This window comes from Mesitornis unicolor, unplaced genomic scaffold (genome assembly GCF_000695765.1).
Source record: "Mesitornis unicolor isolate BGI_N332 unplaced genomic scaffold, ASM69576v1 scaffold44808, whole genome shotgun sequence".
Taxonomy (NCBI): Eukaryota; Metazoa; Chordata; class Aves; order Mesitornithiformes; family Mesitornithidae; genus Mesitornis; species Mesitornis unicolor.
The window spans coordinates 1-57,736 of NW_010202006.1; the positions used below are offsets into that span (position 1 = coordinate 1).

General features: G+C 33.9%; 1 protein-coding gene across 1 annotated transcript; it reads right to left on the reverse strand.

The window, feature by feature from the left end:
- Positions 1–11,584: 11,584 nt before the first annotated feature.
- LOC104545194 (CUB and sushi domain-containing protein 3-like) lies at positions 11,585–55,400 on the reverse strand (the record flags this gene model as incomplete). Its single annotated transcript, XM_010190262.1, has 4 exons — positions 11,585–11,709; positions 21,204–21,291; positions 26,258–26,335; positions 55,288–55,400. Coding segments are annotated over 4 exons (404 nt in total), but the record flags the coding sequence as incomplete, so codon positions are not given.
- Positions 55,401–57,736: the final 2,336 nt, after the last annotated feature.

Sequence of the window (57,736 nt, forward strand, 5' to 3'; positions counted from 1 at the left end):
GTGATTCTGTGGTTCTGTGATTCTGTGAAATCCCCTGCCAGAATCAATTCAGTAGTTGGGTTCAGAGGACATTGAACACACTAAAACCGCTTTTGTTTAAAGGCTGGTCACAGTGGGAAAAAAAAGAGATTATTTTGGTATCTTAAAAGTTTATCATGTAAGAAGAAAAATACAAGGCTTTATCCCTAAAAACTCTGCTGTTAAGTAGTACTTCATAGAAAAAGAGCACTGAAAAAATATCAAGTTTGTATTAGTAAAATATGATAGAAAAGTAAGATGATTTTCATAGAATACTCTAGTATTTTTGTAGGATATCTTCTTTTAAGAGCAAATCTGAAATAGTTCTGTCACTAATTCTCATAACTCTTTTGAGATTTCTGGGCATTTGTTTTGGTCTATAGGACAACAAATGATCACTGCAGCAAGATCTATTCATTAGTGCGTCCAAATTGCAACTCTTCCTGCAGTGTGCTGTGCATACAACAGGTAAATCTCTGTTGATCTGGAAGGATCATTTCTGAAAGGAAAGTGATGATTAGCTATGAAAGCACAATTGCCTGTTACTCAAAATCTTGAGATGAAGGCTACAATAGATTAAATGGCATTCAAATGGTAGAATTTATTCAACACTGCAGAAGTTATGTGCAGACTAAACAAACTGAACAGAAATACTAATTATGTGCAAGTAATATTTTTGCTTTATTAATATGCTGAACCCAAGAGCTTAATGCCAACATAAGGCTTTTTCTATTAAGTAATGAATATTAGCTAATAGTCATTGAAGAGTGAACAGGATGTAGTTCACTTTTATAAGACTGGAAAAACGATGGAGTGCCAATATATAATTCTAATCTAAAAATAAATTATTAAAATATGTATTTCAGAAAATTATTTCTCTGGAAATTTTTATAATCTCTGCTACTTTCTTAAGTGCTGGACAGAATTAGGCTTTGGGTAAGTTTTTTGGAGAGTTTTTTGTTTGATTTAAAGTTGTGTCATTTATATTTCTGATGAATTTCTTAGATGGAAATTTGGAGAAAGAGAAATGCAGAAAAGCAGATATAAACCTTCTTGACTACAAGGGACGAGCCATTTCTCTAACCACCTATCCATCTATTTGGATAGCTCTTCACTGCTGGTATCAGTACTTTACATTAGAAAGATGGAATTTTTATTAAAATTAAATCAGACACTGAATGGAGCAGGCTACATTCACTTAACAATATCACATTATACAAAGATAAGGGGAAATAGAAAAAGAAGGAAAAAAACAGGACCTCAAATGATTTAATACGTTTAAAAAATAGAGCAGATTTTGAACAAGCTTCCCACATTTTCCTTTTAGGAATAAAAAGCCATTACTGTTAACATAAATTGGGTTAGAAATCTGAAATATCACCACACAATTAGTATTTAACATGAACCCTTTGGAAAAATTATTATGGCAGTCAAATATTAGTGTTTTGCAAAGCAGGAGGACAAGATTGTTTTGGAGAAGAAAAGATCTAGTTAACAGTTTTCTATTCTGCTCAAGAAATTCCAAGTAAATTTAGACAAAGTTTCCAGTTCTGTGGAAATATAAGTATAGCAGAATCTTTCAGTTTTATTGAGCATGAACAGCTGTTACTGCTAATGCTGGTACAGACAGAGGATGACTTGTAACTTTCTCATGGAATTCCACCTGTAAGTATTGAAATTCCTTAAACTATAGTACTCTGTTTAAAGTACTACATTTCAGAAATTCTTTCAGTACTCATAAGTGCTCAGGTATTTTGGACATGAGATTATGTATTTACCTACAGAATAGTTTGCTACATCTATCTAAAATATAAAAAAAAATACAATACTTATATATTTTAACGAATACAGAAGCGGTCACAGTATGCTGATTTTAATCATATTTGCAGAGATTGGAATACGTTTAATTATAAGCTGGTAATTTTAATTTTTTTTACTTTGGAACAATCTTCCTGTATGTCCATTTATTCTCTTTCTGCCACAATTGCTTATACCTTAAATGGTGATGAAAATAATTTCTTGTTTTTTGATAAGACCATAAAAATTTCTTGACTTTTATAGTCATGCTTGAGTCCTAACAAGAAATAACTCTTCAAATTAAAAACCAAACCAAAACAAAACAAAAACTTACCAAACCAAAACAAAACAGAAACAATTTAAATAATAGATTATAGCTGACTTAAACGATGCTATTTTTTCCACTCACTATTGACTACTGAATAGTAAAACATTTATGCAGACATCATGTAATAATATAATATACCGTCATAGCTTCTGATTCATAAAGATATTTTGAGGTTTCCTGTAACGGGATGTCATCAACTACCTATCTCTGTGTTAATACTTATTTCTTATATGGGAATTTTTCAGATCTTATAGGCATTTATAAAGAATTTTAACAACTGAGTCCTCACTTTCCTCATTGCCCAGTTACGCAAAGGGGAATTGGGCATATAAACTAGTCCTCCTAGATAGTAAGTACTGTAACAGTCCATATTGTTTTCTATTGTATTGTTCCAGTCTGGCTGCAGAAGTAAATAAACTTAAATGGACAGAGTTTTAAAGTTTTACATCAATATAGATATACATGATACATTCTCACCGATTTACGTGTTTTTTCTTTGATACCTATATATTAACAGAAATATTACAAAACTATTTACCTTATATTTTATTCATTCTTATTTAAAACATATTCTTTAAGTAATGGTACAATACCAGAATGATTCAGTCTTTGAATTTAGGATATAATTTATGTTTTATCTCTCTGAGGTGTTACTTAAATCTATGTTTACATAACATTACACTGAGATACAGCATTTACGTCAATATGCAGGAGACAGCAATTACAGATTTTTTAGACAGTTTTCTCCAGTCTTGTTTAAGTTAGTCACTCACAATGTAGAAACCATAAACCAACAGTAATGATGTTTTGGTGACCATTCCTTTAAGGTAAATTCAAAATACAGAGGTTTTGAGGAGTCTTACCAAATTTTCCCTGTAGGTAGCTACTATATCTACCAAGAATTACTTATCATTCCAATGAAAACAAAAAATAGCACTATTTTCATGTTTCACCACATTAGTTAAGACACTAAATGATATTTAAGCCTCTTGAATGTAATTCTTTCTTGAAAGTTTTTTTGCAGTGTAACATAATAGTGCTTTAACTTCAGAAATATGCAATGTGTAACAGTACAAATATTCAAGGGCAATAGTCATATTCATGTTTAAAAGCTTGAAAACCAAAATTTTTGGTGAGTTAATTTTAAATAAAACTACCTTCTTATGCTTGAAGAGTTCAATTTCTCTGCCAATATAAACAGTAGCATGTTAAGCTTGCTAATGGTGTTTCAGTTATGTTAGTTCTGCATTAAGACTTTCACCACAGAGTATGCACTGCAGTTTCAGTTATCATCATGACTCTAAACAAACTTAAAATCATAAATAATAAGAAAGTACAGGCTTTTATAATTTAAGATTTAAGTATACACTTTAATTTCTTTGTTTAGGAAAGGCATTACTCTTCTGTATTTCTGTATTGCAATACAGCTTATTTCAATTTGGTTTTGTTTCTGAAAGAGAATGTAGGACTGCATGTCCTACGTTTATTCCATGTGAACTACACCTATGACTTTAATGTGCAAGTAGAAGACACATTAAAGAAAAAAAGAAAAAAAAAAGAAAAATGCTTAAAGGAGGACAACATCTTAATTGTGAAGTTGCCAAACTTGTCTAAACAACTTGTAATGGCCAATAATATGAAAATTGCATTGCAAACTTAGTATAAATTTACTTAATTTTTAGGCATTGCCAACAGACAGAAAATAGCCAGTATAATCAAGACTGTCTTGGTACTTGATCAGGCTTGGAGGGAGATAGCAAAGCCTTTGTGTTCTAACCCTGGTAAAAAAATAATCTCTCTTTTTTTTTTCAGATCTTTACTGAGGATGGAAGATGGTTTTCTCTGTGTTAACCACCTTCTGGAAATGGTAAGCGAATCAGCTAATATCAGATAATTTATCAATCTTTCAGTTCCTTTCCAATTCTTCTGTAAAACAACCAGTCTTACAGTACTGTAAGTAAAACAACATATATTCCCATAATGGAATTTTTTCCCCTTTAGCAAAAGGCACAATGTTTTCTTTCAGCCTCTCTTCATCCTTTGTCATCAGGTTTTCTCATATTATCTTGAAGAATTAATAAATGCAAATTATTAGGGTAAAACAAAAATGCCAGTAAGTGGTGTCTGTGAACTGGGGACTGAATCATGAGATGAAGGGATGGGATGGAGTGTCTGTCAAGTCAAGCGTCTGCCACTGCTTCTAGAATATGAGGCAATACATCTCTTCCCTAGATCTAATGCAACTTTGTTAGTTTAAAGAGATTTTTCTTCTCACTATGTCAGATTTTAACAAGTTTAAAAAAAGGTCTTCACAAATAATCTAACACACACAAAAAGATGTAATTATTCTACATCTATAATTCTTCTTCAGAAGGATTTCTGTAAACATCTTAATGTGATTCACTGTGATTGTCTGTACTTGGGAAGATGTAGTCATTCTACATGTGCAAAAGTGAATTAATACTGAATAAATACTGAACTAATACTAAAAGTATATTGAATTTGTAAAAATGACAATAACAACCACAGATTTTATATCAATAAGCTCAATTGAATGGCCTAAGAATAGAAACATAATTGATGAATGTAAGATGTGATGAATATCTAATACCAAGCTATACAAGGATTATTCCTACTTCTCTCTAAGGAAGTGGCTAGATTTCACAACTTAATCAAAATTTAATAATGATAGGTTTTCTCTCCACTTTAAACAACTAACAGAACACATCACTACATTTTTATTCTAGATTTGAAAGCACTTACAGTAGTCTGTAACATTAATATAATCTCAAATTTGCTGACCACGACTGGGACGTTGCATATGACTTCTTTTCACACTCCTAGAGGCTCAGCTGACTTTGCTTAAAGGCAGGTCTGATGCAGTGCAGCTGTAAACTCTGATCAGCCTGCTGGAAAGTGTGTGTGACAAAGAGCTATGGTAAGTCCTGTTAGGCTTCACTCCACTTAAGAGCTGCGATTCACAGCTCACATACATGGTGCTTGCCTGAGCTACTTTGCAGTAAGTATGCCAGTGCATGCAGTCTGAGAAACAAGCAAGACCAGGACTCCATGCTTAGTCGAAGTATTATGATCTCATTGGAATTATAGAAATGCAGTGTGAAAACTCACGTGACTGGAGTACTGCAATGGATGGTTACAAGTTAATCAGGAAATGCAGAAATGGTAGAAGAGTAGTAGTTGGCCTCTATTTAAAAGAGAGTGTTGAGTGCATAGATTTTATCAGTGACAAGACGACAGTTTTATCAGAGAGCCTTTGTTTCAAAATCAGAGAGATCTCCTTCAGAGCAGGTGTCATGATAGGTGACTGCTACAGACCAACTGACCAGAACCAAGCCTTCCCTAAATAACTCAAAGGAGCCTTGGATATGCCAGCCCTAGTTCTCTTAGTGAACTTCTGTTACCCTGATGTTTGCTAGAAAAGCAACACTGTGGGGCAAAAGCAATCTGGGAGATTTCGGTAGCAAACTTCCTAACACAGCTGCAGAATGTGCCAGACAGGAGTGCTGGCTTTTCAGACCTATTGTTAAAAAATAGGAAAGATTTGTTTGGAGTCAAGATCCTCAATGTTAGTCTTTGCTGCACTGACCATAGCATCATAGCATTTTAGTACCTAAAGCACATGAGAAAGAGAAGTAGCAGAATAAAGACTAGAATTCAGAAGTCCAGTCCCCCTGAACCAACTTGGTTGCCTCCTATGATGAAAAAACATGCTCAGTGGATGACAGGAGAGCTGTAGACATAATATACCTTGAATTTAGGGACATGTCTGACAGTGTCCTTCAGCACCTTCTTCACAGATTCGTAAAGCATATCTGGGACAGACAGACCACAAGATGTTGGGAAACTAGCTATAGTGCAGAGTTCAAAGGATGGTGGTAAAAGGCTCAAACTGGCAGACAGCTATGAGTGGAGTCCCTCATGGGTCAGTAATGGGACTGATACTATTCAGTATCTTTAAAACTGATTTGAATGATGAGATTGAATGCACACTCACCAAGTCTGCAGAGGGAGGAATGGCAGTTGCACCAGAAGAAAGAGTCACTACAGATAGAGAGCTCGGTGGGCAAAAACACTGGACTAACAAGAATTACATAAGTTTTAGCAAAGATAAATATAAAGTCCTACACACAGGATAAAATAAGTCTCAAAAGCAGTATAGATGAGGGCTGACTGTCTGGAGAGCAGTTCTGTTTAAAGGCACCTGGTGGTCTTCATGGACAGGAAGCTGAACAAAACGCAACAAACTGTCCTGGGCTGTGTCAGTAAGAATAGAGCCAGCAGATTATTATTAAATTATTATTATATTATTATTAAAGAGGCGTGATTATTCAGCCCTACTACCAAGTAGTTATGCCACAGAATAATATGTTATGCCACAAAATTGGAATATTGACCATCTGTGATTTCTCCAGGTTAAGAGAAACATTGAGAAATTAGTCTAGTGGAAGATCACCAAAAAGACTGGAGCAGAAGGACTTGACAGATGAAGAAATATTGAAGGACCGGGGGTTCTTCAACCTAGAGATAAGAACCCTCAAGGAGGAAACTAATCACAGTCCTTTGCAATCTAAAAGGTAGTTACAGAAAACACAGAGATACTCTCTTCACAAGGATGCATGGAGACAGAATAAAAGGTAAGAGGAACAAGTTTCATCAGAAGAAATGACATATGGATACAAGAAAAAAGTTCTCGCTCATAAGAAGCTAAGAAATTAAACACTAGAATAGGTTGCTGAGAGAAGTGGTAGAATCTCCCTCACCAGAAATAGTGAAGATTTGGTTTGAGACTTCGACGGATTACCTAACCTAAGGCCCTGCTTGCAGGGAGATCAGATTATCTCCTGATGCCCTTTCCAGCCTAGATGTCTCTGATTCTTGATCAGTGTCTCAGTGTCAAAAGGAAACAATAACTGACTGAGGTTTCACAGAGGTTTGTCCTGGGTCAGGTTCATTCAGCATTTTCATTAACGCTTTGAACAGCAGAATGAAGTGCATGCTTATTAAATCTGCACTTAACAAAGAGCTGGGAAGGACTGTGAATATATTAGCAAGCAAAATTAGAATAAAATATGACAATTTAAGAAACGGCATTAAAATAGGCTGCAAACAATAGAGACAAGTATAGGACAAAGCACAAAAGCTGGAATAATCAATTCATAAATACAGTATAAGGAGCAAGTCATCTGGTAGCAGGTCTTCAGGGGTTATCATAGCTCAGAAGCATAACCTGAGTAAAAAAAATCCTACCATTATGAAAAGACAATGAAAGTGGAAGATAGGCACATAGTTATAGGTTGAAATATGTGTGAAAATGTGAGAAATAATTCCTTCTCTTCACAGAGCACTGGGAAACACCTTTCTAAAATACCAACCCCATTTTTAGAAACTATATTCTATGAGAGACGCAGACCCATTGGGAAAATTATCAAAAAGACCGGAGGTCATAAACATGACCTGTGAGGAAGGTCTGACTGTTCTGCTGTTGGTTAGTTTAAAGAAGAGCAGGTATTCTTGCTCTTGCGACATTGAAAAGACGAATTAAATAACCTGCTCTTTATATAGAAGCACCTATGGAATTAAGTTATTTAAGTACAGCAATAAGGGTTCACATTTGAATTAGAAAAATTCTTCTATTTGCAACGCTAATGAAGGACTGGAGTGCTTAAGTAGGCACTTGCCTTGGAAATAAAGAATGTTAGTCAAACGTCTTCTGGGAATACATACAGCTGGAGTGAGGAAGTAGTGCCGATCTGTTAGGATCATTTTCAGACCTATTTATCTATGATATGTTACCTGTATATATGGGTGTGTGTATACATATACACATACATTGCTAGTCAGCATCACATTTAAGAAGTCCAGACACGTCTGCATTTCAAAGAGCAGTGAGACAAAGGTGGATTTTTCAAACATGCTATAGGTAAGTAAAGGCAAGATCTAAAATTCATAACGTACACTCTGCTTGCACATCCATGTTATTCAAATTTATGTTTACAATATATCAAATGAAAGATACTGAGTCTGTGAACTTGTTTTCAAACTCACTGCAGACTGTGAAATGAACTGACCAAAATAGCAATACAAAGCACTGCATTCTAATTTTTTCAAAACCCAATTCAAATCCATAGTATAATTTGTTCTTTTTTGTACTATTAATACAAATTACTTCATAGCCTGCCTATTAATTGGGTGATCATGATTTAAACCATAAATTTTCTCTCCTTTAGTTTTCTCAGCTACAAAGAATTATTTCAAAAACACCTTTTCTTTCTACAGATTAAATGAGCTTTTCCAAAATACTGTACTTGTTGCAGAACTTCTTTCTGACTTGCCAGCAGACTTATAAAAGGCAGCATTCATAAATGTTTCACAGGGTCTGAGAAACAAGCAAGCAGAGAACAGGAGCGGCAGGCATGCAAATGAAAAGGCTAATCGACCAACTGTGAATAGATCTATCTATCTGTTTCATTTCCTGGAACGTAAATGAGAGGAAGAGATTTATCAACTGGCAAATACTTTCATAAAGTAGATAATTGTCTCTGCTTAAGCAAGCTGGCTTTGTAATAGAGGCATTGCCCTATAGGGGAACACTGGATCCCATGGCAGTTAAATAAGTAGGGTCTCAATTCTGAAGTGTTTAAACTCTCTCTCTTGAATGAAGTCACAGAGAAGTCTATGTAAGCAGTCATGCTGTTACAGACACAGGTATTAAGCATTTCTTGGGATATGAAATTATTAACAACTGCAAAAATTTCCATCTTTTACAAAACAGACTTCAACTGTAACTCAGTGTGCAGGAAATGCCTGGGCAAAGATTCTCATGTCATTTTTTGAACTTTTTTTTTTCTCTCTGGAGGGATGGGAAGTCATTGTTTGTTCTGCTGACCTGTAACAATGGTATGCTACACAACTTGCATGAGGCCAAAGAAATTGGAACAAATTTTAAAATCCCTAGCAGAATTTTAGGCTTGTATGATGCATTGATCTCGACAAAGTCAGCTAAAAAAAACCAAGCATCTGAAAGGATGACTCCACTTTAAAATTTCAATAAAATGCAGAAAGTGACCAATTAATTTTCAGTTGCTTCTGTTAATTTATCTGCTAGCCTACAACATAAAGCCATACTTCCTTCATAGGTCCAAATTCTTAGCCTTTATTTTCTGCCATATTTTTTCCCAGGATTATCTTCCTGAGCAACTACTATTTTGTTCGAGTCATAGGAGACATACATTATAATACGTATTCTAAAAATTATAAAAAAAGATTATAAAGAAAGGATAATTGTTAGTAAACTACAAGATAATCCAACTGCAATTAAATCTAGTCAGGATACCAGTTATAACCATACAATTTTCTCATTGTCTCTTCTAGTAGTCAAAAGGTTCAATCAAACTTCCAGAGTAGCATATTCCTAGAAACTAGTCTTAAGGTCTAAAAGATGATAATTTACAATATTTGCTTATAGTTTGAAAGTGATGTATCAAATTTTCCTTCTCAAAGTCCTATTATATTTCTCCTGTGGAAATCCTTCAGATTCATTCCAGATTAACTTTCATGAATATGACCTTATGCCAGTTCCAGCTGGTATTATATGATAACTACTAAAGAAAGTTAATCTTTCATTTTTGGAGGCAGTTTTACTCAGTCACTTATATGCATTATGAGAACAAGTCCTGAGGATTTATGATGTCAAATCAAATGCACATAACACAATTGAGAAGTTCCTGTTTAGAGCTCTGCCCAACTGCAGTACATTAATGTAACTAATTATTGATATTCACATGTCATTTTTTGAAAAGTACATGATTACTGTGAGATTATAGGTGTGTGCACAATATAATTTATATAAGTGAATGAAAACTGCAAGCTGTACTGTTCAAACAGAAAACACCACATGATAAAAAGCAGCACTTTAAGTGATATCATAAAGAATAACAGGTGAAGTATCTAATATACCAGCTGTGCCCTAGTTATCTGCAAAGCTGCATCAGTTCACAAGAAAATATTTATTTCTTGCATAAAATAATATTTATGCATCATTGCCTAATTTGTTTGCCCAAGTGGTTTGTGGATAAACACGCAAGTTCAACAAGCAGATGCACACATATTTTTGCAGATATTTTCTTAATGTTACTACGTGATATTTATGCTACTTATGCAAAATTCTTTCAAAATGTTTATTATATGTTCTGTGCCTGAAACTTAGAGAAGATATAATTATTAGTCTAAAAGAAATGTTTATATTCCAGCTTTAGTATATCTAAGAGTCTAATTGAAACATCTTGTTAATCAAAAGGATCAAAATTACAGCACACCAAAGGTACTTAAATAAGTAATTTTAATGCAAGTAACGACACTCTAAAGCATTTCATATTTGACAAATTATAATAACTATACCATCTGTCTCACTTTTCACCACATGTCATTGTACCAATTTCTAATAACTTTCTTAATATTGTTCCTCTGCTTTTTAAGGTGGAATTAGCTAGTTCTATAAAGTTGGTGAGTGTGAGTGTTCTTATCCATAATGAGATCCACTTAGATTGCCTTGTTATATTATTAGCCAAAATCAAAATCAAGCATATAATTTTTCAGCTTTTGTGGATTTCTATTACATAGCATCTGGGTAACACCTTCAGATTTTTTTGACCTCTTCAATTGTTCAGAAACATCTCAGTTCTCTCTGGACATTTGTATCAGTACTCATAGCCCTGGATTACAAAATAAATGTCCCTTCTGTTTCCCACACTCAAATCTTCTTTGTGAACAAACTGTACTTTTCAATATTAGGCTTTGCTGTTATGACAATTTACATGTTTATGTATATTTTCATTATATACACTATAAATATGTAATATATATACACACTAATACTTTCATTCCTTGATTAAGGTATTCATCACACTTCTTGCCATTGTACTTGGACATAAGATATATGCAGCAGATTGACTTTGTGCCTTTCTTTTACATTTTCTGTGTTTTTTTGCCCTTTATCCATTTGGTAAGGGCTAATACAAGCTTAGGCTTACTTCTCCAGTCCTTATCAATGCTAAATTCAAGTTTTTCTCATCTGCTTAATAAATATGTCATGAAGATGCTTCATGAACTACTAACTGTATATTGAATCACTGCAACTTTGAAATCCATCTTGGTAAGTCTTAATATTTAGCATATGATAGATTTTTATCAGCTGATTATGAAGTGAACTTCATAATGTAAATTACTGAGCAAAATAAGCATATTGAAATACAGACAAAGTTCATATTAAACAAAACAATATAGGTAGGACCTTTTTTACTAAGAAAGTGGGGACACTAGGTTTAAAACTTCAGGTACTTTAAAAAAATCTTAATTTAATAGGATTGACTATAAAACAATAGATAGATGTGAAAAGAAATCAGGGTAAGAATTCCTTTTTACCTTTACACACAGGTCTATGATCACTCCATGCAGCAAAAACTTCAGCTATCCTCTGACAGGTGATACTTTTTGAACCTTGTAGCACATAATCTTCATCACAGGAGAACTGTACTGTTGCTCCCAAGCTAAAATCAAACAATGACATAAAAAGAAGAAGGATTCTTTTACAAATAGGTATCTGATTTTTTTCATTCTTTTAGGTATAATGGTCCTGGCAAACAATACAAACAACTAATCCAGTACATATGATTTTTCACTCTTAGCAGTAAAAGGCTGCATGCCGTGTACTAGCCTGACAGTAAGCAGCATTCAGCCCTCTCTGGGCTTGCTTTGGCCAGAGCTGGTTTACGTCTTTTGACAGTCGTCTGGAGGTCAAGAGACTATTTTCTCAACTAACTTCTGACTTCGATACAGTAAAGTTTTGACAAAGCTGGGCAGTGTGTAACAAATAGTACCTGTTTATGTTAATTTGAAGCCTGGAAATATTGAGAAAGATATAAGGAAATTACCTAGAAGAATAGTCAAAATGTCAACGCAACACTGAGGAATAAATCTCCATTATAAAGATTGTATTCCTCCCAGTGAAGACATCAGCATACAGATGGCCTGCTGTAAACGTCCCCCACTCTGATTCTTTTTAAGAAAGTCTGGAGCTTTTGACTTTAGAACCAGAAGGGCATTGGAAGGGGGAGCACAATACCAGAGAAAAGGATTAGATACGAATAAGGTTTCTTGTATTTTAAAATATAGTATTTTATTAATAAGGTCTTTCCTGTGTTAATTTGGACTAGGACCGCATTATTGTAAATGCACTAACAATAGCTGTTTTTTTTTATAATTTGATTACTTGGTGAAAGTAATTTCATCTTTTAATTAGCCTAGCAGTAAATTCTTGACTCCACGTAAGTGGTGTGTTTCCTCTGGCCAGTAACAAGATTCTGAATGTGACAACTACTACACAATGAAATTTACAAGGTAAACACTTGCTCTTTTAACTGGTACATGTTTCTCAAATTAATGGAAGAAAATAATTCTAAAAACACTTTTCAAGGTATTTAGCTGTGATTATTTATGAAGTGATAATGTTGGCTTCAAAAGATTTTTTACTTTTCCATATGGAGCTGACATTTGGTGTTGTAAACCTGGCACAGAACAAAACAGGAAATATCTGTTTTGTTTGTTTGTTTTCATTTGTTATGTTATTTTTTTCTGAGGGAAGGATTTTTTTTTTCACTTTGGAAATGTTAAACTACGCAATACATATATATGTATTATTGAGATAATTCTTCTCCTTTAATATTATTGTTTTGAGTCCTGATTACAGTTAAAAATAGTCAATATATCAGGTCTTTCTCTGACATCAGTATCTTATAGTACTCAATATCAGCTTGCTGTTTTTAAAGGCTTGTCTGTCAGAGTTGTAAAGTGTTTCTATAAAAACTGACTGTGAACAACCTATAGTGTCACAGAGGTCTTCAGAGATTATCTTCTACCTTAGCAGTTGCAAAAGAATTATCATTATGCTTTTGAACTAAAAGGTGGTGTTATTATTTATCCTTTTCCTTATATAAGATTGATGAGGAAGAATCATAGATCTGCAATTTAGTGTGCAACCTTATGCTTGTGCCAAAAATTAATTACATCTGGGAAATAGTCTTCTTTTACCCTCCAATTACGAAGGAATAAGAAGACTAAAAGACTAAAGCAGAGATACTATTGAGGAAATTCTGAGAAAAGACAAGTAAACTAAAACCTAGTATTTTGAAAATCTCATGTATGATGATACTGCATTTTGTAGTGAAGGACATTTTGTAAATGAAACCTGAAGGAGTATCATCACTTTTATCACCCTTACGGTCAGTACTGACAAAGCTTTATGTTTTGATGACAAAAACATGTGATGAAACCTTGCAGAAAAAAACCATAAAACATTATTTACCAAACTCCACAATGACTGTGTAAAGATATCTGCATACACATGACCAAATACAACAAAACACAGTATTTTGAAAAGACTTCCAAAAGAAAATGACATAAAAGTGGAAAAGCACAAATTCCTTTTCCATCATTATCCTTATTTTTAGATGGACTAATAATAGTAAATATTTCCTTTATATGTAATAGCTAACACAAATTATATGACCAGAGGTATTCCCTCGTCCAGGCAGAGCTATGGATCTTAGTAAGTGTAAAGCACTAGGACACAAAGACCCGCTCATAACCTAACTAAACATAAGTGTGCTGATACTCTGTGAAAACAGAAGACCAGTCCTAATCTATAGGTGAATAAGGGGAATGCTGTTATAAAAGCAAACAGCATGGTGAAGTAAATTATTTTTTAAATTGAATTTGTCATTGTGCTTTTTTTATCAATTCCCAATGGTTTTGTGCACTTACACATCTGCGTATGAGCCTTCTAAAATTAATTTAGAAATGTGAAAAGTTGAAAACCATGTAAGGTTCAATTTTCTCTACTAACTCTGCAATAACCAAACAGATGAAGAATAGCTTCTTTATTTAACTACCTGTGCAGAAAAGGAATTATGACTGGTTTTTGTTGGATTTTTATTATTATTTTGGTGCAGTTTTTTGAACTCCTAATTTTGTCATTGAGAAATTAGTATACCATTAATACTGAATATTGATGAATAGTAGCAGGACTTTTCATTCTACCTCCAACATATCAAAATATTAGATCACAGACTAATTGATTTCCAATAATTCTGCCTAGATTTACATTTGCATTCAGTCAAAACCTGAACTGTTTTTTCTGGGTTAATGCTCACAGTAAGTGCTTTTCAGCTCTATTCGAGTCAAAATAGAAGGTGGCTTTTGTTTCATAACACACATTTTGTAGAAAATACTAACTACCAGATCATAATGTCAGGTCTTTATTTTAACTTTTCCTTAATGTATAACCCCTCAAATTATCTCAGAGGCATTCCTAACTGCATTTGCCTTGATAAATTATTGCGTATATACAGATGGCTTACAAGAGTTTGGCCAAACTACACACGCAGTTCTCTCGGTATTTTAAGATTAAGCATGGAGTAACTGCCCAAAAGTGTATGTTTTAGCATCTTTCCTGTGTGACCTTATAAGTCATTAAATTATCTTACTCTCCTCAGATAGATGTCACAGATCTCTCTCCCATTTTCCAGCCTTTTCCATTTTCTCTGTTTTTTTTAAAAAGGGGCTTGTAAATCTCTGTAAGCACACCTTCTGTACTGGCATAATTCTTCATTTATTTAAATAAATTATATAAGGCTCCTTTATAATTCTCTAAAACTGGCAGTTCTGCAAAGAATTTGGAAGAGGTCTGAGGATATAACTCAATAATGATGGGCTATCACTATTGATTTGGGTGGGTTCTCACAATTTGGGTTTGATCTCACAAGTTACAGCATTTGTTTTTGCTGAAACACATTCATGTTCTCTCTGAAGGGTTTGGCTTGCAAAGAATGAGTCCTGTTTTTCCTTCCTTATAGATGGTTATTTTAGTGCTGTAATAGTAATTTCTGTTTCAGTTGAATTTACAAAGACAGACAAAAAATTAAATAGACTGAGCACACATTCCAGAGATAAACTTTTGTTAGGCAATCAATTCAAATACATCTGTGATGAAAACAGCTACTAAAGAAGATTGGTACTACACAGAACAAGAAGTAAATTTAAGGGAGTTAGAAATGTTAAATAGTTGGAAAGGAATGGTGTTAGCACAATATAGCTGATGAAATCTGAGGAGTACCTGGGCTTTACAGAGACATAGATAATAAGTGATGAGGACATGAAAGATGAGACAGTCACCTGAACTGGCATCTCAGAAAAGGAGGATGTGATAGTGCATACTAGCTCTATAAACTATTCGAAAACCAGTACCTGTTTGTATAAGAAAGAACAATGTTTGTGAAAGAAGGGATAAAGAAGAACTGCAGAGTCCATGAAAAACAGAGGAAGATATAAAAGTGAGTAACTAAGAAAAATAAAAGAGTAGACTGACTGTAAAGACATTTGCAAGGTAAGGCTGAAAAGCTTCTATATGAGACTGAGGAAAAAAAGCCACAAGGCAGATTGCGGAGTTGGGAAAGTTCAAAATCATTAAATAGAAAGGTGATTATATCATTAACATTAAAAATTATACTCAGCTACTCCAGGGAGTAGTTAGGAAGGTTCAAAAGACAGCAATTGCGAAGACAAGAATAACTTCCTCAAGATTAGATTTTCACAAGAATCTATCTGCTGTAGGAAGTAATGTTGAGAATATCTGAAGCCCTTTCATAATACAAAAAAAAAGAAAAAAAAAGAAAGGAACATGTGAAAAAAATAACATGGAAATATATTTCCTTTAACTAATCATGAACTGAATTAAAAAGAAAACACTGAGCAGGAAGTACACCATTTACTAGTGAAAGTGAAATTACAATATAAAAACCATCATTCCAGAAGGTCAAAATTATTATGAAGGCTTTACAAGCCTGATAATTATTTTTGTCACCTCCAAAACTACAAAAAACACTCACATTACCCAGTCCACTTGTCCAAATCAGTTTTGATTTTAAGCTTATATTTGACACTATATGACTGAAAGCATACTGGACTCATAAACACAGTGAGATTGGAAAATTTACAAAACCTGTAATGTGTGCCATGTGAGTGAGATCTAATAAGGGCAGTTAGAGGAGCAGATGATAAAATATGATTTTAACAAAGAAAATGGAAGAGTCAGAGATCAGCTCCTATGGCAGATCAACTCTAAATATTATAATATCAAAAATCAAACAAGCACTTCCTGCCTGAAAGGACAAAAACAGGAAAAAAAAATCCTGCAGGAAATCTGTATAATCCCTTTGGACTTGCAGTGTAAGAATATTGGGCAGCATATTGACTATCATGTGCTTGTCTGGAAAATGTTAAGAAAATGTGTCTCTCAGGAACTTAAAACCCTAAGCAAGATTAAAATGTTTAAATGCTTTCTTGTCATTATCCACCTATACATGCTTTCACAAATGGAAAACCATTCATTCTTTCACATTTGTCTAGAAGGTGTTCTTGTTTCTGCTGATGGTATTTTTTCTCCAGTGCCTTTTAACTATGCCATACAAAAATTAATTTCAAAATCCACCTTTCTCTAAAAGAAGTTTGGTAACTGAGTACAGGACGGCAAAGTGTCACTTCCCTTCCCAGATATAGTACATGAAGTGAATATGACCAAGATTCAAAAAGGACATGGAGGTTACCAGAAAATAATTATTAGATCTAAGTCAAAAGGAAAAAGGTAGGCTTACATCTACTATCTCTCTCGAGCACTTGGCCATGGGTTTGATGCAGATCTGATGTGGTGTGGTGACACAGCACCAATTTCAGTAGAATTTTATTTTTAGTTTTTTAGTTGACAGAGTCTCAAATAATTTGAGCACTGTGTTATAGGCCAAAGAGGTATTCTTGGTACGATGAAACAGATGATATCTATTTGCATGTCCAGGAGCCTACAATGAAGCTATAGAATCTCCAACAGATGTAGAAGAGCATGTTTAAAATTTTGAACTTCATATGAAGTTTATCTTGAATAGTATTATTTTAACAGTTGGCATATATGTAACAGACGAAATCGTTTTAGGTTCTTTTCCTCCACCATTTTATATCTTCTTTAAATTATTATTGAACAAGAATCAGTTATACAAGGAATCAAAACCTCAAGCTCAGCTGCAAAAAATTATATTATCCTGCATTGTAAATTTTGTGATGTGTAGGTAGGACAGACTAGAAGAAGGAGATAATGCAGTTTGGATTTTTGCACTGATGTGCAGGGAATACACTTGAATTCATACATTGCAGTACTGTACAGTTTCTGTGGAATCAACTGAAAAGTCATATGTACATCAAAGTATAGAAAAAGTATTCTCCAAGATTCACATCTTTCTGCCATATTAACCTACTCTGCCCAAACCTGCAACTGAAGAAGTTTGAGAGAGTACACAATTTTTTTGTCATAGGAAAAAAAAACCCCAAATCGCTACATGAAATACCTAAACGTCAGCTCTTAAAGTCTGTCCCTACCAAAGAGTTCATTTATCATACATTTTAATGTTAGTGTTAATAAATAATCAGTATTGCAGTACATACATTTTTTTTTCCATCTGCAGTAAAAGAAGCTAAGGATATACACATGCAGACTATGCACAGTGAATAAAATTTTCTTAACCCTGCAACTCTCTACACACCACTGATCTATAATTATTTATGTGCAAGCTACAGATAGAATATGCCATAGTTTATCTGAGCTACAGTAGAAGAGTTGAGCTAAGCCACAGCATCTGTCCCACATTAAAAGCATGCATAGGAACATTTTTGAAGACCAGTTGATACAGTACTTGGAAATATTACTGCAAGATGTTAGGATTCCAAGATAAAATGTTAGAATACCTAAATATTCAGAAATTCTGGTCAAGAAAAATCCTATATTCTGAACAAAATTTCAGTTGCAGAGGATCTCCCAACACTCTGTAGATCATTGGTAATTCTGCTTAAGGTGTCAACTTTTCCCAAAAAGCTTGTACTGTAAGAGGTTTCTGCTTGACAAAGGAAACAACTGCTGAGAAATGAAACATGTACTATTCCCCTTTAAACTTCTTCCACTCTCTCCAAAAAAAGTATTTTTGTATTTTAAAGAGAAGTTACCACAAAATAGTGGAAAGACTCGATCTTTTGAAAGGAACCCAGTCATTTCTGGGTTATTTCTGAGAGCTACACTCAGAGTAGATGTGCTTATTAAGGAGATGTTGCACTAGATGGGATTTATTTACAGAAGGCTATCCAGACCAGATTGTTTTTATCTTGAAAAAAACAAACTATGAAAATTCAAATATTTAGTTGAAAGGAATTAATTCAAGGACAGCTTTCCAAGCAAAAACTGAGGTGGCAGTGAAGTCATTGACAAACTTCTGCTTTCATAAACCATTAATGCTCTGCCATGTAACCCACTGCAGAAACCAGGAAGTAAACAGGCTGCCCTTAAAATCAGCAGCATTTTAGATTGTTCCTAGAATCTGCCCTCAATAGAAAGAGGATCAGTTAAGTACTAATTTGCTGGAGGGTTTTTGTGTTTGGTTTTTTTTTTCATTTCTTCTTACTTTGTATAAAGGTTGGCTCCATGATAAGGTCATGAAGTGACCAAAATAAGGATCAATACCAAAAAAAATTGTGTTCAGTTTGATCCGAAAATACATTCTTTGGTGGAATGTGGAAAATACTTCCTCATTAAAATAAATATCCCTGCTCCCCAAAATTACAACCTATAAAACCAAGAGCATAATACTGTATCCATTACATCTTCTGTTTACTTAGAATTAGAACAAAAGCTTATTTACCTTTTTCGTTCACCAAAAATGTAATTAAACTGAACACTCCTTTTCATTTTCACTTTTTCCCATTGTATATTGTATGTGTAAGCCATATTCATAGATACACTTGAAATGTCCTATTTTTTTCCATTATGATGGGATTGGATTTAGCATTATGTTTCACATATTAAATAGCACATTCATGGGAGCTGACAGAAAAATCTAATCTTCCCTCACAGATAACTTGGGGATTTAAAAAAAAAATATCACTGAGTTTAGTGAGAAATTAGGGGAATAAAACCACTTCAAAAGAAAATATTTTGGTTTTGAGATCTTGTGTCTATTGTTCAGTAATTTGAATGCCTTCTCCTTTCATTTTCTAATAAATTCATTTGAAATAGTAAAGCTTGACAGTCACATCATCACAATGTGTAGTGGAAATGTTATGTGAATAATTAATAATGTTAAACAGTACCCTAATAGTTTGGCCTAAAAAGAAAGATGAGGGTACGATCATCATCATATCTCCTTTGAGATACTGTTCCACACATAAGTTTAAATAGAGTGATCTTTCAGATAGATCTTTCAGTGGTCACTTACAGAGACAACACTAGAAAATCACTTACAGATTCTCTATCAAAATCTTCCTCTACCAAGCCAAATTTCTGAGGTTAACATATGAAACACTGGCCTAGGTAATGATTCTAAAAAGCATTAGAGTGACAAAATAAAGTTAATTTATTTTTATTAATTATGAAAACATCGCAAAACAATTTCTTGTTAGGTAATGTCAGAAATTACATTTCATATAAAATTAGTTCTTAAGATGTCTTGGGATGTCGTTGTCAATCCTATGATCTGCTTGATTACCAGGAGTAAAGACAAAACAAAACAAAACAAAGTACAAGAAGTTATGTAAGAGAATGAAGTGACATAATTTTGTAAAATATCTGCTTGTCTTTCGGATTAGTCTAATGATTACTGTCTTTGAATGTTAGGAAGTGTGCTGTGTGATAGGCAAAATACATGTTTTGAACAATGTTTTATGAATGACATAAAACAATTTAAAAATTATATATCTCCTTCCTACATATTTCTTCCTTTTCTCTTTCCTCACTTAGGTGTTTTGAAAGGATTTGTAAACATGATGGTAATGTAAATTTAGCATATGACGTAAAGCAAGAACATAGCTTAGATCTACTATTTCAACACAGTCCAAAATTTGTCTATATATTAAATATATCATAATATCCTTTTTAATATGTGATTAAATGAATGTTCAACAATTGAAAAAGAAACCATTTGGAAAGTCAAATAGATAAGAGATTAAAATAATTCAAAATATTTTCAACGAGTGATTATATATGTGTCTCTATGCATACAACACATCAACTACTGCTGTTACTGACTGTAGGAGTCATATATGATCACTGAGACAAAAATAATGTTTTGAATGTATTGTAAACCGTGTTTTCCTCACAAGATAAGGAATCTGAAAGATAGCTGAGAATGGAGGAGGAAAATGGACTAAAATTTGAGTTCAGGTTAAATTTAGAAAAGAGTATAATATATCTCTAGCAGCATATAATTCGTTCATTCTTTGGAGCCTTCGTAGAAACACTTGATACAGACAGCAAGTAATAAAATGTAAGAATTTACATACAACTCCTTTGTTGTGATTTTTTTAAAATATAGTAATACTATATACTACCAATTTGCTATGTATTGTAATTAATAAAAAAATAGAGTGAATTGAGAGTGTTAAAAGACTCTGAGGACTACTATGGAAATATACATGCATGTATCAAACTTCTGTGTTTCTTGAAAAACATACTGTAGAAAATACAATAATCTCTATTAGATTCCAACAAAAATCTCTGTAGCAATATCTGAAACTTCTTTTGTGGGGTTTAATTGTTCTTTTAACATTGCATTCAATTTTGCTTTGTCCTTCACAAAAACCTCCAGTAGGTATAGGTCTAATATTTGTAAATCTAATACAATATTTACATGAGAAAATTATTTTAACTTACCTTCAATCCAATTTTTTGCAAAATTAGCAGAGATATATTCTTTCTTCCAACTAGGTATTTTATCTTCTTTGCATATTAAATACAGGCTATATTGCATTATGTCAGTTTATACAGAATTCCATTTCCCTTTTTACTGAAAAGTTCAGTTTTAAAAGAATCCCTCAGAAACAGCAATAAATTTTTAACATATACATTTTCCAAGTTCAGTATTAAAGAAATGATACAATGGTAGGTTTCATATTTTACCTAAAATCTGAGCCTATCCGTTTTCCATTTTCTGGTTCTCCAGGATCTGGACACAGATTGGATGCCTGTTTAATACCTCCCTCATTTACTGCAAAAAAAACAACAAAATAAAGCAAAATAAATAAAAGATAATATAGTTTTTAGGAAATACAGAGTTCAGCAATTAAGAAATATTAAAAAGTACATTATCTGCATTTTAGGTACTTCACAACAGATTTTCTACAGAATATGATCACCCATATAATCTCTAAAGTGTTTCAACACATTCGTTTCACCTCCATAAAACTATCAAAGTATGTAATTTTTTTTGTTGTTTCATGTTTTTTTAAAAAAACCCACAATTTTTTAAATAAATTGTACTAAACAGCTATTTTGTTTGCTTGTAATATTATTGAACTTGTATGGAAATATTATTAATATTTATTTATAAATATTAACATTTAAAGGAGTATTCATCAAGTTTAAGGCTGTACAATTTTGCACTGAACTTAATCTAATAAATGTCATCTCCACTAAGAGCTGACCTTTTCTCCTTGAATTATAATAAAATTTGAATGCACAGACTCCTGCTGAGAGAATTATCCTTAATCAGTATTGAAAACGCATATATATGCAAAATATGGTAATCTGAAGGTAAACTCAAAATGCCAGTTTGATTTTCATACATTTATCTTACAATAAACTAAAATGGATCTTCAGAGAGAAACTTCCCTTCAACCTTTCAGTGTGTTTTTCCAGAAATTTGCATGTAGTGATCTAACCCTCACCATGCTCAACTACCTCTTCAGCCATTTTTTTCAATGCATTATATACTTTCTTGTAATTTTTACAGCTTGCGTGACTGTATCATACAAAAATAATTTTAGGTCAAAACAATCCCATTAATTTGGTATTTATTTTTTTTAACTTCATTGAACCAGGAGGTACCAGTTCCCAAAAAAAAAAGCCAAAAACAAAAAACAAAAACCATCAGCAAAAGCCATTTGTCTGCTTGGTAAATTCATAGCTCGAATAAAGAGATTTTTTTGTCAAAAATACAAGTTGACAAGAAACCAAGAGATTTACATAAAGCAGAAAGATATTTTCACCTTCATTATTTTTTTATTATTTCTGAGGAACTACACCAGTAGATTTGGAGTATTAGGTTTTAACTTTCCTTTAAAGAAAGAGCTTGTATTTAATTAGGGTAATCATATTATGCTATAAGTTGAATGTACCTGAATTAAAAAAGCAGTTTGTAACTATACTTCTAAAGAGTGTTCATTAGAGTTCAGCTTTTCATGAAGGACAGTAACAATCAGAATATCTGGGGATTTTCCATTCCTTGAAATATGTCTTCTTACATACTCAGAAAGGGAAGAATTGTTTTCATACCCCTGAGGAAGTCAAAGGCTGAGTGAAAATGTTGCAGAGGGTTAAAAGGGAAATGTCTCAATTTAGCACATTGCTCAAAAAACCTATCAAGCTCAGCCCTTGTCAACTGGAACCACAGTATTTATCCTCCTCTGCCTCAATCGAGCTGTACCATGTCCAAGGTTGTTCTAACAGTGAACAAAGGCAATTTCTGTTCATCTGCATGTCTATGCTTCAGGGGACTTTTGGGCCAGGCGGCCTCTTCCTTAGAACACATCCATATTACCAGATTTCAAGTCTTTTTCTCCCCCAAAACTTGGTGTGATGAAAACATACTAGCTATAGAAACCCAAGTTTCTGCTAGTGTTGGAATATATATTTATCTGACAATTACATTTCACAAGGCTATCTAGCAGGTACTTTTTGGATGAGCATTTAAAATTAACTCTCTCTGAAATATCTGGGTGCTTCTGTATAATTCCAAAGCCTCTACCTAGATGTGAGAAATTCAGACTCATCATAGGTTGCTCATATAGATAGAAAAGACTTTAAAACTTTATGTAGACAATTCACTGACCAATACAGGAAGGCAAAGGGAGTATACTTGAAAACAAGTAGGGAAAAAGACACCTCAGTTTTGTGATAGTCTATAAATTTTGGGACATTAATCGTATGCTAAAACTATAGCTAGGAACTTATTCATGATGCCTGATAATAATATTAAAGAATTTAAAATAAAATGGTGCATTATGGGGCTATATCTTATATCTATACACACAGAAGAAATCCTTTACTTTTTTTTTTTAAATAAAGCTGTTATTTAAACAGAGCTATTTCTATTTATTGCAATTCATATTTTAATATTTCAAATATTTTTGTACACTATATTTTCCCATATGCAGGTAATAAAGTTTATCATTTATTAATATAAAAGAAGAATATTCTACTTGATTTCAAACCATAAGAACTATTATATACTTCAGTTTCTACAAAAAACAGAAGCTTGAAAACCCTATAGTTATTTGACATATTCTGTATAAAGTTTCAGTCTTAAAAACACTCTATGAAATGGATTTTCATATGATAAATTATTAATATTCTTAAATGAAAATATAAATATTTATGTAAAAGAAAATCAGTAATATAATTACAGTGATAAAATTAAAATAAGACATATCACAGTAAACATTCAGAAGAAAATGTTGTAAGTAGAAGTCATTAAACTGATTTCTGATTTGATTTCAAATCAGAAATGCATTTAAGCACAAACTCAAATCCATTCTGATTTCTGTTAAGTACTGAGCAAAAAATAAGTGCACATTTTATTTTGTAATTGACATTACTTATCCAGACATAATGCTTGAGCTTTCAGTCTACTGAAATACTGTGTAGCTCCCCAGATATCTGTCTGTCTGTCTATCTGTCTATCCATCTTTCATTGGTTTACAATCCAGACAGTCATGACAATAAGCAATGAAAGGGTTTCCTGTAGTAAATCAAAGGTTACTCCAGGGAAAGCATACATATATGGTCTGATCATGAAACTGGGAGCAATAAATTGCAGAGTTCTAATCCAGATTGAATTAGGTACCCCAATAATTTTTTTTGTTGCTGAGCTCAACACTTCCAAAATGAAGTTGATGCATACTTGTTCCAAAGTGTATCATCATATCAAGTATTACCATTCTGGCTTTTCTATGTGCAAATCACCTCTGCAGTAGTATTGAATGTTATATACCTGATATATTAAAAAAATTAAAATAGGTAGAAGACATACACATGAGAAATTTTAGATAATAATTTCTAAAGACATTGCTAATACAATGTATAATGTAAAAAAGGTATTCACTTATCCTTGTCTCACTTCCACTAACAGCTGAATGATATTTCTTTTTTTTAAAGGACTCTAACTATCATCGTAATGCAATTACATATCCTGCTGAGGCCGTATTGGGAATTTTATCTAAAGCCAGCCATTAAATATATATGTCTTTCATGAAATTCTACTTCAATTTCCTCAGCTACCAAAGTACCTAGCTAAGCAAATGCTAGATTACAATATAAAATCTTAGTTATCTATTTATGACATTATGATCACTAAAGGTTCAAATCATCAAGGTTTTCACTTTCAATTATAGACTCATATAGGTAATCTACTCTGCCTAATCAATAAAACACTATACAGAAGTTTTCAGCTTTACATGCAACATCAGAACATATGAAATTACATAAAGACTTTCAACAATATATTTGATATGTTTTGTGACTAATTTTAATATCACCAGTGTCCAGTACTTTACTATAAATACACAATCACTATTAATGCTTATATAGTGGGTTATTTTATGTTTTATGTGAAATAAATTTATAAAGAAAAAATCTGTTTCATCAGTCATTGTACTATTCTCATTTGTAACTACAAAAGCACAGATGGACCATCAGAGAAATCAGTGATGTACCTTATAAACACTACTGTAACTGTTACTGTTATTTCTTGTTATACAATAACTCTACTTTTCAGTCAAAAAATACCCGTAAAAAAACCACTTCTTGTTAAATATCTTTATACAAAGTTTTCAAATAAAACAGAAACGCCTTAAGGAACTACTTAGGTGATATAGTTTACAGAAAAGTTGAATATGGCAGTGTGCTACATTATAAAAATGGAACAAAATTGTGTTTTGCTTTACTTTTCTGACTTGGTCTTGCTGCTCGAAGACAACTTTGTATAAAATAATCACATCTAGTATTTTCACAGTCTAAAATCTGAAACTCATAAATGCATTAAAAGCTATGCCAATAGGCCCAGCTGAATTCTGGAAACTGAATCTATCGATGATAGTTTAAACATAAAATTAGTACAAATACGTCCAATTTAAGGAGCTAAGCAAGTACTTTTACTCTTGTGAAGACTAATGAAATGTAGTATAAGCATACATACGTTAAGGATTTAGTTCACCTTAAGTTTAATGAATCTCTTCTAAATATTTAAAATGTGGTTCTAATCCAAAAAGGAACTCTATAAAAATGGCACATTCTTTTGGAAAATATATTATCTTTATGTATTTACAGTCACATCTGTTTAATTTATGTTAGAAAGCTGCCTGACTCCTCCTTATGAGTTAATCAGGACTCAGTCCTGTAAGATGCTGAGCCCTTCTGGTTTCTGCTTTCTGCAATTAAAATTGAAGGCACTAAGCATCTCCAGAATGTTTAAAGCCACAGTCAGTTAATCAGTTCAAAATGTCAAAGTTAATGAAGAAAAAAAAATTTTGAAAGTGACCTCATGTGTGTCACTTGAAAAAAAACCTGTGGTTGCACATTTGTAAATGGGGATAGGCTTTGGTTTGTATAGCCTTTTGGTGCTAGTGCTGATTTTCAATTAAAATAAATCTCCTATTCACAGCTAAAATTTCAGCTGACACCTGGAAGGCAAAATATTTATTTCTTTTTAAATACTGCTAGTTTCATATGAATTTACTGATAAAGTAACATGTCATTCTACAATGCCAGATTTATAGAAAGCCTGTCTTTAGAATAGAACCATATTTAAAAATTCACCATGCAGACTGGAGAAACAGATTTAAGTCAGTAGTATTATCAGAAATACATAAGCAATTTTGAAAACACACGAACAACACAGACAGCACAAACTTCACTCTTGCACTAGAAAAAAGTAACAAAAAAAGGAGTACACTCACAGATAGAAAACTTGTTGCTGTTGTCTTTCCCTGGAAACAATTTAAATCCTCTAGATTTAAAATCTATGGCCTTTTTCACTAGTTAAAAAAAAAAACAACAAACAAAAACATGTATCAGGCAATGCAGTCTAAAATATTTCATTTCATGTGATAAATTTTATCATGGAAGTATATACAAATTAGAGTACCAGCTACCTAACAAGCTCATATTGTGTACCTTTGGTGGAAAACAATTTACAAAAACAAGTATTGAGACCAATTTGTAAACCCGACGAAGGAAAGAAGATTCAAAATTTTTCTCCCGTGTAGCCAAGAAAAAAATTATGGCCAAAAGTGTTTATTTCCATGCCCCATATAGCTGTGCAAAACACTGTCACACATTTATGGAACCTGGAAAATGAAAATAATTATAGATATGTTTGCTCTAAAACAGTTGAACAGTAGAATTTTATTGGAAGTTTCTTCTGTGTTATGAAACAGCAGTGCTTATCCCCTACTCCCTCCATTAAAAAAAAAAAAGAAAAAAATACAAAATATTATCATATCTGCCAACTGACAAGTCAGCAACATTTTTTAAAAAGTTACGATGACATTTTTTAAACAACAGATTTTTAGTGAAATATTAATTTAATTATTTCTTCCAGTGATTGAGAGTTTAAAAGGAAAAAAATTGTCCACGACAAGTTATTGAAAAGACTCTGAAATCCAATATATATGCTCAGAATCTGAACTCCATATGCATCCAAGGATACATATTAATCCACATACATTCTGGAAAAGTTTAATCAGCAGTAGAAATGCCAACAATTTTTTTGTCAACCTATTTTGCTTGTTAGTTCAGATTTTAAAATTTACACTAAAAGTCAGTATTACCTTTGGGAAAAAGACAAAACAGAGACAACAGCTAAAAAAAAAAAAATCACAATATTTTAATAGACAAAAAGTCCTTCTAAATGTAACACACTGGAATACATTTTCAAGATCTACACGCACCCAGATTACCCTCACATTCTAAAAGAATGTTGTTTTCAAAATCTAGCTATGTTCCTAGATTTAGTACGGAAGAATAATTTTTGTTCAGGAAATACTGTGATGTTATTTTCTGTGTTTAGAAAACAGACAAAACAGAAAGATTTTTATCACAGAAAAAAACCCTGCATTCTTAAATGAAGCATACCAGTATGCAACAGTTTCTGTTGTAACTACAGAGATTTGGATAGAAATAATTGAAATACAGTCTACTGTTCTGCTGTTGATTCTGCACCTGATCTTCTTTAATCTTTGAAAATTGTTATTTGCAAAGTGTGATATAGAAGTTAGTTGACTCCCACCTCACCCCTAAGCCCACAGCTGAACTATTTCTGTAAGTACATAAATCCATATTTTGGGCTGGCTTTATGATAAAGGCAGTTAATCCAGGCAAGCCATGTGGCCTCAACGTATTTTTGAAACAAAACAACTAATAAAAACAGAGTAAAGCTAAAACTTCACAGATATCAAAAGGTAAGAGACAATAAAGCAAAAACACCACAAGAAACTTTTTCTTTCAGTCATTAAAGTAAGTGCCTCTTTTCTCCAATACACTCTGCCAGTAAGCAATGAAACATACATAAAAAGAGACTTTCTAAAAAAAAATTAAGTATTGGTTAATTTTAGGTACATTATACTCAAGTGACTTTATAGATTGGTTATATTTAAAAACTATATGGAAGAAGATGTTTTATGATGGCTACGATCAAATATTGCTGATGAAGACAGCAAAGATTAATCGAACTAAGCCTAGGAGAAGCTAACCCGAGAAGATAGACAGTATACCATCAAATAATTTTTCAGCACCCATTTACTTCTTATACAGAATCAAAGAATAGTCAAATAAACTCCTACATGAAGCATAAATGCCAAAGTAGCAAAACACTACTGATGGGGTTTTTTTAGAAATAAAAGCAATCATTACAACTCGCAAGAGCAGAACAAGATTCAGGAGAAAACAGTATACTTCTAAGGAAGACAGTTTATAGGATAGATATAGGATGCGATGATAAACATTTTTACACTTCTGGTGGAGGAGACCACACTTTTTTCTAAACACACAGAGGCTTTTATCTCAAGAGGCAAAACTTAAATTTCCTTGTGTGTCATTAAAATGTAACCTATAAACTTTGCTAATGGTTCTGGGAAATACGTTATTTGCAGGAACACAACAAATCTGTTGCCACAAAATATTATAATTTTAATTTTTTTAACCCTTACTATCAGATCCCCCTCCCTCGCCAAAATTAATTGAAGTTCATATGCAATTCTATTCTCACTGGAAGTCACAGACCTAAGAACTTTGATATAGTAGAGCCATACAGGAATAACAGTAATGATCTCTCACTGCATGAGATTTCTAAGATATTATTTCTACTTAAATATGAATGTGGGAGTATGGCTGTAACGTTCTTTTGGTCTCCTCTGAGCTGATGCTCAGAGTGTAAAATAACTCCTCATGATTCAGAAAATAGGCCTAGCTATTCTTTCAACACCTAAGTAAAATAGGAGTAGGCTTGAATACATGATCTCAGGTGCTGGGATGGGTTTAAATACATTAGGGAGATGTTTGTCCTTTATTTTCAGAAATCATCATAATATATTAAAGAAAGAAGAGTGGTCTGGGATATTTTTGTTTCTACTCATCTTCAAACACTTGAATGGCATATCCATAGTTTATCTACACAACAGATAGAGTTAATATGATGTAAGGTAGAACTGAAAATAGTTACAAGAGTATCTTGGTGAATACATTTAAAACAAACAGAGAGGTTTATAACTATTTGCATTAAATTGCCAAGGCTACTAAATACTACTAGGAAAAAAAGCAACTCAAGATCTCTGAAGCATCTTTACACTACAAGAGAAGAATTTTACTTTTAACTGGGTTTTGTATGTTGATTTATTGAACAGTGATTTCTGAATACAGTACTCATAGAAATCTATTTGGTCCATACATCTCATCACTAAACTGTGTGTCAGGCTGCATATGCATGTCCATACATAAAAACTCTAGCATCATCAAAAAAACCCCGTACCTTAAACACCACAATTTTATTCTTTAATACTTGGTAAACTAGGCATTATTTTGCAGATACCAATGTGTAAACCAGTGAGGAAAACAATCACTGCTCAAAAACAAGATACATGTCAGCAAACAATGCAGTTGTACACATCTAAGCTAGTTCACAAAGAAAAATAGACACTTTAAGTGCTCAATTCATCTGGCCTTAGGTACCTACTTTCTCATAATATGAGGTTACATTCTGATACGCACATTCCTCTCAAGACAAACAGTTCAGATGTGATAATGCTACAAAAAGCTAAATATGGTCAGAACAGTATGTTCTCGTATTTCTGGACAGCCAAGAGCCAAGGAAATACATTAGTCCAAAAACGCAGGATACCCCTGAGAAGGCATATTGGTCTAGATGGAAGCAGACAATAAGATTTTCCAATGCTTTAGCTAATAATATTGCATAAATTAAAAGAGATGTGAACCCAAAGCTTCCATTATGCCCTGTTCTTCAATCCATTTCAGAATAAATGCAAAAACAAGACTGAAAAGTTAGATCAAGGAAATCAAACTCTTCAGAGACCAAACTTAATTTATTATATCTACAATGCAGTAAATCTTTAGTATCACTTTTATCTCATTAATTATATAATTTGAAAAACTTTACAAATCTATTTTAAAGATAATATTTATAAAAACCTATCTGACATAACCACCTGTCCAGTGCTATAATGAAAGAGACATTTAAAACTTTCTTTAATACTATTTAAATGCATACGGTTTGTAAGTTGGTTTGCATGTTTTAAATTAGTAGATTTAAAATTCAGCAAGTTAGTTTGTTTGGATTTTTTAATTTCGGGGACTAGGAATGCTGGTGTACATCTCCTAGGTATAGAAGTCTCTGCCAATCCTGAATGTATTTTGATCATCTGACCTGATGAAATGTGAACAGCAGTATCAGAACTGTAAGACACCGAATCAGATTATGCCAAAAACCCCAGATAAATAACTAGGCATCCACCTTTGAGGTTATGTTCAACACTGCTCACACTTTTTTTGCCTGTTCAAATGGCTTTAATACAGAATAGAGTATTAAAATTTATGTAACTGAAACATATTCAGAATAATTTTGTTCAAGTTTTTGACCAAAATGGTCTCTCATGTAAGATAAGGAAGTTTCAAACACCCACAGGCAAAGTTTTAGACACATGGAAAAAAATAAAAATATTATATTAATTATTTTTTATAAAACAGTTGTGTAATTCTGTGTATGTATGCATGCGCGTATGTAAACAGGCTACACACAAACACTTGTGAGAGAGAACTAGTCTAGACAATTACTGCATTTAACTCTTCAGGCTAGGTACTGCATTGGAAAAGGGCTCCAGGTAAAAAAGGAAGTATAAACATATATTTTAAGCATGTGTATTATAAAAGAAACACTTAGATGTATAATTTACTTTGAAAGCTTGAATACAAGCTCTCAGACACTAGAAATGAAATTAATTTTGAATGAAGATAAGATTGTTCAGTTGACACAATTCTGGCTTCATTGAAAAAAGTGTATCTTGATTGGTATACAAGACAAATTTCAAGATGGAAAATTTACTTCTACAGTATAGAAGCATTGGGATATATCACCATGTGAGGGATATCTATTTTAAACTCTGAAAATCCACAAATTCACGCCTTTATTGTAGTTATGCAACAGCATTTATGTAAAGAAATTACCCAGCTTGTCTTGTCTATATTTTGTAAACTTTTAAACAAAGTATAAAGTATATTTAAAATGCTGATGAATAAAACACCATCATTCTATGCAAAATAGGCATTCAAGTTGCATTACTACAACCCTACAGAGTATTAACCGTGGAAACTTGGGCCTCCTCTGCCTTATGTACTTCTTTCCTCTGGTGTAGCTCAAAGTAATTCAAACACTGAAACAGACTCTCCCTTCTCCTGAATGTTTCTTACATTATATTCACTACCACTCATCTAAGAGAGATGGAGAACAGAAACATAATAGCAAAGCCATTATTTCAAGATTGCACAGACATCCCTTCTTAAATGACAACTGCAGAAATATATTATTATACAATAAGAATATTTGCTGGATTTATCCTAGAAAAAATTAGTAATCAACTCATTAACTACTTTATGAAGAGACAGAAGATGTTTGCATGGAATACAGTGTAGAACTGATTCTGACTGGTGCAGAACCACTAATGTACTGACGGTTCATGAACTTCAATATCTGACCATGGCAGATTTTAGTTTTTGGGTGATAGCACTTTAGGCTTCAGGAATTTACAGTTAAAAACTTTAAACCTAGCAGTTACCCTAATAAACTTCACTGTGACCCACACATCTTCTAGCGCCTTTCTGCGCCTTGAAAGTTGGCATTAGAGGACATGAATTTTCATTAGTTTTTGTAATACAGCTTCAGCTCCATCGGGTAATTTTTTTTAGATATGAAGAATTATTCAGAAGAGAAACAATCAGACTATAAGGGGGCGAACCATCCACTTTTCATACTATTCCATTATTTGCTTTTTACATGAGCTGATCTTAGTTTTTCTTTTACTATTCCCCTTCCAACCCTGAAGTACTCTGGTCAACAAAGATTATACAGAAGATCTATACTTTAAATTACTGCAGCTATTGCATTACTGTACTGAACTACTGCACTGTATAACTAATTACTGCACTAATACACTGTATGAGTACAACACATAAATATTTGTTTCCTGATCATACGATATTTTAAACACAATGTGGTGATGGACAACAAAATTACTAAAATATTGAAAATTACTTTTTGGAGGAACTTTTTACAGGGGGACGTAGTGACAGAATGAGGGGGAATGGTTTTAAACTGAAAGAAATTCTTTACTGTGAGGGTGGTGAGACACTAGCACAGGTTGCCCAGGGAAGTTGTGGGTGTCCCATCCCTGGCAGTGTTCAAGATCAGGTTGGACAGGGCTTTGGGCAACCTGGTCTAGTGGGAGGTGTCCCTGCCCAGGGCAGGGGGGTTGGACGGAATGATCTTTAAGGTCTCTTCCAACACAAACCATTCTATGATTCTATGACTCCTTGCTAAAAGTAGAGATGCTTAAACAAAGTTACTGCTCATTATGATCAATTAAATTGATAAAATTAGACTTTTTGTTTCCTTTCCAGTATCTTAATTTTGCTGACAAACGGCTTTATTTTAGTGTTATCCCACAGTCAAAAAGTTTTATTCAGAATGGAAGAAATTAAAAATTTGAATTAATGTAAAATTCTCTATATAAAATTAAATTCTCTGATAGTTCAATTGACATAATTGTATACTTTAATAAAACATACTGTAGGCATAAGATTCTAACCTAATATGTACGTTGCACATTTACATGAAAATTTAATGTATTTTATTTTATTTTAGCATTAAGCATTTACAGTTTAATTGTGCAACTTCTCAGGTACATTTTTTTATCTATAGATGAAAACCTATGACAATTTTCAGAGAACACTAAGATACAACCTATGTATAATTTAATATGCATTTGAAAATTTTCATTGGGTTCTTATCTCACTTAAAAATACATTGATGAGACATTGAATGGGAAAAAACCCTCCTCTTCTCTTGACTGAAAAGTATGATTAGCATGGAGCAGAACTGGAAGTCTAAGTTCTACTGTGCTATGTCATTTGTCAACAAAATTGTATGCGGAACGCTTCCGTTTTACAGTATTTTCACTAAAATTTATAAAAATATTTTACTTCCTTAGGTAAGTCCCAATTAATATAAACAACAAATCTGTGTAATGAAATAAAGCGATAATGAACTGAACTTTGTCAAAGCAGTCAGAAAATATACTGTTAAAGTTAAATTATTTTTATACAGGCTACAAGTATATATATGCAAGTTATTCCCTATATCAATATTGAATTAAGAACCATGAAAAAATATAGTTAGTTTACAAAGATAGTCTTTAAAATGCTTAAAATTACAGTTTTCTGCTGAATTTTACATTATATATATCTTGAATTTATCTAATTAAAAATGAAACTTGCGCTTTCCTACCTCTAACGGACGTATCTCATGAAATGCATCTAAGGTTTCTTTTTCCTCTCTTAAATAGTCAGAATACAATTCTACTTCTCTTCTGTGATTTTCAACTAATAACGTTTAGAGAAGAAATCCTGCAGCCAGTCTTACACAACCTACAATTATTGTTCAAGGCCAGATAATAAATGTGGTAGACTAAGTTAAATCTAGCAGTTTAATTTTAGGTAGATAGAGACCTCCAGTTTTCTCTATACATCTCTTTCATGCATGCACTTCAAAAAATAACAGTTTAGGAAAAAAAACAATATTGTTATTGGTTCATTAATCTGAAAGATCTTATTCACAGAATCCTAAGGAGGTCAACAGCATGACTCATTCTGTAGTCATAATTTCTCATTCTACAGTTATCATTGTGCATCAATTCTAACATATAAAGCAGCACTATTCTGATCTCACTAGTCACATTCTCAAAAGAGCTTACAGTGAAAACTACAAGAACAGTACATTTTTACCATTTTAAATATACACGTAGATGATATAGTAAGTTTTAGTACATTATATTTAATATATTAAATTTTATCTTTTAAAGTATTAATTAATTTCCACAGATTTGGGAGTATAAGTCTTAAATTATTATCAAGAGCACAGGAAAAATATATTTTCAAGGTAAAAACTTTTAATATTTAGTAAGTAGAGAAAGAATTTAAAAAGCTATTTACATAAACTTCTTAGGTAGCTCTTACCTATAACTCCATAGTAATTTAATATGCAGGACAAGACAGGTAGTATTTGTACTTTTGTACATATTTCATTGCCAAAGAGAGACTAAAATACTTCAGTAGAAACCTACAGGAAACTTCCCAGAAACACCTGTGGAATATCTTCCCATAATGTAAATTTCTTCAAGGTAATAATCAATAGTCTCACATTCACAAACATTCCTTCCAAATGTGCCTGTATCTTTAAAATGAGGAATATTTTATGCAAGACCATTACTGGTTATTTAATGAGGGTCAATTTGATATGTTTCCATGCCTATATTAAGTATACTATCAAATACTGTTGTTTGTCAAGCAAAAAATGTGATTTTCTAGTCAGTATATGAATACCTACTCAAATAGTGCACACACACACATAGCGTTCTGTGGGTATGACAAAGTAAAAAATATTTAAAATATTTTGTACGAAGAATGCTAATAAAAAAAAGGCTTTAAATGTGGCACGAGAGAATAGACCACATATAGAGCTAGGTATGTGCTATCTTCTCCAGTAAGACCTATACAAGACTTATTTTATCTGTATGTGGGCTGTGGTATCTTAAATAGTTAAAACCTGCAGTACTACTTAAATATGTGACAAATAAACACTATAACATTATTTTAGCAGTAACTTGGTCTCTAACTTTCTTTTTCATTATGTAAAATTTAGCACTTTAATATGACAAAGTAACTCAGGAGTATGTGCCTTACCTATATCTGATATATCTCTACATCTTAAAGGATAGGTCAGAGAAGAAAAAGACAGGGAGAAGACAGTGGAGATGACATTTCACTGTAATGATTACAAACAGGAGATAGAAGAAACTGTATGTATATCACAGTTACTGACAAATTTAACTGCCAAATTAGTACACTTTCACATCTTTAAAATAGAAGATATTATTGCAGACCCTCAGTTACTCCCTCATAACTGAAAATAAGCCTGCTTTTCTTGACTTGACCAAAGATGTTCTGAAGTGAATGCATAGCCACACAATCAGTACAAAACAAATTCAATTAATTTATACCAGTTGATAATCACAAAAATACTTCAGATTTGTACTGAAATTAATACAAATGAAACATAAATAGCTGTTTAATGATTTCTGTTTCATATACAAACCAAATAGAGTCCTTGTTTTTCAGTTATCCTATTTAAATTACTTTTTAAAATTCTTTTAACTGCAGCTCTACTGCTTCAATAGGTGTTAGTAAATGAAGCTATAATAACTAACACTAGGTGACTGTGTACTGATCTGATCCAGTAGGACAACAGATTACATTCTAAATAGTCTTTACAAAATATCAATCATATAATGAGACTTCTACAAATTACTTGTGCTATAAAAGATGTTCCCTCTTCATATATTTGTATTTATAAATTCTTCATGCATAATAGAATAACATGAAACAATGGATTAGCACACAGTAAAAATTAAAAATATATAATATTCAACAACATTAACCTACAAAATAAAGCTGCTTGTTCCCTGAATTTGTGTATGTGTAAATACATACCACATGCAATTTGTTTCTGAATTTCTATGTTGGTTAAATTAAGACATTCCAGCATTGCTGTTTCTCAGTCTCAGATATCGCCATTTACCTTTTAACACAATAAATAATACTTTGTTTATACTCTAAATGTTGTTCATTATTAGTACTTTAGCATGTGGATTAAATCTTCTGAATATAGCAACATATCACATCTTTAGCTTTACTACTTTAATAATTGCAACTGAAGTCCCTAGTGTTCTAAACTTAGCTTCATTCATTGCTTTCATGTTTGATAGAACAGAAAATGTACAGATAATTTTAAAAGCCACAATTTTGCTGAAGATTTATTACAGCTGCATCACCTATTAGTTTAGAAAAAAGCAGCTAAATGTATAAAGTACAGTTTTTATGCTATAGTTCATTGTGTCTTAACACATATGCAGAACAGATTAATATTTAAATCTCAGTTCTCTAAAATTTCATCAGACCCTACTTACTCTAAGCTTGATAATGACATATAATTATATAAGCTATGAAGTAGCATCAAAATAAAAATCCTTATCTTTCCCTTTTGTCTTTTTATAAATCAATTTATAGAACTCAGTTTTAAGCAGATTTAATCCCTTTCTCACTCAATTCACTTACATTTCCTCTATGGATATCTGACCTTTCATTTTTTATTTATATAAAGTATTTTTCCTTAACTACATGGGCACAAGTAAAACAATATCCAATACCTCTATGAGTAACAACTGCAAGTTCTTTAGTTCTTTCTATCTGATCAGCATTTCTTGGTCGTCGTCTTGTGCTTTGTAAATTTGCTTGATGAAGGGAGAGTTCTTCCTTGCAAGTGGCCGATTCCAGAATTGATTTTCTTATATTCATAGCTTGCACTTGTTGCTCTTCAGAAGGTTGTCTATAGGTGGTCACTGCACTGGATACAGCAACACCAGCAGATGTGCTAGCAACAGTAACAGCACCAGTAGTGGTCGCAAAATGCTCCTCTAACTCACCAGTGGAGGCAGTTTTGATCAAAGTGGAAGAACCTGTGGGACACACAGTAGCACTGGATGCTAACTTTTTCTTTTGAATTTTTTTTTCCTGACCAACCTAAGAGATTAAATTTCCCCCTGATTAACATAGTAAAGACAACTGACATGAAAAGAGGAAATTCGATATACTTTATTTCAAAAATTGAAGTAATCAGAACATTCTTTAATGCTAGTGAACATTTTGTAATCATAGTGATATTACACATTTAGTTTTAAATGTCCTCAAAAACTATAGTATAAACTTTTGTACCAGTCAGAATGACAGCACATAATTTCCACTCCTGCAAATTCAGTCCTGAAATCAGCATGGGTAGAACAAAATATACAACTATATCATTAAAAGACACCCCACATGCAGAAGTGATAACCACCCTATCGAGGAGTGATACAGAAGCATCATATAGTAACTCAGATAGTAGGCAAAGCTTCTGTACTCCAACTGCTAGTAAGGCTCCCAAATATGTACATAGATTTGATTCTTTTCATCAAAGCTTGGCAGGTCTCTAAAAGCTCACTTAAACATGATACAAGGCCAAGGGTAGATAGACAGTAAAAGGTACACATTTAAACAAAATATCTAACCATATTTATTTATACTTGATATTGGACAAAAGCTGCATCTGCAGTCCTCTTTCTTTGCTCTCTGATTCCTGTAACAGGCCAGATAATTTTACTCAAAAAACCCATGCACAAAATGTTTGATGAGTAAAAAACTGTACATATACTGCTTGAGAAAATATTAAGTAAATATTTATAACTTGTCTAGTACTTAAAATTTATAACCCATGTGGGAATTTTTAGTATTTTATTAACATTTTCATCCTTGCCCATGCCCCAGATTTGTCTGCAAATATTTGGAGGCCAAGTGTCTCACCTGTAAGCATTTAGAACATCTAACACAATAGCAATTCCACCTTGACTGGAACACATAAATGACTGGGCAATGTATAATAAATGACAAATTAGCATAAACGAAGTTGATGTAGCATTAATTGTACTATGTGGAGTCTCTTTCTCTGGAGACATTCAAGATCTGCCTGGACATGTACCTGTGCAACCTAGTCTAGGTGATTCTGCTCTGGCAGGGGGGTTGAACTGGATGATCTTTCAAGGTCCCTTCCAACTCCTAATATTCTATGATTCTGTGGTTCTTCCATAATATTGATTAAGGAGCTCTTGAACAGTCATTCAAACAATAATATTCCACACTTCTCTCTACTTCTGAGCTATCCTTTCACACAGACTTTGAGACTTGGTTTTTAAGTGTAGTGGGTGATGACAGGATGGAAACAAAACAGAGCTATTGCACTGTTAGAACAACCTATACACTAGAAAACGGAAATAAGACTAAGTGTATAGTACCTTTCATGCACGAGGTAAATGATAATCTCTTGACAGAATTATCAAATGTACTGTATAAATAAATGGAACATATCCTAATGTCAAAAATACACAGTCATGCTAATAAAGTATCTTCTGCTTACTGCAGAAATATTATGCTAAAAATGTTTTAGTTTGCTATAATACTTAAAAAAAATACTGCCATAACAGAATACTTGAGTGCTGTGTAGACAACTAATAGGGCTGCTGTGGGTACATATTATTTTTGCAATCCTACATTCAATGCACTAATATCTGTTCTGCAGAACACCACTTCTAAATCATACACTGGTGGTTCCCCCTGCAAAACTAAACAACCTTAAAAGCACCAGGCAAGACTCCAGGTCTATGTGTCAGAGACCAAAGCAAAAACTACTTACTGTCCTATGATGACAGCGCTATAAGTAACTAGAATAGACCTAGACCCGTTTTATACTTTCTTTCAGAACAGAAAAAGAAAATTGTCGCAGTAATTAATAATATCAAAAGACCAGACTAGTTAAGATTCCGTATGCAGTAAATTTTGACAGACTGATATCAAGATTAAAACAGAAAATAAAAGTGCACATTCAAGAGATATTTTAGACTGGGATAATGTTGATTAAAACAAAGAAAACTTATTGAATATTACGTAACTACTACTATTATAGTAAAATCTATGTGGATGCATCTTTATCATGCAAGCAAATGTACAAGAAGAGGAAGTCACCTGCTCCCAGTATCAAGCTCAAAGCAAAATTATATTCACAATCTGAGTCAAAAGACATGTCATGGTTTACTGCTTTAAAAATGGACAGCACTTTAAATTATACAAGTTAAAATACAGCTCATCTCAAAAGAAAACACCAAGAAAAATTATACTTACTTAAAGCTTCAAATCTTATATATTGAAAAGTATTGTAATACTGGCTAACTAGGGAGGTTCCAGTTGACTGGAAGCTTGCAAACGTGATGCCTACCTACAAGAAGGGCCGGAAGGAAGACCCGGGGAACTACAGACCTGTCAGTCTGACCTCAGTGCCAGGGAAGGTGATGGAGCAAATCATCCTGAGTGCCATCACATGGCACATGCAGGACAACCAAGCCATCAGGCCCAGTCATCATGGGTTCAGGAAGGGCAGGTCCTGCTTGACTAATCTTATCTCCTTCTATGATGAGGTGACCTGCTTGGTGGATGAGGGGAAGGCTGTGGACATTGTCTACCTGGACTTTAGTAAGACTTTTGACACCATCTCCCACAGCATCCTCCTGGAGATGCTGGCTGGGCATGGCTTGGATGGGCATACATTTTGCTGGGGCAAAAACTGGTTGGCTGGCCGAGCATAGAGAGTTGTGGTGAATGGAGCTAAATCCAGTTGGCGACCAGTCACAAGCGGTGTTTCCCAGGGCTCAGTTTTGGGGCCAGTCCTGTTTAACATCTTTATCAATGATCTGGATGAGGGGATTGAGTGCTCCCTCAGTAAGTTTGCAGATGACACTAAATTGGGAGGGAGTGTTGATCCTGTCAGGTCCTGCACAGGAGGTTCAACTTGAATATAAGGAAAATCTTTTCTACTGTGAGGGTGACAGAGCACTGTCTGTAAAAACATGATCTATGGTGTCCTAGTATTCTGTGAAAATGGGCTTAGACCAATTGAAACACCTATGGACAAAGTGGCACTCTCTTCACTTCAGTCATCTGCAGTCAAACCTGACATTTCAGTTGGTCAAAGGAACTATTTTAAAAATTGCAATTTCCTATATGTTATTATAAATATTACTTTCCCTTTCTCTTCTGGCTAAAAATAAAACAAAACAAAACAAACAAACAAACAAAAAACCCACCCAAACTTGCAATGAAAAATAGTACAACAAGGAAGAAAGGAAGACTGATTTCTGCTTTATGGATATAGTTCAAACCAGCTATTTTCAGTCAGCTGAAGTCAACTCAGAAGTCATCACTTTGAATTCACAATCAGCAACTGAGAAAATTTGAGGCTTGAGGAACTGCCAAGCTGCACCATGGGAGGAAGCAATAAGGATGTGGAGGCAAGAAAGAGTAATTGTTGCTTGGGGCATGGGTTCATAAAGGAAGGGAACCTGATCAGCCCAGACTAAAGCTGTCTGAAACCTACTAGACAGGACTACTATTTCTCTAAGTGAGTCTCTCTGGACTGAAAACAGATCAGAATTGGTTAAACTCAGGACCTTTCATGTGTTAAATCAGACTGCTTATGTAAGGAAACAGTTGAAGTAGTATTTACGCATAAAAATTTACAACTATGTAGGAGTGGAGGGAGATCAAGCTGATGATCTGCAAAGCAATTCAGTTCAGAAAACTAGTCTGAATGAACTACGACTCAAAAGTGTAACTGCTAAAACTTTGGATAATGCAAACATATGGAAGACCCATAAGCCTTTCTATTTATATAGGAGTTGATGTTGCTCCTGATTCCAGGATCATTTTTAGTAAAGGAAAGAGGCAAGAGCCTTTGACATTTGCCTGAGACAAAGCTCCAGAAATAGATTATGAATCTGTGCTAGATGCACTCACTTTGCATATGAAATATGCTACAAGTATGCACAAGTAGTGCATATCAAGTTGTAAACATGATAGCAGAGGAAATCTAAAACCAGGTAAGTTCATAGTGGAAGTCCTCATTTAAATTACTCTAATGGACTAACTTTTTACAAATAATCCCTGAAAGAATAAAATAATCTAGAGAGATAATTAATACCTTTGCCCACTCTGCAGAGGCATTCACTAACAAAAATTAAAATGAAGAAAAAGGTATCTATTACAGTAAAAATGCTTTAATTGAAAATGATGGGGTTTTTTCTTCCCTTTCAGAAGACTATGACTTGAGAAATCTTTCCTTTAAAACAGAGAATGCTAGAACAATGTATCTTCCCTCTCCATTCAGCACAGATATTTAAAATGTATTCATGCAACTTGTAAGTAAAGTGCTAATAAAAAATCAACAACCTTTAGAAACTGTAGACCTGAAAAAGTAGTCACAGTAGTTCATGTGTGTTGGAAAGCAGAAGCAGACAAATACAGTTCTTGTTATAGATATCAATTTGAAACTCTACATACTTTAGAAGTTGTTCTCTTAGCCAAAATAAATTAATTTCAGACAAGACAACCTGAGTTTTATGTTCATTTTATAAGCTTGAGCTCTATGCTATGTTAACATGTTATATTAAATCCCAGATTAAGATGTAGATTTCAGATGTAGTGTTGTCCCCTACCAAACCAGAACTGATCTTCTCTTCTAGTTCCACAAGCTTCCACAAGGTGGAATGTATCAGTGATTAGTCAACATGCATTAACAAATTAATTGAGATTGTGGGGTTTTTAAATAAAATTAACAAAATTAACTACCAGTATTTTACTGCCATTCTTTCCCGTAAGATAAAATTGAGAATTAAGTTTTTGCAGGATGCAAACAGAAAGGATTTTAAGGAAAATTAATTCAGTAAATCAAACCGATAGAATGAAATAAAAATTACCATGCTTTCAGATATTAACCATTGACTGGATGGAAAGAAACTATTTCCAGCACAATGCCATTTTTAAATAAAACTTTGACATTAAGTAAGTTACTATAACTTCTGTTATTACAAGCCAAGTATTATAATACCACAGACTGAAAGCATGGCTAGTAAAAATTGACTAAGTTGAAAGCTTACCATTAAATGTCTGAAATGTAACTAAAGAAGTTGATACATAAAAAGATATTTGGCAAAAGTTTTAAAGATTTGCTAAATTTGCTTTTATTCGGAGACAACTGATGAAGAAATAAATGTTCTAATACTATTTATTTGTCCACCTGTTAGTAATACCATGCTGATTAAGAGTCAAACTGAGCAAAAACAAATGAACATTCTGCAGCGTGAGTTTGGTTCATATCATACTGTTTTATAGGTTCATAGGATAATTCAGGGTAAAATGGATCTCGGGAGGTCTCTTCTTGTCATGACAACCTAAAACAGGATGAGTTATGAGGTCAGACCAGTTGCTCAGGGCTTTATCCAGTTGGGTATGGAGAAAACTTCCTAAGAGGAAGACTGCACAATCTCCCTGAGTGATTTGCTCAAATGCATAGGACAGTCTTCACAGAAGAAATGTTTCTCTTTATATCTGGCCTGAAGATATAATTTCCAATTTTGTCAGTCATATCTTATCCTCACACCATGCTCCAGCATGAAAAGCTTGGCTCTGTCTTTTCCATAACCCCCTTGCAGGCATTTGGAATCCCAGACCTTCCTCACAGCACAAGTGCTCCAGCCCTCAACCATCTTGGTGGCTCTCCACAGAACTTGGTCTAGCAAAAATCTCCTCTTCCCTGTCATGGGACCCAAAACTTGATGTACTATTCCAGCCATGGTCACAGGAGTGCTGAGTATAGGACAATAATCCTTCCCTTTGATCTACTGGCTAAATTGCTATTAATATAAACCAGGATGCTTTTGGCCCTCTTTTCCGGCAGGGCACAGTGCCAGGCCATGCTCAGCTTTCTGAGCCAGAACCCACAGGGCCTTTTCAGCAGAGCTTCTTACTATCAGCCAATCCTCTTGCCAGGAGTTCTTCCTACCCTAGTGAAGGGCTTTGCATTTCCTCTTGTTAAGTTTCAAAAGATTCCTGTTGGCACATTCCTCCAGCCTGTCTATGTCCCTATGGATGGCAACCCTGCCATTAACTACATTGACTGTTGACTGGCATTTTGGTGTCATCTGCAAACACAATGAGATTGTACTCTTTCATTGATTCAAGTTCATTAATAAACAATGAACAGAACTTGCGCAAGGATGGACTCCTGCCATACTTCACCTGTTACTGGACTCTTAAGTAGAGTATGGGCCATTTATGACTGTCCTCTAAATTTAAATCTAAATCTAAATAAATGCACAGTTACCAGTGCATCTCATTAAGAAGGGGTTTATTTTTGCTAATAAAATATCTTAATTAACTGTTCTCTTTGATGTTCTCTGTCATTAAATATCTGCTGCCTGCAAGACTTTCAAAAAAAGTTACAAATGTAATTAGAAGAATGTATTCCAGACCTGGAATACAAGTGAGTGCAGATATAACAGCTTATATGACTCTTCTAACATATTTTAGATGTCATTCCAGCCTTATTATTTTCACAAATATCTTTTTTTATTCTTCATAAATTTCAAGTATTTTTACCTACTCTTCAGTTCAAATTACTATTTTGCTTCTGTAAATCTACAAGTAAGTAATAGAAAAGAAAGGAATCCACAACACAAGTATACATTTGAGAACATAAAATCAGTATAAAGGGTTGGTGAGAAACATTCTTCTGACCAAATCAGTTTTCAGTTCCCAGATATTCAGAAAGGACATAAAACTGTGGATTTCAATAAATATATGACTGAAAAAATACAGTTCAAAACAAATTTCTAGACTTCAGTTCAAACAGACAATGATCCCTGGATTTATCCAAATAGCAAAGGCTCCTAAAGCTGTCTAGACAGAGGTTTAATATATATTGCTCATTGCTTCCTTTTGTTTTCATGTTGTCCACGAACAGTATGAGGCTTCAAGGAGCTATTTGACACATCAGTAAATATATCCAGAAATATATCCAATGTATTTATCTTCACAGGAGTATAATTTTAAGAGCTATTTTTTTTTTCATTTTTTAAACAGATTAAGATTTGTTATAAATAGTGTGAAGTTCTTAGCAAGGCTTTTCATTTACTAGCCAAACAGTAAATGCAAGCTTGTAGAAAAGGTATTCTGCCAGTTTATTGAATCATAGAATCATAGAATGTATTGTGTTGGAAGGGACCTTTGAAGCTCATCCAGTCCAACCCCCTGCAGTAAGCAGGGACATTGTTACTAGATCAGGCTGCTCAGAGCCTCATCAAGCCTGACCTTGAATATCTCCAGGGATGGGGCCTCCACCACCTCTCTGGGCTACCTGTTCCAGTGATCTACCATGCTCATATTGAAGAACTTTTTCCTAATATCCAACTTAAATCTATTCTTTTCCAATTTAAAACCATTACCCCTCGTCCTATCGCTACATGCCCTAGTGAACCATTCTTCCCCAGCTTACTTATAGGCACCTTTCAGTACTTTAGTACTTAAGTACATCCTTTGCATAGTTTACTCTAGTTGTGTCTAGCAAAATTAACAGCGACTGATAAAGAAATTCTGAAGAATGTAGCATAGTAGATATAATTTTCCATTAGTAATACAAGGCCACAGGATTTGTGTTGACCCCATGCGGGTTTACCTTGGCCAGGGGTTGTTTTCACTAGTTTTGATGATCTTGTACTGGTCCAGTGAGTATTTCCTGACCTGTTTGTATTTTGAGAAAGTTGCGTTCTGAGAATACTACATACAGTAAAGCTCTAATAAAGCTACATAGTCACTGTGTAACAAGCAACAGTTCTTTCTACTTCCCGAGGCTGAGGGAGGCTAATATGCAAATTTCAGATTCTAGTAAACAATAAGAAGCAGCCTGTGTTAAGGAAATATATAAAAAGAAACAACTCCAAGACAGAAGATACAGTCCCTTCTCAGACCTTCAAATGCTATCATTTCACTGTAATGCCCACACCAGGAGCACAGTGAAAAGAATGAAAATAAGACAAAAGAAAAATAATAGAAGGAAGGCAGTTTTTTACTTTTGTAAGTGTATTATTATTGTTGAGGCTTTTCTGTATGATATAATTTAGACCACGAGACTGTTAAAACTTTAACTGGAATAATAATAAACTGTTAACTATTAATTGCATTCCCTTCAGACATAACAAGATTCTGTGTCTAACATTATAATGTATAAGTGCATTACAATCCAACTAACTTTAGATCTGAAGTTTTGTATACCAAACATAAATTATGTTTCCATGTATCTTATACCACTGAAGTACTGTTCAATGACTGTCAGGACTCTGAGGGGTCTAATGGACATAAACCGCTATGCCCAGCCTCCCCTGGGCCTGCCCCGACCCATGCCCATGGGTGCAGTACCCCTAGCGTGGGGCCATCAGTCCCTACTCCATCAATGCTGCAGCAGTGCTGGTCTCCAGTTTCTCACAGCCCTGCCCTCCCTGGCTGTGGGACTAATGTCCCTGCCTGGCCTTGGCCTGTCCCTGTTCCCAAGGAGGTGCCCAATACTGAAGGCTGAGTCTGTCTCTGGCTGCTCCTGGGTTTGCCCTTCTCCCTGGCTGGGGGCAGTGGGACCAGTGCTGGCTGACAAGCCCTGCACTGCCGCCCCGACAAAGATCCCCCTTGGTCTTCAGCTCACCAGCCGTCAGGGGGAAGCATCAGCACTTTCTGCATCCTGACAATTGCTGTGAAAAACATAATGACTCCAAACAAAGCAAATGAGTAAATGTTAATTATAAAGTAATGCAAAGTTGAACGATTTATAAATGAAACCGTACCAATCATTTTTTGGTTTTATCTAAAAGGTCAGGACAGGCTAAAAAAATACTTTTTAAGAAAGGCCAAGTCCTAAGTGAGATGAAAACAATTCTCTGGGAAGGAAGGAGGAAGGTTTCTTCAGTATAGAAACTGATTCAAAATCCACTTAGACTTTACAGAAATAAAGCTATTCCAGCAGAACATTATGTGCTGTCAGCATCAAGTGGCCAGTAAGTGAACTTCTGAGCTATGAAGTGGGCATCCAGTGCAAAACAAGAGCTTTTCTCCAGTAAAAGCTTCCCTGTAAGATGCCCCCAGTGATCCATTAGCCAATGATTTCAGGAAGTCTTAAGATAAATGCTTGCACATTAAAATAAATTTCAAATGTATTCTCAAAAGAGTTACATGTGTATTGCCTTAACAAGCATTTCAGGCAATTTTGCATCATGATACAATAATAGGAATGAAAGAATTCTCTTTCAATAGGCAAAATGGCTGCAGTTACCATGAAATTAGTAGGGAGTGTGGAAGGAAGTAGCAGACCACAATCCTGGTTAGATGGTAAGGGTCACAGGTTTGTTATTAGTGGGTCATACTCTTTTTGGAGGACTATAAAAAGTGTAGTAAAGTAGGACTTTAGCCTGTGACCTGTCTTGTTTAATACTTTCATCAATGACCAGGAGGACACTACAGATTGGACTCTCATTAGGTTTGTAGGTAACACCTACAAACAATATGTTTGAACTGCATTTACAGAAGCATGGCTGATACATTGATAGAAGGAATTCTGTGCACCTCTGTTTAGCAGTTATTATTTCTGTGTCCAGTTTAAGGCTCACAAAAAGGAAGGGCCCCTGAGAAAAAATTGGTAAACTGGAGTCAGTTTCACAGACAGTCCCAAGATGGCTGGACTGCAGCACTTGTCCTGTGAGGAGAGGCTGAACTTCTTCAGCCGAGAGAAGAGAGTTTCAGCGAGGTCTAAAAGGAGTCTTCCAACACCTATGAGGTGGGAGGACAAGAGGAAAGCATGTACGTTGAAACAAGAGAAGTTCCGAGCAGACATAAGGACCGTACTGTGAGGACAGTCAAGCTGTGAACAGGCTGCCTGGAGACGTCATGCAGTCTCCATCTTTGGACTTTTCAAGATAGGATTGGATAAACTCCTGAGCAACCTGGCTTTATCTCAATGCTCAACTTCTTTTGAATAGGAGGTTCCCTTCCAACCGGAATTATCTGAAGATCTTGAGATACCTAAGCTATGTCTTTGAGTAATTAAAGTTTTTTATGTCATACACAAATTATTAGAGGCTTCACAAATAATAAAGGAGGGAGAAACATTTAAAAGAACAAGGCAACTATACTTCACGTACTTTATGCCTGAACACATCCAGTTCATACAACTGAATTTAAAACTAAATAACTACTCTATCTTTACCCTCAAGGACATGAAGATACGATTTCTATCAGACGTACAAGTGTTCTCAAGCAACTAAACAAACAAACAACTCTCTCTTTAGGCCAGAGAGAAGAAACAAAGACTGAGAGACTAGATAATTTTGCATAATAATTAATACAGTCTGATTAGTAAGTACACGGGGAAACTCAAGTAAGACACAAAAAAATCCCACATTCAGTTACTTCATTATATAGTTCTCTACACCTGGCTGTTGTTTTCTTATCAAAATGATCTCTTTCATTGTGTGGCTGTACCCTTATGGTACCAAAAAAAAAACAAACTCCAAAGTGAAAAAATACCTCCTAGAATTTAAAAAAAAAAATGTTAAAAATGCTGGGTGGGGAGGAGGGAGAGAAGGAAATGGGGATAAATCATCCAGCAGAAATAATTCTAATACATCTGATGTCACTGACAGTATTCATTTTAATTTATTAATTTTAACTTCAACTTATTTTCTAAAGTTAGACCACTTCAAATTGATTTCCTTCAGTACCCAGTAAACTTCATAATGGTCAAAGCTATTCAAAAACTAACTGGAATGGCTCATCACTTCTGATTATGGTGAAATATTTTTTGTTGCAGAAAACATAAATCACTTAATGAAAAAGCCTAAGCACATTATGAGATCATTTGAATGTCAATGTTTTTCAAAGGGGAAACAAAGTGTTCCAACACTTTATCTCAATACCGCTAAATATTCTGAATGTAAGCAGGTGTTTCATCACAAGTTTTCTCCTCAGTTGTTTAATCATTTTGACATGAACAGATAATCAGTCGTCACGAAGCATATAGATATACAGGTTAACGTATTAATCTCTTGACCTTATAAAAATAAGTATTTTGAAGGTCTTGTAAACTCTACAGTTTATGTGCTATTATTAGAAGAGTTCCACTTTATTTAAAGTTATTTTTCTTTAATTTGTTTATTTCCTTAGAAGATTACTTTTAAAAATATTTTAATACAGATGTGTGTATATATATAAATTTTTATATATTACATTTATAGTTATATATATTTAAAATCATTAAAAGCACACTGATTTTTAAATATTTTTTACTCCGTATAAACTGGGACTGTTCATATTACCTATGCATTTTATAGCTGGAATATCCTGTTTTCCTGGAGTTTCTATTATTTTTGAAATGTAGTTTTTCATTTCAATTTATAAATTGCTGAACTTCCAACAAACCTGACCTAAGTAAGAAAAATACTTTCTAAGTATTGCCTAAATTAAAATAGAGTATTCCAGTACATTTTTTCTCTTCTACAGAGGAGACAGAATTACTTACAGTCAGTAGTAATTAAAATCTTGTCATTTGCTGAATGTACAGACATATGTAGACATATGTAGAACAGTAAATGAAACAGAAACGTATTAAAATGTTTGAAAGCACCTAAAACATTAGAGGATTTTCTTTAGGATAAGTATGAAATTAAGAAGATACATCTGTTGTTAAAGCATTAAAAAACGGGAAGGCTCTTTACTGCATCACTTAACATTCATTTCAGAAGTAAATTACAATCCATTAGTTTAAACATTAGCACAGACTACCATGGTTTCATATTTAACATTAATTCTATTGACTTTTTAATAAAATATGATCTTATTTGAAGTACAAAGAAGTTAATTAAAGTTTCAGAAACAGATCTTTCTGGATCTGTATATAGTATCAGAACTAAACTAATCATCAACAGTGGTGTTATTAAAACCTATAATTGGGAGAATTCTAAATTTAAGTACTTTAAAATGGGCGAGAGTCAACAAAATGCAGCAATTTTTCTCCTCTCTGACTTGACTACACCAAAATCAATGTCATTCTCTGCACTGTCATTGTGTGGGTATATAGTTGCAAATAAAAGGCATTTCAAGAGTGCAAAGGTGAAAAATCATCTGTTCAGAAAGTATAGCTAAGTAGCAGAGATAAAAGACTCATGAGCATGAAAATATGCTAATATTTACTTGTGTGACAATGTATGGATTTTAAGTTCTTATTACGCCTGGAGGTATAAAAAGAAAAAGAAAAACTCCACCAAAAAACAAACTGCTGAGAAGCTCTGGTAATTTCCTTTCATTCTATGAAGAGAGGATTCCTTTTTCCTCCACCCATTGCAGAATCAGGTACCCACCTGGGCTCTTTTGACAGCAGGGGTTCAGGGTCTGAAAAGTCACAGATTTACAATTCTGAGAACTAAATATCTGTCCAAACAAAATAAAAATCTGTCCTCTGTCAAATATATAAATAACCAGTGCAATCAGCAACTTATTTGTACTGCCCTAAGCAGAAGCAGGCACAGTGCTTATTTAAGTGACAGACTCCTACAGATGTGACACAAGTGATGCAGCATCTTAATTTCTCGAAGTGAATTTCAAGCCCATGAGTGTGCTGGTAGCAAAAAGCCAATTCAGTAAGTGAGTAGTCACATTGTGTGAGATTCAACCTGAGATTAAGACACTTACATCTGTGTGTCTATAGTTGCACTCGGTATATAAACTACTATAATAAGTGGAAATCTATTTAGTGTAGTCAGTGGAATGTAGTGCTTTAGTTCATCTTGAAGTACACACCTTGGACAGGCTATAACAGCTGCCTATATGCTGTTTGTTGTCATTTCAGGTGTGCTTCCCTGTTTTCTAGTTTCTGTGTCAGAATGCCATGGTCTCATTTACATTTAATTTGCCAGCACGATGCAGATGCCTCATTTACTCTAGAGCACCTCTATTCAACCCCTACCACGTGGTCAGCTGAATCACTCTGTAACATGCACTGACAGGATTAGCTAGATATGGGGAAGATTCAGTTGCTCATACATAGCTTGCGTTGGTGTAATTTTGATATTTCATAACACACTGCTTTGCAACACCTTGCTTTGTCTGCCAGACGAGCCTCTGGACTTTTGTCACTGCTATAAAAATATCTTGAATACCCTAAGTGATTTCATATGTCAGTGCGCATACATGTATGTACAACTGAAATGTGTCCCAAAGCTCCCCAAGTTTAATGGGTTTTTAGATACCTATGGGTGTCTAAACCTGTTGTTTATGATACAGAGACATCTACATTTTGGTGTCTTGGAGCTGAATCTCACCTAAGACTTCATTTCGACTGCTGAGTCTTCCGAAAATAGTACTATGTACTGTTGCAGCAGCCTTAAAGATGAAGAATGAATGACAAATTCTGTTTAAATTGTAGATGCTCAAAAAAAAAGTGATGAATACAGCTCTTCCCTTCTGGCAACTCCAGCCATGATGTTCTGAGGCAGCTGAGTACTACTTACTTTTGTTCATTCGTTACCTGATAGCCAATTGCATCAAAATCTTTCTCAAAGCAAAACCAACAAAAAATCTAAGAAAAGTCTAACTCCATAAATCATTTCTGAATGAAGACACATTTCTATTCATATATAAAATGACAGGGAAAAAAGGGAAAGAACAATGGAAAATCACACAGAGAAAGAGAAAATTTTTCAATGTCAGTTTTCTCCATATTGCATCACAAATTGAAAGTGCTGGCATTTATCCAACTTCAGCTCTACATAGCTGGCTGTCAAGTATTAAGCAGAGTAACCATTTTCATGCTTTTCAACATGAGCATGACAGCTAAATTTCATACTATTCTGAAAAGTTTAATTTCTTCATCTATATTTTCCTATAAGCAAAGATTCTTAATGCAAGGCAGATGTGACTGTGCACTCAATCGACCTACTTGACACTAGTTTGTTACTAGTAGAAGCATTAGTTTGTACATAGCTTAAGCAGAGGTAAAGAAAAGAGGGAAGAAAGAAAATGCAGTTAATTCACAAGTGAAATAAATAGCAAGTACAGGGCTACTACTGAAACCTTCCAGAGCTGTAAACAAGAAGGGACAGAGAGAAGAGAGAGAGGATGCTGGATCTCATAAGACAGAAAAGTTACAGACTCTTAAAGTAAAGTATAACTATCAGAAAATGAAGCATTCTTTTCCAAAAGGCCATTCAGAGTCCAAGTATGCTCGGCATAAAGAATATTGAAGTTTGTGTACACCACCCGCCTGTAAGTCTCGAAGCTGTGATTCTAACTTAATCCCTTCTGTCCACTTAGATAATATTATGGTTTTATACATAAATGATGGAGTGTAAAATGTAGCCAACAGAAAGCAGCAAGCAAAAGGAACTTCTACAGGAACCATGAACGGATGGAGCAAAAAAGCACAACTAATTTTAGAAACAGTAAAAGAGGATTATCAGTGCCAAGAAACACTGAACCAGCAGTTTCAGGAAGATCCAAAGAAGATTTTGTTCTACCTCAGCCAACAATTTCTAACTCAAAAGGAGTTTTAACCAAGCAATAAGGACAGAAAACATCAAGACAAAAAACCCCTCAGTGATTACAAATACCTGCTGAAACATGGGGGAACAGACAACTAAGTCTTGGTTATGACACCATGACCTGGGTAGGGAAACATTTTGTTTCTATTCTAATTGACATACGTCACTGTGATTATCATTTACCTACATCATTTGAATATTGTATAATTCAATAGCTTTCATGAACTAAAATGCTTGTAAAATAAATTAATACACATAACCTGCCTGACAATGTATTTATATGAAGCTGAGAGTTACCCATAGTTTCATATATCATAGTAAACTTTATTTGTTCTGTATAAGCCAATTTAAACATTTTTGTAGGTTTCTGCAAAAGTGAAGCCTTAAAAAAAAATTAGGCAAAATATGATAATTAATGAAATTAAAAGGATGTTTATGAAAGATCATGTAATACCCTGGGTTTTCTGTTGGTTGGAGTTTCTTTGTTATACGTAGCTAGATTTTAAGACTTTGCATTGCATCATTTTTTGTCTTCCTTTCAAATGCATAGGCCACAGTAGCTTTAGATATTATGCTAGGCCATGTGAGGCTGCCTTGTGAAAAAGAATCTTAAACACAATTTTCATAAATTTAAGAGAACACAAAGGAATAGTATTTAGTTATTTCTTATCCTACCCAAAAGTATCCATAAAACTTGTTTATTTCCTTTTGTCTGAATAAAACAACCAGCAAGTATTTTTTCGGATTGTAGTTGGTGTAAATGGCATTGCTTTTTTAGCAGGTGGGCTGGGGCATTGCACATGTGACCTCTGTGACAGGAGGTCATGGCTGCCCCATGCTGGTCACAGCTGGTTGCAGCTGGGTCCACAATGGACCCATCACAGGACACAACTGAGTCCATCAGCAGAATCTGTGGCATCTCTGTGAAAACATAACTAAGAGAAGGCAATAAACACTGAAAGAAAGGAAGATGGCCAGAACAAGAGTGTTCCATTCCAGAGCTAACACCCTCAAAGAGACTGGAGGCCATGGATACCCCATACTGGAGCAGGTTCTTCCCTTAAGAGACTTTAGGCCATGGTCAATGCCTATCAGAGCAGAAGAAATGAGTAACAAGGTAGGAAGGGCACAAGGAGTGAAAAATGAGGAGCAGCAGATAGCAGCTCCTACACCTTGACCTGAACCTCCTGCGCCACCCATCACATCACTGAAGAGACAAAGTATAATGTGGTGGCGTAGACAGAGGAAAGAGAGGAGTCTGGAATGAAGTTAAGCCTGCAAAAAAGGGGAAGAAAGGTATTTTCCTTAATTGTTTAAATATTTGTCTGTCTTTCACAACATTCAAATCACTAATTAAATGTTTTAAATTAGGACTGTTTTGCCGAGGACAGTAGTTGATGAGTGATTTCCCTGTCTTCATTTCAACCCATGAGTTTTCTCACTCTTGTTGTTCTGTTTTCTGCCTTGTTCCATCACAAAGCCAGAGTGAGTGGTGACTGGGGGAGTGCTTCACTGATACTCAGGTTCAAACCAACACCCAAATATAGTAGCATAAAATGTGCAGTTGTGCAAACAAAACCAGCAAGCCAAGGGAGTGATAAAGTGAAAAGAGCACTGAAGTGCCAAGCAGTGATGGAATAAGAACTATGCAGTTCTGAAGTTCAGAATCTGACATGTGGCTCCTTCAAAAAATGCAACAATAGAATAAAGAAAGTTAAAGTAGAGGAGGTGGTAAGAAATTACTAATTCTGGTTATAGTGGTACTACTTAGGAAAGATCAAGTTTCAAGGAGGGAAGTCAGAAAGGAGCTACAGTAATATCTATGTTAATCAAGCAGAGGAAAGAACAGGTTTTTACAACAGTTACTACAGTGTAGTACTGTGATAACAACATAGGCTATTAAAAGGATCAACAGACACTCTCTCAAAAGTGATGCAGAAATAAACTCCTGAAAATGAAAACAGGCATATATATCTACATGGCTCTTCGGAATACTTTTTTTTTATTTTTATCAGTTATCTGGCAGCTTTTGTGACAACTCATGCCAGTCCATCAGTAAAACTACTGTTTGAAAATGAGCTTTACAAAAAGGCTTAAAGTTTACTCTAACTGAAAAGACAGAAGTTTCAGTTCTTAACAAAATAAAGTGTTTTGTTGTATACATTTTTACTTATTTTCTAAATGTATGAAAGATTTTAATATGTGTATTTAATTTCCTTACACTCATCTTTGCCTACCATCAACCCAGAAACTCAACACTACCTGACAATAAATTTTGCCATTTTCTACTGTCAAGGTTAGTTTTTAATGAACATATGTGCTTGAGTATGTACATTTAATTCTTTTTCATGCTGAAATTATTTACAGCCTTCTTTTTTTTCCAAAGAGCTGTAAAATATACTTTCTGCATTTAAAGCATGGTGGACAACTGCAGCATTTCACAAGATAGTATAGAGTACACTTCCACACACATTCAGCAATATATTATTAAAAGATAAAAAAGAAAACAAAAAAGCCCATTAAAAAATTCATAATGTAATCACTACAAACTTAGGTGACAAAGAGAAGTAGAAGGTATGCAGCATATTCAAATCTCCCATGCCTCCCCACTCACATGTTTTACATGTCTTGCAGATAACACATTTTGAAACTAAACAGAAGTCTGTTCTCTTTCATTACCTAATACCTCATACTTTGTCAGGAATGCAAGTATGTGTGTCATTTGAGACATAGTTTGTTCTCCTTTTGTCAGTAATTCAATAACTAAAGTCGCAACAATCCGAGTAAGTTTACAGAAACCACCAAAATAGTTATCACATAGTTTCTTAATTGTGGGGTAGGATATGTAGAGAAAGCTAATACTTTATACCTTTCAACAGTCCTGTAAGCTAACAATTTCCCAGTGAAGCGTGTGGTCTATCGTATGATATTACTTGAAGGTTATCACCAAAAAAAATGAGTCAGTGACTTTCATAAACACTTATAGCAGCCCTGAAGCTATGGTAGGAAGGCTCTTTTTACCTAAAATCATTCAGAATACATCTTCCAGAACATCTATGAACTCGAGAAGTCTACAGAGATATACAATATTTGCTGAAATAGTAATCAAATTTGCTCCATTCATTTATAGAATGTTATCTGAGGCAATTATACAGAGTTCTAAAAAGTATTAAAAAATACTCTTAGTCTTTTGTTAGTTGTAATTTTTACATTAGCTGATTAATTTTATCAGTTTCTGCAAACATTTATGTAACTATTCTATTCCTGTGCTAATTTTCCTATAGAGAACTGTAAAATTAAAATAAAACCTGAACTAAATCTCCTTTGGAATGCTGTGATACTTTTTTTTATCAGACAAATGGAAAAGCACAAAATCACAAAAAAGGTTACTGTTCCCTGAAGATCCATTGATATACTGTAGATATTGAAAAATATTATTAACAGTAATGTTTATGAAAAAGCAGATACTATTACCATACACTAATGAAGCTCAGTTTTCATTAGCACTTCATCATCATAATGACCTTGTTCCAAATGGTGATATTCCCAAGTTAAAGCTTCAGATGCTTCCACTCTTACTCAAAATAATGCTTGTTCATAAAAACAGTGGATAAGAATCTTACAGGTTAATTAAACCCTTAATAGCACAATGCATTCAGAAACAGGAAAAGATAATAAACTTAATGCTACATTAGTAAACAGAAACTTACTCACTGTTTTACAAACATGACTTACACACCCAGAGACGCATATAGATGTTTTAATGATAAAAACATTATTTCTGTATGTGTTACACAATATTTTTCAGAATATTAGAACCATTTTTAAAGCTAAGTATTGCACAGGGTAAAGTGAAGCAGATATCTGTTGTATTTTTTATAACTGTATTTAGAAATACTAGATAATATACTACCCGTACTCTAACATACTTTAATTTGATGTAACAGGTTGAACAGATGAAATTATCATTTATGCAAATACAACCTATACTTTTATGATTATTTTTTAAAATGGCCTTTCCTATTTCCTCTACAACTTCATACATCATTTTTTTCTTAACAAAAACAACTACAACAAAAAATGTATTTCTTTAAATGTACCTTGGTAGTGAGCACTAAATCCACGGTATCTGTGATTGCTGTCTGTTACAAAATGTAGTCTGAGCCAGTTTTTGTTGCTGATAACTGGAGGAGGTATATTCATGCCAGAGAGCCTGAATTAAAACAAACAAATAATGATTAATAACAGATGAAAAAAATATCAGGGCTGAAGAAGAGTAGATCTTCATAAAGCTTTGATAAAAGTCTTGCATAGAAAACCTCTTTTTTAAACACACATTCATTTACATGCCTCCTGTGGGACTTCTTATTTATCAATGAATAGCACGTTATGACAAGCATGAACAGACAAGATTGTCTATGCTGCATGCCCAAGTGATGGGACACAAATCAGTGCTAATCCAGAAACCACACTGTCATGTTATTGGTCAGGCATAACACTATCGTCAGGCAAGTACATGACACTCAGGCTAGAGTTTATGTCTATCCAGGTCAGTCAACAGGTCAGGCAGAACACTGCTCTGGGCACCAGGAAAATGATTGTATGCCATGACTTTCATGTTCAAGATACAGAACAAGAGAGCTTAGGTTATGTTTGCTACCAATTAAAACTATAAACCAGACATCTGTTTCTCAAGAGTATTTTTCTAAATTCAGGATACAAAACAATAAGAAATACTCCATCACTTCAGTGAATCTGAAAATCAGTTATTAAAAGTACAAGAAGCATAGGGAATTGTGGTGGACTGACCCCAGCTAGCAGCTGAACATTACACAGCTGTTCACTTAGTCCCCTCCCTGCTCCTGGCAGCAGGACAGGGGACAGAATAGGAAGAGGAAAAGCAAGAAAACTCTGAGGTAAAAAAAAAGAAAGAAAAGGGAGAGAAGGGAAGTGAAGGGGAGAGGAAGGAAGGGAGGGGAGTCTGTAATGAAACTGGTCATAAAGCTATTCAGGCAATCCACAAGTGAAGAGAATGTGAGGTTTCTGCTTTAGAAATTCCTTGCTTTTACAAAGGACTTTTCATCTAACCTTTGAAGTGGCTTTGCAAAATGCAATAATGTCATTATCAATATTGTTATCTCTATTTTACAGAATAACTCATTCACAGAGAGGGAAAGCAACTTCAATCACACAGCAGACCAGCGACTAAAATAAAATTGCAAGAAAAAACCTGCAAGTTCAGAGCTCTGGCTTTTACAATGAAAATCAAATCAGCATTGCCTGGTGAATTGCTGCATATCGTCTTTTGGACTGCACAGTCCTCTCTCTCCCTTTCTTTCAAATAGGAATTTTTGCTTTGAGCTTTCTTTAAAAAAGCATGTTCTTCCTGTTTAAAGTAGAAATAAATTTGACAATTTGAAATTCCTCATCAAATAAAAAGTCTGAAGAATTTTATATAGTGCCTTGTGCCGAAACGGTACTTCCCTTTTATTTTAGTGTTAAGTGGGTTTTTTCTAGCTGTCCTATGAAAATCTCTGCAGTACAGTTATATGAATATATTAATTTTAACAAGTGATACACTCAAATCAAAGAAAATGAAATCCAATTAAAGTATTTCACCATCTAAATAGAGTATTATTACTAAATTCGACATTAACTTGTGTCAATATGTTCTCATTAGATATCTCAGATTCTTTAAACAGTATTTCTGAAAATAAAATTATAATGTTAAATGCTTGGACTATCATCAGTAACAGAGTAAAGCTTCTACCACACGGAACAGTGGTGTCCTCTAACTTCTACCCTTTGTATCACGGTGGATAGCCTTGTCCACAACAACATTTGCCCTTCTGAAGTTCAAATCCCAAGTGTTATTTTTATGGCTTTATGTTTGTTTCAAGGTTTGGAATCATATCGTGATAGCAGCATGCAAGAGCAGAACTAGCTAAAATAGTAATGTAAATTAACAGTAAGTTCAAGAAAGTATTGGAAAGTCTCTGGAGACCAAATTATTGTTCTTTGCTTCTTTGTTCTCATACAGTGCCTAGACCTAAATTGGAGCTCAGTCCTGACTTGCAGCCAATAACCTTGGAGCTGGTCAGCTCAGGCTGTGAAAATTAATGGGTTTTTAGACACAGAGGCTTAGATTTAATTTCTGCTTATGACAACCAAACCAGGGAAACTGCATGTTTCATTTGATAGCAGTCCGTCCTGTAACATATGATCATGCTACTTTAATTTAATGCATACACCTCTTTAAAGTAAAATAGCCCCTTAGTCACTAAATGCGTTCGTAGCTCCCTCAAAGGGAAAGATTTCTATTTCATATTACGAATTTAAGTAAACACTGGAGTACGCTTCTGTACAAATCTCCCCTTCCCCAGTTTCTATAACACTAGATTTTGAAGGCAAGGAAGGTAGAGTTGGGGAGGGAGGTGAATAAAAGCCAATAAAACAAGCTAGTAAGTATCAATAAATAGTTTATATGGTTTATATTAGATAAAATGTATATTTATAAAATATATTAATATATTATTAATAGTATAAATT